Source organism: Leptosomus discolor, chromosome 19 (assembly GCF_034619465.1).
Source record: "Leptosomus discolor isolate bLepDis1 chromosome 19, bLepDis1.hap2, whole genome shotgun sequence".
Taxonomy (NCBI): domain Eukaryota; kingdom Metazoa; phylum Chordata; class Aves; order Leptosomiformes; family Leptosomidae; genus Leptosomus; species Leptosomus discolor.
Genome location: NC_141409.1, coordinates 12,170,825 through 12,236,048, shown reverse-complemented (window position 1 = coordinate 12,236,048; position 65,224 = coordinate 12,170,825). Strand labels below are relative to the sequence as shown.

The following is a 65,224-nucleotide window of genomic DNA, read 5'->3' as shown; positions in this document are numbered from 1 at the left end:
TTCAGTCAAATTCTTTTTGGTCTCATATTTTATTACGATAATGTAGGTCTACATCCAAGTTTGATTCTTTTTTTCCTCCTTTGTTCTATTCTTTAATGTTAATGAGTCTGCTTATGTTCTAGTGTTCGTCATGCTGTCAAACATGGCAAAGCTGTAAGCTGGCACAGCGGCTGGGCACTTAGCTTTGGATTGGAGAAAATTACCCGAGCTCAACGTCAAAATGTTCCACTGGCTGGTGAATCAGAAACGTGACCTTGGAAGCGCACTGTCAGTGCAGAGGGAGTCCGCCCATTTAATGTCATGGACTAAATGCAGGGAGCATTGAATGAGTTTTTACTTCAGGAAAAGTTTAGATTTTCTTTCCTGATGTCAGTTTTAAGCAGCATGCCTTTTTCCTAAGTGGCAACCAGCAGCATGGCAATACAACGCAGAAATCAAGCTGAGCCCACAGGAAACTGATACCCAGCATGTGTTAGTATCGGATGTGGGCTTCCCTTCTTCTCTTTGTCTTTTTCTGTAACAACAATAAGAGTAGTAGTAGATGATCTTTTTTAGTTCAACAGCTAGATTGTTTGGAATTTTATGTATTGTACATAAGAGGACAATTGTAGGCTAATGCCACTGCCCTCAGCCTTGTTTAAGTTTCATAAAGATTATTGCAGTATGAAGATAAAACGCCAGACTCCAAGGTCTGGCATCCATCAGGACAAATGAAGCTGAAAGGGTCGGTTTTTTTCACACTTTCATTGTAATATATTTGAAGACATTCACAGGTTGAAAAATGGTTACTTCTCACTTTGTGACATCTGACATTTGTCTTGCAATTGGCAGTGTGTTACTAGAAAATAGCTTACAGTTTCTCTCATCTTGTGATTGATGTCCTGTAAAGACAGAGTTATAGAAGAGTCAGATTTGAAATGCTACGACTGTGAATGCCTTTCCTTACAGCTTTCAAGTAGTACAATCTATGGCCTAAAATATCCAGGTTTTGCTATTGTATAAGTTACCCTGATATCAGTGGAAATAAATGAACTATTGTATATAATGAACACTGGTAAGATCTCTCTCTATTTTGGAGATCTTTATGTTCTCTGGATCTAATTCAGATTTTTATAGCCTGTGCATACACAGGCTGGTGCAGTACGCCCTGTTTATCTTGCACTTCAAATATGAAGGGTCCCTTGTAGAATAGTCAAAATATTCAATTATCTGTCTCTACTAATCCAGTGTTCAGGTATTTATATAATTGGAAAATGGAATGCCATATTATCCCTGGGGGGAGGCGGGGGCTAAACCAGGAGCATACTTTAGAGACTTAATGACAAAGTCACTTTTCTCTTCCCTGCCATCTAGTGCAATTTCCTCTGCGTATTATTTAGCACCCAAAGCAATTTCACATAGCCTTTAAGGTACCAGGCTGTGTGCATACAAAAAAACGACCAGAGAGACTTTATTCAGAGCGTGAATGCTAATGCACTGATAATCTGTTAATGCTGAGGAGCCTCTCTAGTGAAAGAAACAATACATGAAAGGTCGTAGGCATTGGGGGTTTTAATAGTACTTTTCTATATGTTCTTTACAGAGAATAACACAGCACTCGCTATTCCATTTATGACATACATGATATGAACACTGCACACCAGTGAAGTCTGTCTTGTTACCACACACAGTGGGTCTGGTATTCCTCGCTGGGTATAAATCAGAATAAAACACTTGAACATCTAAGGAATATTTGAGGCAAGTGAGTCCTGAATCTCAATCCAGACATCCCCCATCCCTGCAGGTTTGTGTCTAGCCGAAATGTGCCCAAACTCAGTCGGTGACTCCTTGTTTGCTTTTGAGTTCTTCCTCTGCATAAGGCTGTTGTAGGCCAAGTCACCTGAAATTCGTCTTCTGCCTAACTGCCTTGGGCTCTTGACACTTAATTGCCCTCTGCCCAAATGCCCGACTCACCCCGTTACAGCCATGGTTTTGGGGACATTTAACATACACCAAGCAGATCGCTTCACTTGCCACACGCTTCTAGATGCTTCCCTTTAAAACACAGCTGGAAAGGGAGGTGCTCAGCTAATGACACAATTAATGCTCTGGTGAGAGACCCAAGTCCACCTGCTTCAGTGTTAGTCGTCTCAGCTGGAGCTCCCACCCCCGTGCTGGGCAGGTGACTGCTGTTTACCCCTCTGGCTGCATTAGTCTGGTGTTCAGCCTCTCGTCAGGAGGTCAAAGCATCCTTCCCAGAGACTGGTGGTGGCAGTTTGGAAACCCATGTGATGAGGAAGGATCTCGTCCTCCTCCTGCCTGAGCCTCGCACAGTTCACTGGACAGGGTAGGTGCATCTCTTCGTGCTCTGGGTGCTCGAGTTGGCAGGGGCTGGTGCCTCTGTGGTGATTTTGGGGGTGTGAGGAGGACATTGCTGCGCTGCTGGGTTGGGAGGCCTTTGGGGCCGTGCTCGGGTTGTAAGAAGGGCTGCCGCAGGAGGGGCAGCTGCCGGCTGGGGCCTGCCTGGGTGGTGCTTACTATGGCACGAATGACTTTCCCCATCACTATAACAGCTCCTCGTTTCTAACCAGCACCGTGTCTGACCTGATTCTGATCTCTGATGGGCAATGACTATCTGCTTCTAAATATTACCCTGTTCCCTCTAATTTGCTTCTTTTCTATCATGTTTTGCTGTGTTTTCTCCTAATTCCGCGGTTTTGCTTCTCAGCTTGCCTAATAAACTGATATGGTCAATTTGGCTGAATCCATTAGTTCAGTTTCCTATGTGGCTGTACAACCATTTCTGGAAGATGTGTGTCTTCCGTTTGAATCTGCCCTGCCTCTCCTCTTTGAGGTGTTCCCATGCATCAGCCTTTGCTGAGTTGATGCATCAATTCCAGCTTTTCCCTGTGCCTTATTAGAGGATCTGTCTCCCTGGCTTTGTTGGGTGGGTGCTGACCCTCCAGCCTGCCCCTCTCCTCTCGGTCCCACTGCCGTGGACGCAGTGGTTTCCAGCGCGTGGGCTGCCTCTCGGTTTCACAGAGCAGAACCACACAATAAATTACTACTTCATCAGGCCCAGCCCTAGCAGATGGAGTCTCCACGGGCTTCCCGGAGCATCCCCACGCACGGGAAGCTCCATGGCCATCCCTGCCCAGCTCACGGGGGAAGCGGGGCCCAGCTCCCTGTGCCTGCCGGAGCCCCCTGAGCTGCCAGAACCTTCCCAGCGGTGGCCGCCATTTTGTGGAGCGGCCATTTCCTGCTGGTCAGTAATGGCGGTGAGGGAAGGGGTGGCCTGGTCGGAGGGGGGGGGACCATCCTTCAGAGGTACGTTCGTTATCGTAGAGTCCTGAGTGAAACGGGTCATTTTCATAACAACTGCCGTTGTTTATCGTTAATGAGAAGGAAGCAGGCTGCAGAGCCCGCCTGGGCTTCCCGCTGTTAGTGGCTCGGTGAGTGTGCCGAGGTGCTGCTGCACAGTTCGTTAGCTCGGAACGGGGAGACGAGGTTGAGGTAATTGGCACATCTGTTGTGGATTGTGCTTTTTTCCACCTCCGATCTCCATCATCCGCCGAGGTTGATCGGAGCCCCCTAAAGCGGGGAGGTGGGGACGGTGCGGTGCTGTGAGGCGGTGGATCCTCTCCCTCCTGAGTTCCTCACAGTTGAAGTCAGGGCTGTGCTTTGCTAGTATCGTTCAATCACTATTAAATGGACCCAAATTCAGTAGTGATTTATAAATATTCTCAGGAAGTACCTTGGTACCAAGTCCTGGAGAGATTATGCTGAGACTCGGTGTAGGTGAAGAACCTGGGTCTCATTGTTCCCCCCAGCAGCCGGGGGGAGTGCAGGCGGGAGGGCTGCGGAGGCCCTCGGGATCACAGCAAGCTGAAAGAGCCAGTGATTTTTAGTGGAACATAAACAGATCTTTAGAAAAGTGATTTTTTTTTTTTTTTTTTTTTCCTCCTCCCCTCTGCTCACCTGTTGCCCTCTGTGTTGTAATCAAAAAACTGAATTTATTTGCCTTGAAACACTTGTTCTTGCAGCTTGTAACTTCTGTGGTTTTCCCTCTGCTTTTCCCTTTTATCTTCGTACTTTCCCCTCCTTTATTGTCATGATGGAGGTGAGAACTGAACTCTCCCACCTTCCCTCTCCTGATCCTGGTTATTTGGTCTTACCAAGAATTTAGGTTATTGAACTCTATGGTTCTTGATGTTGCCAGTTTTGGGGAGCGTTGCTTTGCAGGGATGCTTCGCCAGAAGAACTGGGAGCTCCCCGCAGCAGCCCAGCTCCCCAGCCACGGAGTTTGGGAGTTCAGCTCATTCTGCACCCCTCTGCCAGTGCCTTGTTCCCCCTCCTCTGTGTGCCCAGGTATCTCGTGCTGCGTGTGGCTGCAGAGCAGGGGTGGAAGTCAGCACAGACTTTGCACTGCCTGATGCTGTTATCTGCAGCCTTTCGGTACGTGGGTGAATCTGCCAGCGCCTCCAAAGTGTTTGTGGCTGTTCTAATTTCTGTGGCAACAAAACAGGTCTGTGCATGGGTATCTTTGTATTATCTGTGCTTAGAAAATGACTATAAAATCTCTCAGTAGCGAAGTCACCAATTAAAGCAATGGCATTGAGTGCTGCCTTTTCAAAGCGATTAGGAATGGCTGCTTCATCCGCACTTGTGGCCATGCTTATTTGCAGCCTGACGCTGCCATCCCTGCAGCAGCTTCCTTGTCTTGCCAGCTCGCTGTCAGAACCAAGTCTTGTGCCCATCCCTCTGCCTTGCTCACCTGCAGCTCGTGCCAGCCTGTTCTCCCAACGCGTGTGCCAGTTTGCTGCCAGGAACAAGCTGCAGGTGAGTTGGCTGGGCCAGCAGACTCCAGAGGTGCTCTGTCCTGTGCCGCTCAGCTCATGGGCATCGGCCTTATCTTCCCTTTGTAGTAGTGTTTCTGGCTTGGGTCTGGTGGGACTGAGATGTTCTCATGAGGAGCAGCTGAGGGAACTGGGGTGGTTTAGCCTGGAGAAAAGGAGGCTGAGGGGAGACCTTGCTGCTCTCTACCTGAGAGGAGGCTGTAGTGAGGTGGGGGTCAGTGTCTTCTCCCAAACAAAAGCGATAGGACAAGAGGAAATGGCCTCAAGACACGCCAGGGGAGGTTTAGATTGGACATCAGGAAAAACCTCTTCACCGAAAAGGCTGTCAAGCACTGGAACAGGCTGCCCAGGGAAGTGGTGGAGTCACCGTCCCTGGGGTTATTTAAAAGACGTGTAGACATGGTGCTCAGGGACATGGTTGTGTGGTGGACTTGGCAGTGCTGGGTTAGCGGTTGGGCTCAATGATTTTAAGGGTCTTTTCCATCCTAAGTGAGTCTATGAGTCTATGATACGGACTGGGATTGTTAACTGTGCAGTGCTCCCGATGGGATCTCCCAGCTGCGTTGCAGGGCAAGGACTTGACTCCTCCCCATCCCCGATGAAAAGAAAGTGTACACCTACCCGTTGACTGGTGCTGGTCCCAGCTGCTTAGCCTGCTGCTCCATCGTGCTTTGCTGTCGTGCTGGTCACTTACTGATTTACCTGATGCAAAATCCTAGCTAGCTTTCTGCAGGGGCAACCTCATCCCTGCTTTGTGCAGGGCTAAGCTGTAGCAGAGGTGCTGTTCCTCCCGAAGATGCTGCAGTGTGCTCCTTGCTGCCCACTTGAGCAGGAACAAACTGCTCCAAGCACAACCTGAGCACTCGCATTTCCGAGGTAATGACTCTGTTTATATAGCTGTCACCTCCTTTCGGAGATGCTGACTGGCATGACTGCTAACGCGCCTCTGCCTGCGAGCGCACAGAGGTTCTGTAGCAAGCACTCAAGTGTGTTCAGTAATTAGAAACCTGTCCAAAAAAATGTGAGTGCTGTCACCACCTGTCTTTGTGTCTGTGTCTAGCAGTTCTGCTGCTCAATTACTGGTTTTGTTACCTGTCTCTGCTTTCGAACTTGCTTTTGTGTGGGAGAGATATTTATTCCCGTTTTCTTCTGGTGCATAGTTTTGGGAGGAGGAATGAGAGCGCTCGTCTTCGGAGTCAGTTGACTCACCAGCAGAGGCTTCCAGCAGCAGTGGACAGGAGCGTGCAGAGATGGAGGATACCCCAGCATTAGCCAGGTAGATAGAAGAGCACAGCCGAGACACTTAGCAACAGTTCGCTGTGGTTTTGGCTAGAGGTCTTTTCTGTACCCATCTTTTCTCCCTGAGGTGACTGTAGTAATCTACAAGCTCAGGTACCTCTACAGTGCTCGGAGAGGGACCTGTCAGTCTCGGAGGATTCGTTTGCTGATACCCTTTCCTGTCAGTGGGCTGTTCAGATCCATCTGGATGACAGTAAGAGTGGCCTGTAAGGAGATTATTAGAGCAAGAAAAGACATGATCTCCCGGTCTGGGCTGCACGCTCTGTCTGTGTCCTGCGCTGTGCTCTGGATAGTGCTGGTCAGATGCCAGAGGAGCCGCTTAACCATGTCTGGTGACAGCAAGGGCGGGGAACCGGAGCTCCCAGCTCCTCTTCTTGGGAGGGAGGCTGATTTCTGCTCAGTGGCGCAGGTTTGTTGGCCTTTGGTCGCAAGGCACGAACATGCTGGAGGCCAGACCAGGGGACAGAAGGAGCCGGCTCCTTCCCACCCCTGCTGTGCTACCTCATGAAGCGCGGCGCTGGGGAAATGGGAACGCCGCTGGCAGGGCTGAGAGCTGGTTGTGCACGCCTGGCACCGAGAGGGACGTGCCTGACGGGAGCAGCACGGTTTGGTCTTTGTGGATCATCAGCCTCTGCAGCTCGCTCTGTGCGTGCTCCCCGCGTGTGACACCTTGAAAGCGACGGCACGTGCCCGCAGGTGAGAGGCAAGGGGAATGGCATCGGCCCTCTTGCCACATCAGGATTCCTCAGGGAAAAAAACACCCTGAGGCCAGCGTGCATACGAGATGCTGTGAGTCCTGGCTGTTTGCGAAGGAGAAATGAGCTTGTTCAGAGCCTCAGACAGTTTCTGGCTTTCATGTTACTGGGGGATGCGTGTACTGATCCCGCTCCCAGAAACGTGCAGCGTTAGGTTTGCCCAGCTCTGAGAGGAGGTGAGAGAGATTGACTGTTCGCTTGTCTGACCTGGCTGTATCCTCATCTTCAGCCCACTGCTGAGATTTCTTTTGTTTTAAGTTTCCTTCCCATTGGGAGCCTCGTTTTTCTGTCAGTCCCAGCCAGAGCAGGGGTGTTAATGCTGGGGTAATCGTCCTCCCCTCTGCACGCCAGCAGCGGGCACCTCGCACTCCCCAGAATGCAGGTGCTGCACAGGAGCTATTAATGCCTCTCTGGCAGATGCAGCCCCATAAATCCTGTGCTGCTGTTTGCCCAGCACCAATACATTTCAAGGAGTTTAATTTAAACTTTATTTATTGCCATCTACTTTTTTCCCTAACAGCCCTTGTCCAATCTTGCATCTGCTCTTGAACTGTAAGGGAAGAAGAGCTGTGACCAGCTCTGACAATTAAAGTTCTTTGATGAACGTGCTGTCATTTGGTGATCTACAGTAACTCTCAGCCATGTGCCACCTCTCTCTTCACAGAGAGTTGCTTTTGTTTTCACGAATGAGCTCATTTACTTGAATGCTCAGCTGTGAATTGAAGAGACTTTTTTTCTGGCTTTGGAGGCCTGCAAGAGGAAATGCTGGAAAGCAGGTTTGCTGTGGGTGCCGGGATGGGGGAGGCTCCCGGCCCAGCGCTCATCTTCACACCGTCCTCTTTGCTCTGCTGGGGCCCTGCAGCCTCCCAGGGCCAGGGGATGTGCTGCCTGTTGGATGCGGTCAACTGTTTAACTTCTGCTGTCGTTTCCCCTTGTTTACAGCAATGTGACAATTGGCATCGGCGTGCCGTGTTAAAAGGGGCACCGCCGCTCTGCTTAGAAACAGCTCGCCCGCCTGCTCTCAGTTCAGCTGCTGTGTGATGGAGATAGTCGTGTTCTTCACTGCCGGAGCTGTGCGCTCTGCGGGGGACACAATTAATCCCCGGATCATAGCGGGTTACGACAAAATGACCTTGGTCGTAGTCCAAATAAATAACAGGGACTGCAATTGAAACCTTATGAAATAATCTTTAGAGCTGGTTCCATTTCTACACTGAGCCTCAGACTAATGTCTGAGAGATTTAAGACAAGCTTGGTGTTTGGTTTGAACAACAAAGAGCTGTGAATAGCTGCATTGTAAGGGAAAAAAACGCTGGGAAATTTCTGGTTTATGATGACAGTGTTTGGGGTTTTCAACCAATGACCCACAAATCTCAGCACTGATAATCTGTTTTTCAGCATCTCTAGGACAGAATTTCAGCTAATTGAGCAAAAAGCATGTTTTGACTCAATATTCACACGACCATCTGAAATGCTGAAATCTGGGGCGGGGGGAAGTAATTGGGATTTTGTTAGCTGTTCTAACCCCGCTTTTTTCCTGAAGACATTTTGTTTTAACCTCCTAACAGAGACCCTTTCAGAGAGCTCGAGGCAAGTGCTGCAGTCCGCGTGCAGCAGTGCCTGCATGGACAGGGCGCTCTGGGCAGGAAAGACTGTCAGAGGGCAGGGGCTGTCCAGGTGTGGTGGCTGTAGACCAGGCTCCCAGTCTCGCCAGTTGCTAGAGGACTGGTTCCTCGGTATGGGCTGTGCACTAGGATGCTTTTCCCCAGGCCGTGCGGCTTGCGTAGGTAGTGCTGCTCAGGGACCTACCCCACAGCTTCTGGAGGACCTGGCTGGAGGACACCCGGTTTCAGAGGGTCCCGTTTCGGCAGCACTTGTGCAATTCAGAAGGCAGTGGGAAAAACACCTCTGCCTTGGTGGGGCTTATGAAGCTTTCTCCATGGAGAGGGAGAGCGTCGCTGTGCCTGGACGCAGGATCGACTCAGTTCCTTCGTGCGCTGCAGAAGCCCTGGGTGGATGAGGGGTGGTGTCTGGGCTCCTAAATCCTCCTGAAATAAGTTAGGGGACTACATCTGCCCAGCTAGGCTTGACTTGTCTCGCTCTGCCCTCTGGTTCTTCCTCCGTAAGGTGCAATTGATAAACTATTTCTTTTTGTCTGACTCTTTCCGTCACTACTGCCTGTGAGCACCCTCCTACTCGTGTAGTTTCTTCCAGCAGGATGAGATCCCAAGCCTCCTGCCTAACCCTGCCCCAGCCACGTACAGCCGAGCTCGTGCTTTTCTCTCAGATTATTTCTGCCTGCCTTACCTTTGCTTCACCTTAAGCACACCAAAAAAAAAAAAAAAAATCAGCAGCACTACCCAGATAAATCCATCTGGTCTCTGTCTCAGCCTCATTTAACCTCCCATTGAAGAGATTGTATCACATGGTATTCAGCTGAAACCTATTACCTTGCATGCCCAAGCATATCATATTGAATTACCTTCACCCATAGGCCTGGAGTGTTTGCTAATAGCTAATGGCATCTTTTAAGTTTGAGGTGATTTATTTGAATGTGCTTCTACTCCGTAGTGCAGCAGGGGCTGCGCGTCGGTGTTGTAAGCAGAGCTCAGCGAGGGAACGCCGAGGGGCTCGGCAGGAAGGTCGCAGGAAGCCGAAGGCAGGCTGGCTTCGCTCCTCCACGCGAGGGAGTGCTGGGTGCTGCTGGCTTTTCCCAGTATTCCCATTCCTCACCGCTGGCCCAGACAAAGCAAGCGTTAGTAACTGGGAGAGGCTGTTTCTGGCTGCACGTAGCAAGAGATGCAGGAGGGCACAGTGCCCTGTGTGCCTGTTGTCGCCACCCTCCGGGTGCTGAGGAGGGTGCGGTGCACCTGTGCCTTCAGGAGTTTCCCGGGAAGGAGGCACTGTGCCATGGACTGACACCCCCCCCCGCCGTTCCCTGCCCTCTGCCTTAACTGGCTCTATGGGAGATGATTATTTTGTGCCGTTCTGATGGCAGCAGCAAGTTCACTTGTGTCATTGCTGGGTTTTGACAACTTACTGCAGGTGTAGGGTAGAACTGGTATGAAATTGCTGTGAAGGAAAAACCCAAAAGCCTATTATAGCCATTTGATGCAATTTTCCTTTCTCTTCCTATGCCTCATCAGTGGAAGTGTAAAAGCCCTTCTGCAGGCCAGGGTCAGATGTGGTAGCGAACAAGCAGCAAGCCAGGCCTGGATGCAATCAGGGTCTGGGGCGTAAGCAACCGTACTGAGGGCACCAGCCACAGGGATCTGAACTCCTGAGGAGCTACGGCAGCAGCTCAGGAGCGGTAGCTGGGGCTTTCGAGCACTGGCTGGTTTCCCCTGTGCCGCAGAAGTCCCCCACGGTGTGCCTGTGACACCCAGCCCGCCGCGTGCCCCCGGCTGCTGGGGGCCAGCGTGCAAACAGCCCGAGGACAAAGCGCAGGGTGTGTGAAGGGAAGAACAGGGGCTGTGGTCTGTAAACATCCAGGCTGATTTTTTTACCAGCTTGGAGAGATTTCTGTTGAAAATCAGCACATCATCCTCTTGTGGAGCAGTTTGGTCCTTGCGAGGCTGGGCTGGTAGCAGCTGAGCTGCCAGCAGCACTGCATATGTGTGCAATTACGCTGCCCATCACTTGCGGGGCGGTGGGATGGGGGAATATTCATCTTTGTGCCCTCCCAGCTCCCTGAAGCCAGCAGCAGCATGGCAGGGGGATGTGCTAGAGTTGGGTGCCGTCTGCCTGCCCACGGCACAGGGACCCCGGGAGAAAGCGGGAATGTTACGGACACAAACCCAGCTCCCTGATTTGTAGTTTGCAGACTGAGTTTTGAGCCTTGTGTTTGTCTTCTCATCAGCCCAGGTGCCCCCAGCACACCGCTGTCCTCGCTCAGGGGTGAGGGAGAACCATGGCATCCAGGCAGATAGTGACTGTAATAAATCAAAGTCGATCAGCTCAGGACCTCTGTTACTCAGGTTTCATTCCTGGCAGATGTGGCACAGAGATCAAACGGTCAAGGTTATTCAATTATCACTCATACCAGCAATGGAGAAACCTGATAATGTATTGGGGCTGCATCAGTGTTATTTACGTGAAGAGGAGCTGTGCTTGCTGTCAGGTGGGAAGCAGCAGAAATCATCTACAGGTGTCCCAGTCTTTCTCTCTCTTCCTCTCACCACCTCTTTTAATAACCGAATAACCTAATCTGATGTCTCTCTGAGATCAATAATAGTGCAGGGCACATAATGACAAACTGGAAAACATCTTCCCCTGGGTGAAGGGAGCGTGTCTCAAAACGGAGCTGTGAGCAGCATCGATACAGCCCGGCAGAGGTGGCACGGCGCGGTGAATGTAAGCAGAGTGCAGCCCCCTCCTGCTGCCCTCCCGCTGCACCCACCTCGCTAGCCCAGTAACTTCCGTCTGCTCTCTCTGTTAACGCTGTTCTTAATTGGTGTTTCGGGGTACTGTTTGGGAGCTGGGTCCTGCTCAGCAGCCTGTGTGCTCCTCCATGTGCTACACAGAGCTGGGGGCGCTGCCCTCTGCGCGGGGCGCAGGCATGCAGCGCTGGCGTGGAGCCTGCAGCTTTTGCCTCCCGGCCCTTGGGCAGAATTGTTAAGTTTGCAGATAAGTTGTTGTCTCCTCTGGTGCTCGGGGTGCTCTGACTCCTGAATGTGCAAGGAGAGGTGAACTGGGCTGCTCAAGAGCTGCTGACGTGACGGTGGGGAAGGAAGCGCTGCCCAGCATGGGGGCTCTGCTGCTGGCTGTCTCTTTGAGTCATGAGTTGTCAAGCACAGCCCCGACATCCAGCTGGGGATGGTCCCTGCAGCAGCATCGGGTGCTCAGTGCTAGTTATCCGTGTGTTATAGGCCAGGTCGGAGCCTCTCTACGTTTCATCCGTGCTGGGGGCAGCGCTCGTTAACATGAGTGGTCTTCAACAGCTCAGCACGCCGTGCCGTGCGGCACGTGCACGTGGTGCCTTGGCAGCGGCTGCACCTTCGTGCCGGTTGTAGCTGTTCCCCGGCATTCGGGTTGGCACATGTGGTTGGTCGCCGGTGGTGGGTTCCTCGGGTGAGAGCCGAGGGGGCACCGTGCGGCACGGTGGTGTGGAGGCAGCGCTTGAAGCAGCTGCGGGAGGCCGGCAGCGTCAAACACAGACTCTGCAATATTTACCTGCCCAGTGCCAGACTGCCAGTGTGTGGGAGAGGAGGAGGATTAGGAAAGGCCATGCATGACACTTCACACTTCTTTGCAGTCATGTTAACTACACCTACTACAAACTACTGTGCTGTCTGTCCTGTGCCCTCTCCCCTCCCTTCCCCAGGTACCCAAAGGGCCAGGGAAGTCGCCTCAAGCACCCCTTGCCCCAGCAGCACAGTGCAGCCACCTCTGGAAGGAGGAGAGCACCTGCTTTGCAGCAGGCAGCTGTGCTGGAGGAGCGTGCGGGACAAGGAGAGTCCTGCTTGGCGTGTCTGGGTTGAGCTGCTCGCACACACGGAGCCGAAGCGGAGAGATGGCCCCGTGCAGGAGCCTTGTGCCAGTCCTTAGACTGTGAGGGTGAGTGCTGGAAGGTGAAAACAAGGGGAGTTTGCTGCTGGGAAGGACTGCAGCCTTTGTCGCCTGAGCGCTGCAGTCGGCCTCCCCAGGGTGGCTCACTCATCGTCTTCCTCGCTGGCACGGGGGCGTTCGCCTCTTCTCGCCGCGGTGTCTGCACGGTGCTGGGCTGGTGCTTGCCGCAGCGGGCTCAGAGCATCTGACCGTCTCCATCCCGGCTCGGCTGCGGGCCAGCGCTGCCGGTCCTTTCTGCAGGACGTGGAAGAGCGTGGGCAGTCGATAGATGTGGAGAAAATAAAGTTGTGAACAGCAGCAGGAGCTGAAATAGCAACATCAATAGCAGTTTCCAGATAATGATCTAATTAGCACAAACAACAAGTTTCCACTAATGACTCTTGTTCTTCCAGCCCCTTCCTTTCTGCTTGCCTGTCGTTATTGACTTCGCTGGCAGGGAGCGGCTATGCTCCCCCTGTCTCTAGGGCCAAGGCTTTGGAGGCTTGTTTACTGGCTGGCTTTGAATTGCTTCTCCAGAGGATGTTTGCTCTGGAGCTTGGGCTGACGTGCGTGGGATGGCTGTGTGCAGAAGGGGGAGGGAGGAACATCGTCTCTTTGGCTTTTGTGGCTTGCTAGAGGCCTTGGGAAAGTTGTGCTCCTACAGCATGTCCCCAGTTGTAAAAATAAGGATGCTGACATTCACCCACTGCCGTGGAGGGTGGGAGCTGACTGCTTAGAAAACTGTGAGTGAAAGACGCTTGACAGGAGCCAAGATTAGAGATTACTATCAGAGGAGCAGAAACCAAGCTGTTTCTCTCCATGCCCTGCCAAGCTATAAGCCTTGTCCCTGCACCTCCCTGCCTCTCCCCCTCTGAAGCAGGAAGGCTCTTTGAGCCATTAAGGCCCCGGTTGGACAGGTATTGACTTCATGCCATCACTTCCCGAGCTGTCGGTGGCCACTGTGCTGCCTGTTGCTTTGTCCTCGGCCGCGTGGTGGGCAGGACCCTCACGTTTGCCTCTTTCAAAGGTGCTGGGAGCCTGTGGCTTCCCCGGGTTTGAGATGCTTGGCAGGTGGTGGCTGAGGGGATCTGATCCTGGGGTGCCCTGGGAGGCCGCTCATTCCCCGGGATGAGCAAGGTGCTGCCAGAGCTGCAGCCTGCATGGACGGGAGGGCGGGCGGAGCAGAGGGACAGCGGGAGAGTCGCTGGTGAATCAGTATTAGCCCAACTTGCTGAAGTAGAAAATGGAATTAGCTTTTTCCATGGCTGTTTGTGTTTCAGTAACTTCTCAGCAGGGGCTCTGAACCTGCACTGGTGAGGAGATCGGAGATCCAGTTAGGTTTTTTTTCTTTTGCCTTAGAACACGCTCTCCCCCAGGCCCAGCTGCGCATTCGTGTGCAGGGAGCGCCCATCCCTGCGGCAGCAATGACACGTCTGGGGCTGCAGCTCTGCTGGCCAGGACTGAGGGACCCTCATTTGTTTCTGCATTGAGTTTAAGCTTCTGGTGATGATGGTGGGAAGAGTAGGTCTCTGGAAGGCTGTGCTGTGACAGGGTAACACACATACGCACACAGAGAAAATCCTAAAGTATTTTTTTAACTTGTTTCTCTTCACTGAAGGTCTTTCAAACCAGCTTTAGCCTACGCACCAAATCACTTTGCAGTGATGCTCTGCTCTGTGTGATGCATCACTTTCACGTGCCCTGCAAATGAGAAAATTTGCATCCACTCTGGTCCATAAAATCACCCAGCCCCAAGTGTTTAATAACCAGGAATCTAGCTGTAAGGCTGGCTTAAAAATCATGAGACTTAAAAATTATTGTGGATGGTTGTGTTTAAGATTGCCCTCTGCTTGTTAAAGTTTCAGAGCGCCACTGCCAAACTCTGCCCTGCATCTGCAAGGGCTGGGAGTCCCAGCCCAGGATCGGGAGAGCTGCTGGATTCATCCCTTACTTCATGCACGTGTTTCATAGAGTTTTACTCTTTCTTTGGCCATTTTTTCCTAGGACAGCCTTGCTCGGGTGCCCCAGTGTTTGTGAAGGGTGGCCAGCCTGCGCGCTGGTGGGACGGGCTCAGCCTCATGTGCCCAGTTCTGACATCTCACAGCTGCCAGTTGCTGCTGTGGCAGTTGGCTTTGCCGAGGCGATGGAGTGGGATCGTGGCTGCACCACCTCAGCCTTGTCTGGGCAGAGGGTCTGCTGCTTACTGGGTTGTGATGGAGAAGGTGCTGGCTGGCACCACGAGCAGCCCACAGCCTAGTGACTCTCACTCACTAAACCTGATGCAAACCTTGTAAGGGTGCAGTTACTAGAACATCATTATTGCTGATGAATCTTGGGCTAAAATGACTCTCCAGATTAAAAAATCTCAAGCAAACACATCTGTGATCCCCAGCCTCCCAGCCCCGTGTTCTCGTTGTTCTGGCTGCTGATTTGCAGCCTTGCCCGTCTGCTGAGCAGCAGCTCTGCTTGAACCCGCTGGGAGCGGCTGCAGCCAGGCTCCGCAGTCTCAGGCACTGAAAGCTGTCAAGTGCACAGAGATGTTCTGGGTATTTTCAGCTGAGAATTTAGCTCTGCTCTAACGAAGCCATAACAGCCTGCTAAAGAGGTTTTATTCAAATCTTAGGTGTTCTTGACTAATCCCTCCTTGCAGCGGCTTCTGAGATGCTGTGGGTTTCCTGGGTTGTTTATTTCCTTCTTTCTCTCTCTCAGCCTTCAAAATCAACAAGGTTAAACTTGGAGGCGCAAGAGCTGCCCAGCCCGGTCTGGTGACCCCAAGGAGCAGAGACGTGGGTTGGTGGAGCAGGCAGGACCTTCCCAAGAGGGCTGTGCTGCAGGGCCCGGGCCATAAGCGCAGAGTGTGGTCCAGGTGATGGTTTCGCTGTGGTGTCCAGCAGCAGGCAGGTGGCCGAGGCTCCAGTGATCCGCAGTGAGGACCAAAGCTTCCAGCCTCCCCCAAAACACAGCTTCAGTGCCTGGGTGTGTCAGGAGGAAGGGCCAGGCATTAGTGTTCGGGTGTGTGGAGGATGTTTGGGGCTCTTGTAGCCGTGGTGGGAAGGGCAGCAGGAGCAGTTGCTGTTACCTGGACACTAGGGAGGTGCTGGAAGAGCTGCTGCCCTGGGACCTTCACCTTGAGGCAGCACCGGGCAGAGCAGGCCAGGCTGTGCTGCCCCCGTGTCATGGAAATGCCGCCTTTTGTGCAGCCCTGCGCAGGGCCACGGGGCTCCTGCCCTAAAGGACCGATGTGGTTAAACGCAGGTGGCCAGGAAGGGTCTGAGGGGGAAGGCAGGGCCCAGAGGGAGGACTTTAGCCTGGGTGCCTTTGGCCTTAACCTCTTGGGCAGCCGCTGGTTCTGGCAGAAGCAGCAGCAGAGGGTTCTCCTGGCTGGCCAGCAGACCCCAGTGACCAGCCTGGGTCCGGAGCCGCTGTCTGAGCCCAGAACAGCCACAGGCGCTCTCCACATCTGAGTCATTCAGATGCAACCAGCCTGTCTTCCCCCTCTCCCGGAGGAGCTAATTATGGCGATGCTAATGAGGCAGAGGTGCTGATGCTGCCCAGGGTTTCAATGACTCTCATCCAAGTTTTCTGCTACTTTTACTGGCAAGAGAGAAGGAGGGCGGTTTGGAAGGAGAGGTGGGCAGTGGGTGTGCGGGGGCAGGCGGTGGGCAGCACAAGGCCTGTCTGCCCGGGGTCAGCCAGGCAGCGACACGGCCTCCTGCAGCCCCAGCGCTGCTGCCCACGCAGCTTGGCAGGTCAGCGTGCCCAGGCACGGGCTGGAGAAGGGTTTTCCTGGGATGGCAGAGCCAGTCGGGTGCCAGAACTCAGTCTGTCTGCCCTCCCTGTCAGCAGCGGGACATAGGTGGTGTTCTGAGTGAGCCCAACCACGGTCCTCTGCTGCGTCTGCCCCCCCGCCGGAGCTGCCTCAGTCCACGGGAGCGGGTGTCCAGCCTGTTCCGCGTCTTTGGTCCCCGTCAAAGCCGGGCTCTGGCCCTCAGCACAGTGGCTGGTGTCAGGGATGGAGGAGCAGCTGCCAGCTTTGCTGTTTCCTCCCACAGCCTCATCATCTTCTTCTGCCCTCTAGTGCTGCTGCAAATGCCCGAATCGGGGCTGCGGCTCCTGGCCAAGCCTCGGGAGCTGCAGGTCCTTGGAGCTGCTCGTCCCCTAGTGCGCAGCCCTGCCCCGAAGCTGTGTGATGGACGGGAAGGTGGTGGCACTACTGCGAGCAGCGTTTCAGATGATCTGTCTGGGGAGACAGGTAAGACAAATGTTCGTGTGTGCATGCGGCCAGCGTGTGCCAGGGTGCTCTAAAAACTGGGAATGACTGAGTAGAGGTGCTGGAGCACTTATGTAAAATATCTAAATAAATCTTTAATATTTCTAATTGCAAATGTACATAAATTGCACAGCCACATCATTTCTTTGAACACCAACAACTTTCTCTGTACATTATTACATAGTTTAAAAGGAGCTGAAGGAGATTCAGCAAACACTTCCACTTTGCTGTTTTGTTTTTAAACATACTTACAAAAAAAGATTTGTTTTTTCTTTATAAGAGGATATAAAACATAGCGACTGCTTATCAGGAACAAGTATCAGCCTAAGCAGATATACAGAGAGAGGTATATCTTAAGACACAGTGATGTATGATAAAGGAATATGTGAACATGGAGACTGCACTCTGGGGTAGGGGTAGCTGATGCAGAACCACATGGCATTTACAGCAACGTCACAGCTCAGGTGATCTGTGAAAGTCAATGCTTGAACGTGACACCCTTTTTCCAAGCGTGGTTGATTCTGAATGTTGTGCAACGCCCTCAAGATTGGATTTGGTTTGTAAAGCCCATCAGCTGCATCTTGGCGGGCTGCTGCCGCCCTCCCTCTCCCCCCATGTGTAACGGCCCCCAAGGGAAAAGGCGGCAGCTCTGTCGGGGTTAGAGCAGGGCGGGTGCCCCACGTCCAAGCCTTGTGGCTGAGCAGTCTCCTCTGAAACTGCCCTGAAGAGTCAGAGACCTGGAGAGGGGCAGCGTCCCTTCCTGCAGCCGGTTAAGGGATCTCCTGGTGGCCATGAGGCCAGGCACTCTGACCCACCTCGGGTCCTAGTACTGGAGGCCTGGATTGCTTTGAAGGCAAAACCTCTGGGGAAGGGGCTGACCCCAAGGGTCACCGCGGGCGGGAAGGACGGAGGGCGCAGGGAGCCCTCCCGGCGACAGCATCGCGGTTGTTCCCTTTGGGCTTTCTGCTCTGCACGCTCCAGGCAAAGCCACGTGTGAGGGACAGGGCAGGGACCGGGGTGGAGCTGCTGGACGCCGCTGGCCGTGGGCGTTGCGTTCAGGAAGGCATCTCCCAGGGGCTGCTACCCCTGCCCTGGGTTCAGTGGGGAAACGGGCCCCTTGCAGATCCAATCTATGAGCCACTCCTTGTGTATTCTCCGTCTCCCATGACTAAAATCCCTCATTCACCCCAGAACAGACCTCAGCCTGTTTTCTATTGCATCTGGGTACGGACATTAGTAACAGGGAAAAGCCTATGAGCACTCTGAACTTTGGAAATGATCGATTACTTGCTGACTGCTTTCCTAGGAGAGCCTGTGGTGCCTCGCTCAGGCCCACCCAGTCCCTTCTCCCTTCAGGAATATTGGTAGGAGCAGAACCTGCGTCCCGCACCCTGCAGCAACCTACGGGGCTGGCTGCTGGGCCAGAGGATTCAGCGTGTTCTCACAGTGCAATCAGTGCTTTACGACTGCAAAAGCAGAAAACAAAACCAACCAGACTGAAATGACAATGCGGAGTGACGCAGGACTCTTTGGATGGCGGCAGGATTTGCTTAAACTGGTGCAAAAGGGGCTGGTGACTACACTGGTGGTGTTAGTGGGCATGGGGAAGGACTTGGGTCCCTCCAGTCTTTCGGCACTGAAGCCACAATCCCTGTCTAAAGCGGTACTTACAGTCTGCAGAGACCTTGGGATTCTGCTCAGTCCACTTCATCCCCCTTTCCACAAAACTTTGCTCATTTTTCAGAAGTGTTCACCACAGTTTAACAAAACCCCAAATCAAAACTCTTAAAACAGAATCTTTGAGGCGGACCAACCCCAAATCTGGATCCCTGGCTTCTCTCCCTTCCCCTTCCCTCAGGTCCCCAAAGGGAGGAGGCTGAAACCGTAACCTCTGCGTGGATCCAGATTTGTAGCTCGAGCCCACCTCTCCAAAACAGCAGTGAGATACAGCCAAATCCTGACCGAATAAGCAGCACCAGAAGTAAGTTACTATATACAACTGTTAGTGAGATAGATAGGTTACGGTAAACACTGAAAACATTTACAAAAAAATATTAAGACTTGTATTAAGATAGAAATCTGAGTGTGTTTCTGCTTTGTTTACACTTTGACGAGTTTGCACTAGAACAGCCTCTTACTGTAGAAAGCGCAAGAACGAAAAAGGAAATGGAGCCGATCACGAACCGTTACGGACAGTGGTTGCTTTGCTCCGGTGCCGCAAGCACCTCTTGGATTGCCTCTGGTATTGCTATGCCAGATACCAGGTCCGAGGCCACGCCGGGGAACCTGGCCACGCGGGGCTCGCACGCTCGCGCTCTCACGCACGTGTGCGCACACGCACTCACACACACACAAATGTACAGTTTATAAATAACAAAAACACAAACTGAAGCAACAGAACCGAACGGTGCCTGGACCTTACACCCTACCCCCAAACCTCTTTAGGGGAGGGTCGTGTTTAGGTCCAGTTGTTGGCAGATGCGGGGGGAAGGAGACGGGGGAAGGGGGGGGTGGCGGATCGCTACTGTAATGAGACTTTGTCCTGATTTGAATTGCTTTTCATACTGGCTCAGGAAACTAAGCAACAACTCCAGAAGGTGTTGGCACTGCAACTTTTAACATTTTAGTAACTCGCTGTGGAAGGATTTAAGCGTTCCTGCTATTTCAGCAGAACCACGTGTGTTCAGTAATTTCAAGTTTGAGGTTAACCAGGAGGTTCTGACAGATGGGGGCGGGGCGGGGGGGGAGCAGTGCCTTGGCGTGGGGTTGAGGAGAAGATTAAGATGTGCTGTGCTTAGCTTCAGGACTAAACCATTGTTTTGTGGGTGTTTCTTTTTTTTTTTTTTTTTTTCCCGGCTCTTACAGAGAGCACTGACTGCATCCCAAAATTACTTCCATGTAGGAATGGAAACATGTTGCTGGTGGGGCGCCCGCCCCCGTGCCCTGTTAGCGTTTCCATTCCGCTATGTTACTTCTCGCTTGAAAAACTTCCATCTCTCGCAACACAAGTATTTTGGAACTCAAAAACAATCAGCTCTAAACATACATCTCAGGGCAACAGCGGTTTAAAATAGTCTCTTTTTTTTTGCAGGGTTCTTAGAATGTATTTGACTCTGAGACAATGGCGGATGTAAGTGTACGTACCCAACGGTTCACAGTACCCTGTATATTCCTAACCTGTCTGGGTCTTTCTCCAGTTGTGACCTTGTCAGTTTTGTGAGGTTCTTCACAGCCATCTGTGCTAGTCTCCAAAATTCAAAGGTGACTGTACGTGTCATAAATGCTTATTACTTTTCTCTGAGGAGCTCCGTTTGGGGTCTGCTGTGCGACTGCACCACTCTGCAGGCGTTGGCGGGCTGTGGAGACCTCAGTGCAGCACGTTCGCTCCTCCAAGGACCAAGCTGCACCAGGCTTGGCCCAGGCCTTCCAGGGAACAGAAAAACGTTTAGGAAAAAAAAAAAAAAAAAAAAGCCTCTTTAATTTTGAAAGCAATTGCATGTGGCAGAGTGCTGTTAATGAGCCTTACGGCTGCGGGGCAGCATGGCAATGCGGAGCTTACTGGCAAACAGTGTCCTGCTCAGGCAGCCTGGGCAGTGTGAGGCTGGAGACGGTACCTAAGCTGTGCAGAGCTCAGTGAACATCCTAGCCCCTTTGACTGTACACTTACACGTGGCAGGAGGAGCTAGGACAGGCGTTGAGCAGTGTATTAAACTTTAGTGGGAGCAACAGGCAGATGTCCTGTACACTGTACACTGTCATCCGTATCTCAGAGAAATCTCTCTGGCTCTTGGTACGAGTGACCTGCTCTGAGAGTGGGAGTCATGAAGGACTAACTTTAAAAAAACAAAAAACCAAAACCACAAACCAACAAACACACCGTGGCGGCAGGTCAGCGGCACAATCCCCCGTTAAGGAGGTGACCCCTCCGCTGAGCACAACGTGTCTGAGTGTGCCGAATCTGCGTGTCTCAGCAGTTAGGAAAGTCTAATCCTGGCTTATGCCTGCACAGTGCTCCTGACAAGGGGGCTTTCGGTGGTGGCTGCTGTTCTTGTTGGTTACTCCCTTATGACCATGTTTTACATTCTTCGAGCCGGTTAATTTCCATGCAGTGCTCATTCCCAATTTAAAGAGGACAGTATTCCAGAAAATGGGATCTTTTTTTTTCTAATGCATACTGTGAAAGAAAAGAAATACAATTACCGATCTTCATGGTTCTTCAGGGCTTTTTCTTGTTTCTTTGTCTGTTTATCTCCCCAGAAATAGTAAAAACCTCTGCACAGAGCATTACATCCCCACAACGAACCCTTTGTCAAGCAAGAAGCTGGCCATTTCACGTAGCCCCTCACTCCCCCTCTACCACAACACACCAGGAAATCCAGCCCCTGGACCTCATTCACAGTTCAGGGACCAAGCTCAGGCAACATTTATTTTATTCTGTGGCTAGAAGTGGGTGGGTGGGTGGGGGGCACAGTGGCCTGGGGCTACTGCTTCCAAAACCTTTTCCCCGTTATTTGCGAGAGAGCAGAAGCTGTAGAGAGGAATCAAGTCGCCATTCACGCGGCGCCAGCTCCTCCCTCCACTTGTGCGCCGGAGCCTCGGCCTTGCTCTGCTCCCCTGGGCTGCCCAGGGACCCCCAGGAGCCCCAGCAGCACCAGTCATGCCCTTCTCCACCGCCCTGCCACCGTGGGTCCCCTTTGGCTACCACGTCACACAGAGTGGGCCCTGACCTTTCATCTGCCCTGTGCTCCCTACATGGGTGGAGTTAATTAACCACTAATTAGCTGTGTGAATGCCCTGTGGATAGTCACCTGCTGTAAAAGTCAAGTGGCCTCACAAAAGCCACGTAAGGGAAGACGGCTGGGCTCAGCTCGGGGTTTGCTTTGGGAGAGGGTGTGCTCCGGGGGTGGGGGGGTGACAGAGGAGCGGGCCAAGCTTTGCTGCCATCCCTCGTACGGCTACAGCCAGCAGCACGCTTTAACTGGAGTTACTGGGCCACCGCCTGCTGCAGGCTGTGCCCAGCTCCCTTTATTTCGCTTCCTGCACTGACACGGACGTTATTCCTTGCTGGGGGGGAGGGTGAGGCATTTCCTTTGGGCAGTTTAGAAGGAAAAGGTTACTTTTGTTTAAACATTAAACACTGATTTAAATCCAACAGTGACAGCGATTCTCAAATATGTGTTATTTCCTTATGCCACTCATCTCACACTCGCTCTTTCCGTCCCCTCAATGTGCTGGCATTAGCATCTCCCACAGAGGCTCAGTCAAGCGCGCCGTCCGCAGTAAGGAGCTGGTTTCTCTGGGGGGAGAGAGCAGCCGTTCTTTGAAGCCGCGGCTCACACCTGCTGCTGCACGGTCTCTCTGGCCAGGCCTCCTCTCCTGCGGCAGCACCCTCCACGGGTTAACAATTACTGCTGTTTCTGAATTCTCCATTCTCTGTAATCTGCAATTTAGTTGGGTTTGTGGGGGAGATCCCATTACGTGTCTGCATGCTGTACCTCTCTTTCAGCTGAGTAAGGGCACTCATTAACCGTGCGTTGGCAGCATCCAGGGAAGCAATGCGTTTCTCCTGCAAACAAAGGGGCAGAGGGGAGCGGTCAGTGGAAATGCACGGAGACCTGTCCCCCTGTGATGCCACGGCTTGTCCTGGGATGACGACCCACAGGCTTCTTGGACCAGGACCCTTCTCTTTGGCATTCTGAGGTGCAGGTTTTTTTAAGTGCTACACAGAGGTTTTTTTGAAATCCAACACTATTAGCAGGGCCACAGATGTACTTTGCCTGTGGAATGTGAGCTGAATTCACTTTAGCACCTCAAACAAAACGGAGATGATAACACAGTTTCTCTAATTCTTCAGCTATACAGAAATTCACTGTAGTGTTTGCTCTAACTGCAGCTGTTACAGAGACGATAAGATTCCTCTTCTAAAACCTAGCGCTTTCCCAAGATAGTAATTCCTGTCAGTGTTTAATTGATTTTGTTTGTGTAAATTAATAGTTTAAATGACTTGTGGCCTCCCAGGATGGCTTTGATGGCAACTCTCACTGATTACAGTATCATCGTAAGGGTGGGAGCAAGAGCTTCCATGTTGCAGCCCGATTCTGCCGCTCCTGTTCTCTGTGACACTGAACAAGCCACCATCCTTCTGCCTGCTGTTAGCGGAGGGAACAGACCAACTCAGAGGGGCACAGTGGGTCTCCTGCGTGTAACTTGGAAGGTCCGTGTATGAACATGTCTGATGCTACTGTACCGCCTGAGGTGACAAAAAGAGACCAGTGCAGACTGGCTCAGGGGAAGAGCCCCACTTGTAACCCCCAAGGTGGCAGGAGACAGGACGGCCTGCCGAGAGCTGCTGGCAGGCTGCAGCCCGCACCGCTCGCACCTCACGGACACCCCTGTACTTGCTGGGCTTTGCCGAGTGCAGAAGGGAACGTGATGATTTACTAGCTTTGAACAAAGGACTCTACAGAAAAACAGTGATTCTTTTTACAAAGTTACTACTGTCTCATCTCCTTTTTAATTAGCTATACAGTAAATTAGTCATGAGTAGTGACTCACAAAGTGATTAATAGGGCTGTTAAGAGTAAGCCTAGAATATATTGTCACCTAGCCACAACCTGTAGGAAGGCCTAGCTGCTGAGAAGATGCTGATCTCTGCCTAGACAGATTAAAACATTATGGACTGTATTTTCAGATTCTCATTTCCAAGCACAGTGTTTTACACCCATCAACTGATGCTCCTCTGCCACTGCGATCTGCAGCAAGAACTGAGCTTCCCAATCCTGCAAGCCACCAAAGGGTGAAAAGACACGATGGCTTTGCTCTGGCCAGGCTTTGTGGTCCTGGTGCCCAGGTCCCGCAAGCCTTGCTGGAACAAGAAGCACCAAGCAAAGCTCTGGGGACCTCAGACTGTGCGAACGAGGATATGATCCTCCCCCAAACTGACTGAATCGCGGGCATGAGCCTTCCACAAACTGCGATGCCCCCTCCCCACCCCACATCCTCTGTGTTGCTGACAAGCTCCGAGGCTGGAAACAGCTGTACAAACGTGAATGCCGTGGCAATAAATCACATCCCGCTGAAGGCTGGCCGGCTCTGTCCCTGCCTGCAGCTTGGTGCTGACTGACTTACCCACGGGCACGGTCTCGCCGTGCTTGAGCTGTCCCTGCTGCGTGGCAGGGAGGCTGCGTGTTGGCAGACTCACCCTGAAAAGTGCTGCAGCCCTTGGTATCGGGGACTCACCTGTGCATCAATAATCTTCTGCTTGGAATCCACGGCAGCCTGCATTTCTGCGTGGTCCTTCTTTAGCTCCTCCTCAACTGACATCAGCCTGGTAACCAAACAGACAGGAAAAAAAAAAAAAAAGACATTTGTTGGGCTCTGCTAAGCCCAGGTATTAGTCTCATACACATCTAAAATCAGCCACCCACAGTGAACGACATAGATCAGGTCCTCCTTTAGTCCTTGACTGCAAGGAAGCATAGGAGGAGATGCAAAATACCAGAGAAGCTGGTCTGCAGATGGAACTAGCATCCCTACCGGGTCAAACCACCTCATCTGAGACGGCAATGCTGAGGCACGCACCGAGATGCTCCCAGGACTGGCAGTTGTGCATTCAAGCACAAAGGAGGCACACACAGTCACTGGCCCTACCTCTTCTTCCACGCAAACCAACAGTTTAGAACCAGTCTTTTTTTCTGGCTCTTACTCTTCTCTAGAGATCTCTATAGCAGACTGTCCCAGAGCCTAAGTGATACAGAACAGTGAAGGCTGGCCCGTTGATGAAGGCTGATTAAAAGCACTAAGTTGGCTTGGCTCAGGTAAAGGTGAAGCTAGCTGGACTGGAACAGTCCACGTCCTGGACAAATGTAAACACCACATCCCACTGGGTGGGAGAAAAGGATTTATAGCTAGGAGTACTGGGACGGTGATGAGATCTTTAGCTAAACATCAGGAAGAGAACATTTTGATTGTTACATCTATTGCTCATATGAGCAGAGAAGCAAGCCTGCCAGATCCTCCGAGAACAGGGGCGAGCTGCCAGCTCTTCCCTCCTGAAGTTTTGCCTTGTGTATCAGGAAAACGACAGGGTAACACTGTCCAGGTAACACTGACAGGGGGGACCTAAAGAGTCACAGCCTGAAATCCCTCCTCCCCAGGGGCTGTAACCCAGAAGGGCAGAAAATGAATAAATGCTGTAAAACCCACCTAAGCTGCCTGCACCTCCAAAGAAACCTGATTCTCCCAAGCAGGGGTCAGCTCTAACACTGGCCAGGCTGCCTCCCTTCTTGTCACCTCCAGCACTCCCATCTCCCCTGTACCTGCTGATGATGCCCTTCATCTGGATCTCCTTATCCTCCTGCTGCCTCCGGAGCCGCTCCTCGCTCTCCTCCAGCCTGGCCTGGTACTCCAGCATCAGCTTCTGCGTCGTCTCCTCCTGGCATTTGAAGCGAGTCTCATATTCCTCCAGCTTCTTGTTGGAGATGCGAAGCTTGTCCTGCAGCACCACTAGGTCCTGCTGGTACTACAGCAGGCAAGGAGAGACACAGGAGGAGAAAACACACGTGGCACGTTACCGAGTTGGGCTTTGCCCTTGCCAGCATTTCCCCAGAACCCGGTGATGCCCCTCTCCTTGCATCAGACTAGCTGCAAACCCGTGTCAGACAACCCCGCTGGCCGACACCTCGTCTTCAGTCTTCTCCACACTGCGCTAGGAGCGATGCTGCGTTCCACGGGGCGGGCAGGTCACTGGCAGGTTCAGAGAAGGGGTTGTTAGCAGAGTCTGGCATTTCACACGGGGGATGCAGGTTAGAGCGAGGGAATGGCAAACGCATCTGGCACCTTCCTCACGCTAACAGCAGCGCAGGGCTAAACAGGCAGGAGAAGCTGCACTGGTGGGATTTTGGGTTTACACACAAGCTCTTCGGTCTACAACAAGAAATGCGGGTGCCGTGGACATGCTGGAAGCCAAGCACGAGCTGGTAGGGCTGCCTGCCTCCTGCCAGGCAGCAGGCTCTGCAGCAGTGACCACGGCCACCTCGATGCAAAGCGGTCACCCTCCGTCACAGCGACGGCAACTCGCTGGCGCGAGCGGGGGGCAGGGAGCACGACTGCCTTTTGGGGCCCCGCATTTTGAACAACGCAATCGGATGTCCGCCCAGGGTTCAAGCCAAGAAGAGCTGCTGCGTGAAGCCAAGACCCCACAGTTGTACTGTTCATTCAGACGAAGCTAAAAATCAGCAGCAGAGGAATCACATAACGCAATTAAAAAAATTAAGAGCTTTCTAACTCAGTCAAACTGGGTTCAGCTATTGCAGAAGCACAGCATTCAGTACAACTTGCTTTGCTAAAGGAAAATCCAGTGTGTATCTGTACAAAAAACCTGCACTTTAATTAAAAAAAAAAAAAAAAATCTTTGGAAACAGTCTTTAAAAAGAAAAAAATAATCTCAACTGGAATAATTTTAGAATAATTAACATGCAGCTGATAATTTGACAATTAAAAGAGTCAGATATGGGAAAAATACTTCCATCTGATTCATGAAGTCTGTTAGAAAGCTACAAGTGTTACTCATGAACTGACAGCAACGCGCTTAATTGTGTCTGGCCTTGGCTAGCCGAAAACACGGCCTTCCCCGCCGGCCATCGCCACCTGCGTAAGCACTCAAACCACGGCCTCGGCTGCGTCCCAGTTTTGAGAGTCCTGCTGGGGCGTCTCACCAGCCGGTCCGCTCTCGGCGAGAGGGGAAGGCAGCCAGGTGCTGCCCGCGTACCGGCCAGCTGGACCCCCAGCCCACGGAAATCCACGCTGCTTTCCTAGGATCATTCCGCTGACTGGCTGGCTGACAGCAAAAGTAACTGAAACTCCTGAGGACTGAAAAATTGTGATGCTGATGGTCTTTGTGAATTGTTGAAGTCCTCGAACCGTGGCTGGCAGATGGGCAGGACCTCTGAGCTCCTTCTGCCAGGGCAGGCACAGGCACAACAGATCACTGGGTTTTTTTTTCCTCTAGCAAAGCTTTTACTGCGGCACTGAAACGACACGGTTTGCACATGTAACCTGCAGCGATGAGGGAACACAAATGCCCACACAGTTGCACAGAAGCACTAAAGTCAGACAGAAGGGAGTTGCTTGAACACGAAAGATTAAATACCTACCCTAGCCTTAACATAGGAGCAGCGTAAGTGAGCTCAAGTGATAGCAGGAGAGGCCTCAGAGACCGAAGGAGTCGCTCCTGTCTCTAGAACACTTGTCTCATTCTCGGTTACCGTTCACGTCTTACAGTAATGGGGAGAGAGATTATGCTAATGGTGATCTTTAATGTCAGTGACTGATGTGACAGCAAAGTGACAAAAGATGCTGCATGGGAATGAGACAGCAGGCTCCTGGGGGGTGGGGGCTCCCTCTGAACTTGGGACAGGGACTGGTTTGCTGCAACACTGTCAGGGGTCGTCACCCCACTGTTGTCTCCCTTCAGCAGGCCCCGGGCTGGCAAGCCCCTCCTCGCACAGGACGGGGTGAGCCTGGCCCATGCCGGGGGGCTGGCACGGAGCAGCCCCTGTGATGCCCACCTGGTGAAAGCTGAGCTCGTGTCACAGCAGAGTGCCAGGAAAGGGATTAGTGACAGCGCCTGGCACGCGCCGCGTCCCCACCGCCGGGCCATCTGCCTGCCTGCGGGCGCTGGCAGGTGGGAGCTGGCGAAGGCCGGCACACGTTTCTTCGTGTGTGGGCCTCGGCATTTCACCTCGCTCCAGCTCCAGCAAAGCTGGCCACTGTCACCTCCGCTGCGGACTCAAATGAGCACTGAGCTCTTTTCCAAGCCCTTCCGTGGCTGAATGCAGCGGTAACCCAGTGCATGATGCACCAGCCTGACAGCGCCTTCGCTTTGGTTCGCTGCCTACTGGTGTCTTCGGTGGCAGCCAAGATTCCTATCGCTCTGCAAACAAACTCTGCTAAATGCGAACGGTTCTCTGTGTCAGCCCCTATCTGATCAGTACGTGTCTGGGTATTTACAGGAATGCCCAAAGAGCAGAAAGCCAGTAAGAAGTGGTCTGAACTCTCACAAAACTCTGCCATGCTCTTCCTGGGGCAGCTGGGAGCCATTGCCGTGTACCTCCTCATCCCTACGATACCTGCCTTTGGCATTTCACTTGAGTTTAACGGGTGACAGTCCCAAAATGATACAGCCCAGCAAAATGAGAACAGGAAGGCTATTGTAACAAAAATGAAATATGCCTGTGCTGGAAAAACAGGAAGGAGGTTCTTGGGACTGGGTGGTAACACACAGCTGGGTGACAGAAGAGCAGCACACTGAGGAAACGCCCCAAACGCTAACTGTGCCCAACTGCAGCGGCCCTGGCAGAGCCAGGCTGCTGAGACAGCACCCTGCAGAAGCAGCAATCAGCAAAGACGGGATCTGCTCAGCTCAGGACTGCTGCATCCTTATTTCTAACTCTACTTTGTCCCTCCTGGCCAGGCCGACTCTGTCTCTTCCCTGCTTCTCCCACCGCAGGCTCGCCCGGGAAGGAGGGGACATGAGCAGCACCCCTCTGCTTCGCCAGCAGCACAGGGCCTCTCCGGGATGGTGGGCTCAGACTGAACACTCGGGAACTGGCTCCTCACAAAGCCCCGGATTGCTCAGGACTGTGTGACACAGACATAAGCTCCGGGCAGTGTCACTGCACCAGCGAAGTCACCCCAGGCCCCAGTGCTGCCTCTGAGACCAGAATCTGGACTTGATTTTCAGGTCTGTTTCCAGCCTTTTGACATGGAAGCGGCTTCTCGCTCCATGTCCCTGTTGTGAGGCACAAGGCTGCCTGTACCTTACCCTCATCTCTTTTACACATGTGCTTAATTCACTTTTTAAGATTTTTTCCCCTGCAGCTGGGGGGGGGTAGGAATGGGGCAATTCACAGGCACTGGCTGGCTTCAGAGTTTGTGGCAGAGCAGCACCGGCACTTGATTCCTGGCTCCTGCTTTTCTTACTTGCCTCCATCAGAGGGTAATCCCAGTCACTGAGTGTGTGAAAACCTCCCAAACCTTCCCCAGAAGTGCCCTGTGTGGCTGAGCAGCCAGGCAGAGGGCAACCTGTCACCCCTCTCTCCTGGGCAGTGACGCCACACAGCCCACCTTGTCCCCAGGGTGCTCAGATGAACGACATTCAAGGAAATCCTCTCTCTATTTAGAAACTTGTTTCAATCCAATCAGGTTTTACCTTTTCTGCTTGGCTGAGCTCGTCCTTATTCCTGAGCTTATCCCTGTGCTTGGAATCTGGGTCAATGCTTTCATCTTCTAAAAACTGCATGTTCATATTCAAAAGCCAAGCAGCAGTGCGGTCCAGGGCATTGGGGTTCACAGGAGAAGGGGCCTACAATGAAACATACAACCATAACAAAAGAAAAACCTGTAACAGAAATGGTCATGAAGCTGGAGAGAGAGAATTTCCTTCCAAGCAAGCCCTCTCCCATGCTGCTCAAACAGCAATGAACAAGTCTGAGCTACCAGAGCAGTTGGGGCTGGGGTTAGGAACAGCTCCTGTTCTGCACCTGCACGTTATTTTAGGTCAAAGGGCCTTTCACAGGCCAAATTCTTCCCTGCGCCACCCCCGCAGAACAGACAAGGGCGCACTGCAGCGGGGTCCTGCTGAAAGTAACGGGCCCAGGTGTCTGAGCAGGTCCTGTCCCCTCGGAAGGACAGGACCGGAGAAGCGCAGAGCTGCAGGCAAACAGAGTGGCTTGATGTGGGACATTGACTCTGGAAGCAGAGATTTCATTCAGCTCTTCAGCCGTCTCTTTGCTTGCTGTTCATGCAGGTAAAACCAGATCTGCCAACTGGAACGCTGCTTTTGGTCACGCAGGTGCCTTCTGGGAAAATAAAGGTTTCTTTTTGGCCGAGACTACACTCAGGATGCTGGAGAGGATGCTTGACATCTTAGAAGTTCACCTCTAGGTTTGTTCACGCAGCTACGGTAGCTCACGGAGCAGTGCTGTTCTACCGTCAGTGAGCTAGAGCCACGGCTGCTGCTCTTCAGGCCTGGCCTGGGCAGGGACTACAAATGGCATCACCTAAATATTTTCCAACCACATTACAAGGCTAGGGAAGTGCAGCTCCAGCTCCTTCCCCTCCTTCCTGGCTCATTATAACCTGCAGTACACAGTTTCTTGGACGAACACAAGGGATCTGGATGACTTGGTCAAGGGAATTCAAGTTACCAAGTCAGAAATGTCGTGGACTTTCTCCATTTAAACCTCTGGACAGCAGAGAAACCCAGTCACCAGTAGGCAGCAGACTGGGAGGTCCTGTATCGGACGGAGTGGGGACTGGATAACCACCCACTGCAGCTGGGGTCTTTCCCATGCCATCTTCCAGTCTGGTCTTCTACTCCCGGAATTTTAAGTCAGAAGTTTCAAACTCGGCTCATGAACATCACTTGCTACAAAGCCTCACCCAGCTTGTGGCTTTCTGCTTTTTCCTGCGTCTCCAGCTCGGGCACTGCACCTGTGGTGGCTGCTCAGAATTTCTGGCTCCAAGCAGCAGTGGCCACCGAGGTTCCTTTCAGCAGCCACTGGTGAAGGACGTCAATGAACAGAGCTCAGCCCGCTGTGCACGGGTCCTTCTGCCTCCTCCTTCCTTTGCCGAAGAAGTAAAAAAGGACAACGGATCCGGCCTGGGACGGTTTGGATGCCAGTTCAGCAGACGAACTTACAGAAGTAGAGGAAGCGCTTTTGGCTGGCAGGAAGGAGGTTCATGGACTTGCACTAAAATGGCCACCAAATGGGATTTCTTTGTTCTCAAACAGCATTTAACACCACCGACTGTGAGCAAGCAGTTTCCTTACGGTTTGCAGATGCTGCTAACATACAAGTAAAATGCGCCGATTAAGGGTAGGAGAGGCATTCGGAGGACTTCGGGTCTCGAGAGAAACTTTGAGAGGACAACAGGGCCGGGTGCAGGAAAGACCTGCAAACACAACTTGGCCAGGGCTTTCCGAAGGTCACCCGGAGTTCACGGTTGCCTTTCTGGAAAAAACTCTGCTACCCCACAGGCTGCTGCTGCTGCTTGCAGAGCTCTGTGCCCTCTGTACCGAGTGAGTATTGATCCACCTCACACAAATGCTGCTACATGGCGTGCTTGCTAATGTCAGCGCTTACGAATCAATACCGTGTGCGCAGAACAGCTCCGGATGGGGCTGATACAACAGCCTCCAATGGGCAGCACCGACAAAGGCCTCCACGGCTGCCTCGTAAAGCAGAGGTGGTTACACCGACTCTGTTGTGCTTCCAACACCGTGCTGCTGAGAAGGTGCCTTAATACTGGGTCTGGGCTGAGGTGCAGCGAGCTCTTGCCAGTTGTCCACATTCTCTGGGTTTGCATTAGTTTTAAATCTCTTCCTTTAGGCACTGAGAGGCCCTACTGTGTTAATTTTCTATAGGGTTAGTTCTGAAATGCAGAATGAATAAATGAGCACCAGAAAAACAATTTATCCATGCCAGGAAAACCAGAAGGCCTTGGGTCTGCAACCTACTGCTTTCAATTTTAGCACCACGAATAGAAAAATTTATTTCTGTGCAGAAAATACAGTCGGGGACCCAAATCACTGCAGAGCTCTGCACAGCAGGAACTTCACTCTCGGCGGGGAGCACACGCCTTCCTCGCCCCTCGCACCTCCCCAGATGCACTTACAGGAGGGTCTCAGGGCAAACAGACAGGAGTGTCCAGCAGCGCCATGGCTGCGCTGGGAGCAGCAGCAGGGAGACGTGTCGTTACAAGAGAAGATGAGGGCCTGGTCCAAGTCTGGGAGATGGCGTGGGGTTGACTATGGTATGGGATGAGAGCCTGGGCATGGAGAGGCAAAGCAGTGACAAGATGGTAGCGCAGGACAGAGGCACGGCTGCCATCGCCCTCGTGTCTCTGCCACCTACCGCCCTGCGGCAGTCACACGCCAACGTGCCACGCGACGGAGGAACACAGAGGGCGAACACTGATCTGTGTCCCCACCCCTGGGGGGGCCTCCGCCTCGGGCCAAGCTGGGTGCAAGAGCCAAGGCACGTCCCCACATGCAATGCCACCACGGGGTTGGCACCGATGTGGTAACCCAGAGCCACGGTGACATCCCCTCCCACTGCAGCCATCCCCGCTGGCCAGTTTCTTCTCCAAGTCCACGGGCTGACCCCGCCTGGCCCCCTCAACGCCCAGTGCTGGGACAGCCCCCGAACTCACCTGTTTGTGCATCGTGCGCTGCTTCATCTCAGGGCTGTCGCCCTTGGAGGAGGAGGACTGCTGCCGGAGCCGGGCCCCGCTGCCGGGCCAGTCTGGCGAGGAGGACATCATGGTGCCGCTGGAGGGTCGCTGGTACTGAACTGTGTTCAGCAAGGAGGGCGGCGTCCGGCCCCGGGTGACCGGCGGGGGCGGCGGGGGCGGCTGGTCTATCCGCCTCTGCGGTCCCGCGCTGTTCTGCCGCGGCATGGTGGGCTGGCCGCCCTTCTCCGTCAGCGAGAGCTGCCGGCGGGCCAGCTCCCCTGTCCGGCGGGTGAAGTCCTCGCTGGCGGCGGGGGCGGCGAAGCCGTGCTTGGTGGCCGTCAGCTCCTCGCTGTTGCTGTGGGAGCTGAGCGAGCTGTGGCACTCGGAGCTGGAGTCGCCCAGGCCGCGCGGGGAGAGCGGCAGCCCGGCGGCCATCTGGTAGACGGGGTTCTGGAAGGAGAGGGGTGCCAGGAGCTGGGGCCGGCCGGGGGCGCTCTCGCCGCTCGGCGTGGTGGGGGTCTGGCCCACCCGGCGCACGGTGGCCATGCCTGTCACGCTGTTCTGCTGAGTCCGTGCGGTCCATACACCCTGCAACTGCCCGAGGGACGACTGACTGTCATTGAGGGAGTCAGCCGTGCCAGGCGCGTTGGCCCCACTGTCCAAGAGCCGATTGTCCTGCAAGTCCACCATGGACAAACTCTTGCTGCCATTAGACATCTGCACGTCGGGCTCATTGGCCTCTGAGTAACTGGAGCTTCGGGCAGGCGAGGGCTGGGCCCCAGCAGACCTTGTGACAAAAAACAAGTCCTTGTTTTCAGGGGTTGGAGATGGTAACCGTGTGAAATCTATCAGACTGCGGGGAATTCAGTGCGTAAGGAAGAGGAGAGGAAAACAAAACAAAAAAGAAGAGTTGTGAATGCTGCGCCGGAGCAGGAAAACGAAATCACTCAGAAGAAATCAGCGTGGGCGCAGCGGTGGGGGACGGGGACGTAACCCCCTGCGGGCGCAGAGGCAGGGCTGGCCCGGCCAGGTCTGCCTGCGGGGAGGGACAGCGCAAGGGGCGCGGGGAGGGCGGCGGGGTGCAGAGGAGCCCTGGGCCAGCGCTGCGGGAGCAGGCGGGTGTAGGCAGGCGAGCGAGGGGCGGGCGGACGCGCGGTGAGACACTGCGCTGTGCAGGAGGCACCGCAGACACGCTCTCGGGGGCTCGGCCTCCCCGGCCGGAGCTGCTCATCCCGCTGACAGCACGTGTCACCCTTTCTGCTTCCAACTGGCTGTCCCCCCTGCTCTGCACAGGGACAGTAAGCTCCCGAGGGCATGCTGGCCAATACTGGCACAGCATGGAGCACCACGGGGGCCTGATCCACCCTAGGCCTCCAAGGGTCAGACAGAGAGCTCTAACAGCAGAGCTAAAGCCCAGCAACTGAAGGTTAGCCACCCATTCCTCCTGCTGGAACATGCTTTCATGCAGTATTGATTTCTTGGGGATAGGAAGAAAGAGCTTTGCAGTAGCTTAATGTGAATATACCACTGATCAAAGACAGTGCATTCTAAGCAAGTATTTGGGTGAAAGCATGTTGTCAGAGATCCTCCACAGCATTAGATTCAAATAATTGTAGCTCACGCTGGGAAGCATTAGAGACGAAAGCTCAGATTAGAGCAAGTCCAGCACCATGGCTGCCTTTCAGTCCTAATTAAACTGTTAAATATTAGTAGTTTCCACTCACAAACTATTTTACTAGCACAGTCTTTCAATTTGTGTGGGCTCCATTTCATTTTCCACAAACAGAAACATTACAGGTCTGCAATAGAGTCATCTCTCCCATGAATGAAACTCCTCACAAAAAAGTATGTTGGGTGACTGTGTCTGTGAATCACTGCTCATCATTAAAAACACCCAGTATTATAAAAACTGGACAGAGTGGACTGGAACTCACTGTTAGGCCTCTACAGCTTGGCCACTGTTAGAGAAATGTCTGGATTTGGAGCTCAGTGAATTCAGCACATACCCCGCCTTACCAACTGGGTAAGGCCAATCCCATAAATCTTGCATACTCAGAGACCTAATGAACTCAATGGCGATACCATCACTTTGAGGTTGGCACAAACAAGCCCTCAAGTCCTCAGAGGATAAACATTTTGCTTCTGCAGCCGCATCTCAACAGCTGAGACCAGAACTGCCAAGTTCTTGATTTCCCAGACCACATCCCCAGTTTTGGCTCTCAAGGGACCCAGGATGGAGCCATGGGCTTGCACCACCGCCCACTGCTTTGTCTAGATTCAGAGCTGAACTACATCCAGTATCAGCTCTGCGATCGGAAAGCCTAGTCAGTGGATCAGGCAACACCACACTACACCCTGTCCCGCCTGGCCCTGCAGGTGCTCAGGTTTTGGCAGTAGATGAATATTCAGTATTTCCCTGGTCTGTGGCCAGGACACCTTTTATGCTCTTACCCAGATAAGTCATTCTCTATCACCATTTTCTGCAGCCCCGCAGAGATGCTGTTGCCAGCACTGGGCGTCGATGCGGTGTGATCGGCCGTGACCGAGACCTGCACGCAGGCCGGGTTACTGAGCGCCGAGTTGACGTCCCTCAGGATCCGAGGCAGAGGCCCAAGTTTTGTTGCAGTGCCCTGGTCAGGAAAGAGAGCAGAATTACTACCAACATCTTGTATTTTTGCTAGAGAACGGTGGGCTTTGCCAGTTGCTGGGCAGTCTGTTCAGTGAGTCACATGAACAACATTCCTTTTCTCCATCATTCACCCCCATTGCTGAGGCTATGGGATGTCCCAGAACACGTGGCTTTAGAAAACACTTGCTGCTGTGGGGGAGAGGAAGCAAGCGTGATTAAAAATGCTCAGATACAGAAGACGACAGCTACGGCCAAGCCTGGTCCAGGTCTCTTCACAAAAATCCATTTAATTAAGAAGAAACCTTTTGAATCTGCTGGGACAGACAAAATCGTGGTGTTCAGCAGCTCTGCCTTCTCATCCCGCCTGCCCCTGCATCCTCACCCTCCAACGACAAACAGCAGAGAAGGGAAGAGCTGTACTCACCCGCCTCAACGAAGGATGCAAAGAGAGAGCTGCTCCTGCAGCACGTGCAAAGGCTGGGGAAGTGCTAAGGGTCAGCAAAGCTGTGCTGTGCAGGGCTACAGCTAACGGGCTGGCAGTGCTGGGCACGGGGAGGTGTGGGGTGTGCTACATATGCCCCGCACCGGCCGACGGCGCTTCCCCCAGAGCCTGCCCCTGCGATCCCCCCCGGATACCTGCTCCAGTTGAGAAATGACTTCCCAGAGTAGCGAGTGCAAAGTGGACAGTTCCCGGCCCAGGTCAATGTAGCCTTCAAAGCCAGCGGTGTTTGAGATGGTTTCAGGATTGGAAATCTCCAGTAGAAATCTCTGCATGTTAGTCCATTCATGTTCCAGGAACTGATTCATAAAGGACATGTACTCCTCTTTGCTGCCAAACCTATCAAGACAGCAGTATGAATTTCAGCAAAATCCCGTGAACAGAAGTGCAGTCAACAGAACGGGCAGGTACATACACCGGTAAGAATGCCAGAGCCCTCCTCTGGCATCTGAACCCTTCCAAGCCTTTGGGATCCCCAGGTTGCTAGCAGACACCTGGTACACCTCACTGAGCATGGAAGCAGAATTAACTCCAGCCTAATCCAGCTAAGCCCTCGCCAGCCAGGGATCTCTGCAGTAGAAATGAAGGTGAAAGCTAGAGAAACAAAGCCGCTCTTGGTAATGGAGAGCATCTTACTGCTGGGTCAGTGCACAGCCTCCAGAAATAGGACCTGTCACTGGAAATAAAGAAATCATCGTACCAAGGACCATCAACTGACTGAAGCCCAGTGAATGATGGTGGCAGGAACCCTGCACTCGCCCCGCTCTTCCACAGGCACCGAGGCTAACCCCAGCCACGCCGGCTGCTGCTGCCCCGGCACAACCGCTCTGGGGTCATCCAGGAGAGCTACACCTGTGGCTGGGGCAGCCCCTTTGTCCCCTCGGGCTTCCTGCAACCTCCTTCTGCCCTCCAAGCACTCCACCCAGACTTTGCTCTCAGTTAGATGTCTTATTCAGAGCACAACAGGGAGGGCCTCGTGGTTCAACTGTACCAGCAGCGGTTGGTGCTGTACCAGTGCCAGCGATTCTGCGAGGAGAAGCTCAGCTGTGTGCCAGCGGCAGGACAGCTCAGCTTGATCACTTTGGCTTGACTAATGTCAGCTTAGTTAAAGAGTCTTTCCTGCAAAGTGCTGAAAATCTGAAAACCCTTTAGTTAGGGATTGGTCAGGAATACAGAGAATTTCTGTCATCTAGTGTAACACACTTGTACGTCTTCGGTCTGTGTCTGCGTGCACGTTCACTCATTCCTGACTGTGAGCGTGTGTACTAAGCTAGTTTCCAAATCTAAGAAGCTTTAGACAGAAACTGTCCATTCATGTTTTGGAAAGCTCATCATTTTGTTATCAGAGCTCAGGATAAGTAGCTCAGAGCTACAGCCAGTGGAAAGATTTTCAGAAATCTCTCGCTTTGTTTCCATCAAACCAATGGGCTTAGTTAGAAACTGATAGTGGCCCCGTTCTCTTTTCATACCTTCCCAGCTCAGAGAACTGCATTTTAATAGCAGGGAAGGTCCCAGAGCTCACAGGAGGGAAAGACCAGCTCCTGAGCTACACACACCATTGCTGCTCTGTGGGTTCTGGTCCTGCTGGTGCCTCGGACGGGAGGCGGACCGTGCACTGCCGCCACGGGACAAAGCACCTGGCTGTGCCGGGCCGTTCCTGCTGCCACCCGCCTGCTCGTCTGTGTGGTCAAAACAGCCTGTGTTCCTGCTCGTAAAACACGTCCTGTTTTGGAAACTTAAACGATCTCCCTGACCCGACAGTGAGGGAATGGGTCCCAGAGAGACATGGGGAAAAAAGCCAACAGGAAACAAACATTCCCATCGAGGCAGGGAGCAGCCAGAGTGGGAGTCCTGATGCCGGAGCCGTGGCTCTGCCTGCCTCCCTGGAGTCTCCTTCCCCCTCCCGCTCCTGCACCCCGGCTTACTTGGCAAAGTTGGCGAGGTTCTGGGTGACCTTGGCAATGAGGGTCAAAGTGCGTGCAGTGCGGTCATCCGGGTACTCCTGCAGGAGGCTGAAGAGGGACGGGGACATGATGGCCGGACAGAGGAACCGGAGGAATAGGGAGGCACTGATCAGTCGCTCACTGATGTCTGGGCGGCCTCGGTTGCTGCATTCTTGTCTCCATGAGGCAAAAACTTCTTTGAGCTCCCTTGGGAAGACACTGAAACGGCAGAAGGACACGCAGGGATGGCAAGCTCAAGGCCAGGGTGTTCAAACCGCCGCACAGCAGTAAGTAAACACGGTGCGTACCAGCGGCGGGGCACAACACCCAGACCTGCGCCACGGTAGAGCCCTCTCACCCTGCTGATCCACCGCAGCACCGCTATCTACGCCAGTCACAGGCTCTCGTCCTTTTTTTGTTTTGCTGAGTATCCGTTAGGAAACTCAAACCCCACAGAAAAAAGCAAAGCTGCTCCGTAAAGTTGTAAGAGAAGCAGCTTTCATCAGACGAACGTTCCTGGTTGTGCTGGGTGCCAAAACCCCAGACAACTGGGAAGACAGAGGTATGAAACAAACTGTGCAAAGCAGCTCATCACAGTTCACCTGGCGGTGTCACGGGGCACTTCGAACTGGGGAGAAGCTCAGCCACCAAGGTGGAGAGCGTCTCCTGAAGAAACCCAGCATCGTGGGACCCCCTTGGCAGAAACGCCAGCAGGACTGGGGTCACCGGCACAGCTGATGCTTGCAGGGAGGGCTGTACAAATTGTAGTACTCCTGTTAGAGCACCTGGATCAAATCCCACTGCGACTAGTACAAACGCAGAGCCCCACCGGAGTTACTCCAGCCTTGTAACTGTGCAGACCTCAGCCTGGCTTTCCTGGATACCAGAATTCCCCCGGGGCCAGCAGACGCTGGCTGCAGCAGCCCTTATCGCCGGAGAATTTGCTGCCTGTTTCTGCTCGGCCCTCCCCAGCGCCCTGCTCCCACCTTATCCTGTTCCCAGCATGTGTTATTTATTCAGCTGGACACTCCCATCCATGGGAGCAGGCTGGCAATGGCTCCCACCGCGCTGCCGTCGCTCCCCTGGGTCCCTGGTACACAGCTCCCCACCCGCCCCAGAAGCTGCCCTGGCCAGCAACCACCACCTTTTGTTTCCAAACCAGAGCTGTTTACTGACAAGAGCCGGATGGTACGAAAGCAGATTGAAGAGGGGTCAGACTCCATTTTAGGCCATGAATCTCCTTAACAAACAGCCATTTCAGAGGGCGGTTTCCCCGTTTTGCTATGTGGGAGAAGCAAAGCAATGTCAGCTGGCTTCTCGCTGGCCTGCCCCCCTCTCTGGGATTGCCTGCCCTGCGGTTGAGCCTCACACGAGTCGGGAAGAAGAGAAAACCACGGCAGCTGCATGGCCAGAGACACCATCCGCTGTCCAGCAGCAGCAAGAACCAGGTGGGAGCCTCTGAAACGCAGGAACACCCAGAGCGAAGAACCTGCCCGTGCACGCTGCCCCTGCCAGGCCTCCGGGCCAACACACGGCTGCTCCTCCTGCTGCCAGCACTCCCCGTCCTCCAGCCTCTCCTTCCCAGGGCCACGGACACTCACGCCATCAAGCCCAACCGACTGCTCCTCGCCACAGCTGCAGAGTCCAGGACCTGCGGGGTCCGTCAGAGCGGCACGTACCCTGCAGCCAAACGTGGCCCCCAGCTCCGCGGCCGTTCTCCGAGCCAGCAGGCAGAGCCCTCACCCCCCATTTCATTCATTTGCCAGCCACAGACCGCACGGCCCAAGTCTGGGGGTGCTGCTGTTAACCCCAGCCAGCGGGCACCCCTCTGCGCGCCTCCCCCGCGCTCAGCACAGCGCCGCTGCCCACGGAGGCGCACGTCACTGCGCTCCAGGTTTCCAGGAGGTTTCTCTCTGTCCTTCTGACACGGGCACTGACACTCCATGGAAGTGCTCGGCAAACGCTGCCACCATGATCAGCTTCTGCTCGGTGTTGGCTTCGTGCTTTCACACTCACGAGCTTTTACCCTGTGCTCTATAAATAACATGAGCCAATGCCTTTGGCGGGATAAATTCTCCTCTGTCTTTGGCTTGATCCACGCAATTGGACAAAGCCCTTTTACTTCATAGTATTTGCCCAGAAACAGGAGAATCCTTTAAGCAATTTAAGGCTTGAATGATCAGGACAGGTTGTACAGTTAGTGGAAAGTAAACCCTTGAAAATGCATGCACCGGCTGCACACAGCCCATGAGTGCTGTTCACTATCACAGCCTGGGAGACCATAAAAGTTTAATTGTGTAACAGCGGATGGAATTCAGTTAGCCGGCTTTATGTGACAAACGGGCCCGTAATTCATTACCCAACTTTCCAGTAACGAGCTTCCACATGCTGAATTTCTGCTTACACTGAAACTTTCCAGATGTCCAAATTATGTCATAATTATAACAATTTTCAGTTATTGTAAACCTCTTTCCTCTCTCTGACTCTCCCCGGCAGATGAGCAGGCACACTCCGTCACTCTATTTAAAGCAAGATCGCTAGCTGTCAGGATACCTTGGCCAATCCCGAACACTCATCAGCCCAATTAACCCCCAAGAACTGCTGAGCACAAAGCACGGAGGGGGAACCACTCGGATCAGCAGCTCAGCTGCTCCAGGCTTCCTTGGAAAGGCAGGATTGGAGGAACAAACTCCCCGTGCATTCCTGACTTTCCTCAGGTCACTTTTCAAGCCTATTTTTAGGGTGACCTTTTAGGGCTGCTTTGGGTATTTCTAGGAGGCAAAAATTCAAACAATTATAATCCACTGGTGACTAAAAGCAGTGAAGCCCTCCTGGGAGAGCAGGTAAACGCCGTTCTTGAGTCAGAGTTATTAATTGGCCGAGGATAAGGTAGAGCATACCTGTAAGGAAATCTGCCCTTTGCTTATTTGTGGTAGATAAAAGAAGCCTGACTGCACCTCTTGCTGCTTGTTGTCTCCCTGAGCAGTATCAGGAAAAGCAATTCCCTTCCCGGGCACACTCAGTATCCTGGGAGATTACATATAACGAGTTTTCAGACCTCAACACAACAGCTGGGATGGGAGAGAAAATGAGAAATCCTTATTATCAAAGACTTCCTTCCTCCAATATTATCCTTAGCTGATGTTTTGCCACAACAGTGTTGCTGCTAAATATCTTAGTGAAAACTAAGCCCAGACTTTTAAGCAGGAAGACTGCAAATCCAGCAGGAAGACAAAAAAGATCATTCTCTCATGTGATCAGGACAAGAGTCTCCAGGGTACATTAGCAAGAAACAGAAAGAAAATATTTTTATTTCTCCAGGTAACGAGAGTCACCAGCTCATTTTTTTTTCTCCTTTCAGGTCACCTTTGCAGGCAGCTTTGCAGCAGACCCACGGACTCCTGGCTCCCAGTCCCCAGGGCTGAGCAGCAGGTAACACCATGAGCACAGCCATGCCTGACAGCCACCTCCACAACGACTACCTTCCTTCAATCAATTTTGCATATTCGGGCCTGTCCCAACTAGTTGCAAAAACCTTTACCCTGAGAACAACCAACTGGGAAATGCCTCAAACTGCATACCAGGCTTTGGGCCAAGGAGGCAAAGGGCTCCCCCTCTCCACCGCAGCCAGCACCCCGGGGCTGGGAGAGAGAGGGGTTAACCCAGAGGAACGCAGGGAGCTGAGCCAAACAGCAACCCAGGAGGAACAGCAGCATCCTCCCGGGCTCCAGCACTCTGCAACAAGAGAACATCTGCCTAAACAAAAGCTCCTTGTGCTGGTGCAGCTTCCTTGCGGGCAGGAGGAGTGCCACAGACCCCGCCTGCTGCAGAGTGGATTTCAAACCCTCACCTGATGCCCCGGGGAGGCGGGCAGCGTCCGTCAGTCCGACCCAGACTGAACCGCTGCACGGGTAGGAGACCCAGGACACGCATTTCTGCCCTTTATTCCGGACTTTCATATACAGTTGGCATCCAGTCCCTCTGTGAGCTGGCCACACTGGCCAAAGGCATTTCGTGTTCCTTGACTCCGCTGCCCTGTCCCCGTGTCTGTGCACCAGCAGCCCTTCAGCACCCACTGGAAACAAGTGGGATGGAGAAGCAGTGAGGCTGCCGCACCCCCAGAGCAGACACTCCAAACTCCGGCTAAGCAGGAGCTGCTGTCTCACCCCCCGGCCATCCTCACCCTTGCTCCTGGACCACCAGGACTCCCCTATGCGCTGCAGGATGCAGGCAGGGCCCCGCAGCTCCCCCTGCAAAGCTCTCTGATCAGCTGCCTGTCAGCGCAGCTAAGGGACAGCCTGGAGACGGACAGCCTGGAGACGGACAGCCTGGAGACGGACAGCCTGGAGATGGGCTGCTGCCACCCTTGTCCCCTGCAGCTGTGCCGCCTCTGCGCTAGCTGAGGGCCTGCGGCAGGGAGCGACGCTCGCGGGATACCAACCAGTAGGAGTTGATGATTTTGCAGAAGGCCAGCTCGCAGCACATCTTCAGGTTGCTCTGATGTTCGGGGAGGTCTGAAGACGAACACTTACTGGGATCCACCTCGCAATTTTCATCGGATTCGTACAGTGCCTTGATAAACTCCCCTGTAAAACAGACAGTCGGTGATGGGTTTTGGAGACATGGGAGACGCAGCCTGCAAGCAATTCTGTTTGTAAGCCCCAGGGCTGAGCAGTTACCCTGCGCCCCGTCACACTGGCTGAACAGAAGCCGGGTACGAGGGCAGGCGACGGTGGCTCCTGGGGCAGGCTGCGCCCCAGCCAGCTCTCCAGATCTCCCAGCGGACCCCGGAGCAGCCGGCAGTGCCTGGGGCGCTCACGAAACAACACAGCACACCCGGCAGAAAGGCACCCGGACTCCCGACCAGCATGTTTCACCCCTCTTCCCCAGTCGGCAGCTCCGCCTCTGTGGCTATGGGCTATTGCATCAGACCTCCACTGCCAAAACACCCGCTTCCTCAGCCTGCCCTGACCCCCCATTACACCAGTTCCAGAGACGCTCCCTCGGGCTAATCCAGTAGGAAGTATGCTGGCAAGTTCTGTAATTATTTGTAGGATGGCCTGCTACTGCAGACTGTGCCCTGGCGCAGTGTGATTCACAAGAGAAATAGGTAATTAAAGGAAAGAAACAATTTACTTGGTTTATTTGGAGCTGAACATCACAGAAAATTCAATTAAAATATTTCTCTGCGTTTCCCTGCACTCCTGTTTGCTGCCTGGCTGCTCCTCACCCTTGCAGAGACTCACGCTGGGGGCCTGCTTTGCCAGCTCCTCGCTTTCGCACCACCTTTCGCCCCAGGGTACCCGGGCACAGACCCCTGCCACCGGGGCTGAGGGTGCTTCCCACCCACCGCTTCAACGCGTGTCCAGCTGGGGGGATGGCAGTCCTCCATCCCAGTTAGCACGCAGCACCGGTGGGGGAGACTGGGGGATAGGTTAACGGGGATTAAGAGGCAGTGTTTAGCTAGGGACCTGCAGGGCCAGGTGACATTCTGGGAGAAAAGTTTGCTTCGGTTTTCTCCTAATTCCAGTTGGTTTGCTCATCTCCTAATTCCTGACAGTCCTGGATTTTCCCATCCTCCTGTTTTTTGCCCGCTCTAGTCTGCATTCCTCCCCTATTGCCAAAACAGATTTTAATTACGTACTGGAGAGGCTCTTCGATGTATTTTCAGCTCTGCCAGGGAGCTCTGGAGCCTCTCTGCTCGCCTGCAGGTGATGGCTGCTGTTACTATCCGGCCCTATTACTTGCTTGTGCTTCACGCTTTAAAGGAAAGCGCTATGCTGTATTGTGTTCCTTGTGACACTCAGATGAATCATTGCCCTGATAAAAGGTCTACACAGAACCAGCGCCCCGAACAGCGAGCGAGAACCGCAGGCTCCTCCTGTACTAGATGGAGCTGGCTTGGCAGCATTTGCATTGAGCCCTGAAAGGGGAGTATTTCAAAATTCTCTGCCTTCATTAATCTCCTGGCTTTTTAGAAATTTTATGAGGTAATCTACTTACAGACTTGCCTTCAACCAGAAAGCATTACAAGGCAGAAATAAATAATATTCCTTTTCCTATTCTTGCGGGCTATCAGTTCGTTTGACTGAATTTGCTCAACGATCTCCCCTTCCTCAACGTTGTCATTATTATTAGTATTATCTTAATAAAGTATTTACGCTTCTTTGCTCCTTGCTAAAATTACACAAATCCACTAGTAGGAACCCAACCTACTGAAAAATTAACACCTCAATAGAAACTCTGCTCATGGTACTGCTAGGATGTGGCTCCAACCTCGCCGCCTTTGGCTGAGGTTCAGACTTAACACTTCAAAGGCAGCCTCTCCCCGTCCTCACGCTGCGCTGGCTGCACACAGCAACACAGCAATTCCTTCCTGACCTGCCCAGAAGCAGAAGCTCTAATTATTTGCATTTGCATCAAGAGAAATATTTTTGGAGCCATAAACATAGCCAGCACTTTAAAAAACCACCAGGAGGGTTCCCAGCGCGATCTGGGAGGCAACTTCCATCACTGTAACTTGGGAGATTTCATCTGACTCACTAGCGCTGCGAGGAACCGGGGGAGCGTCTCTGGCGGGGGCGTGCAATCAGGGGAAGGATTCAATCAGCCGCCGTGACACTGCCAGCACCGAGACTGAAGACTTGGCAGGCAGCATAATGCCTTCAAATACCAATTTGTCATCTCCTCTGAAAGCAGATGAAAGCGCTAACTCAGCGGTGACCTTCACCTGGAAGCAGGGAGCTGCCCACTGCGGCCATGGCTGTGCCCTGGGCTCGGACCCTGCCGCCAGAGAAACCCTCCGGCAGGTAAGCACTGGTGCCGCTGCAGCCATGAGGGCTCAGCTGATGGTCTCCACCACGCAGAGCACCCTGCGGCTTAGAGGAGGACCTCTCTGGGCGAGACTGGCCAACGCTCTGTACATACCTAAGGCATCTTGCAAGTATTTCTGCCCCACCAGCTTCAGGTATTCTTCGATTGCTTTGGTGGCCAGTGTGTTCTCCCTGAAAATGAGATGCTCATTCTCACCACAGCGATCAACTTCAGACATCATCAGGTCAGTCAAGAAATCCTGGAAAGCAAAGCCCATGGTGGGTCACCACGCACTGACACGCGCTTTGTTCAGCAGAGCAGGCAGCCTCCCCTTCTCCACAGAGGTCTCCCCTTCTCAAGACACAAGAGGAAGCGGAGGTGCTGCGGGTGATCCCGCGTGTGCACGCTGCGTTACTACCAGCCTGACTTCCCTCTTGTTTCTCCAACCTCACAGAGACAAGAGGAGAAATACACCTCTGGAGAGTCACAACTTTTGCACCGCCAAAAGCGATTCATTCCAGACCTGCACGACATCTGCCTCTCCAACAGTGCCGGTTTTCGGCTGGGTCTCGTATCAGCCTCACATTTTGTGGATGAAACATTTTCTTCTCTGTTAAATGTGGCTGCATTTGGTATCTAGCTGCATCGGTTGCAAAACGGGGGCATACTCAGATGTCACGAGCTGCGCCCCACAGTTAACGGCTGAGAATCAAGCCTGTAATATGCATCAAAATGCTCAAATGTCCTATTTCCTTAGTATTTATGGAAATAAACAGCACTGCTACAGCACACATTTTGGGCACATTTTTGGTCTGAAGTGCACACAACCAAATACCATGCAATGTTATAATCCCCTGCGCTGCAGAGCAATGGAAGGGGTGGGCAGGAGCAGACCGCGTGCCCCGTGCATCAGTCTGGGCTACTGAATTGCACATTCTAAGAGAACAACAGCACTTCAGACCGAGCTCCATGCCTGCTTCAGCAACAGCGTTAACTGATCAGAGAGGGTCACGTAGCTCCCCGTGCATTCTGCTGAAAATCCACTACGTGGTGTAATATTTAGTGTGCTGTAGCCAGCACGAATGCAGGAGAAATGCCATGCAGTTTTTAACGCTAATACATATTCAGCCTCTGTTCTCTGCACTGCTAATGGGAAAAGCTTCTCTGGGCCCCTGCCCAGCTCCTCGCTGCGCTGGGTGCTGAAAGGCTCGACCTCTTCCCACCCAGCACCACTCACCTGGAGGACCAAGGGGAACAGGCTGCTGGCACCCTGTAAATCACACGCATTAAACCTCTGACTGTTTCCCCACGCAGGAGACAGAGGAACGTCGACATACAAATTCACTGCCACAACCAAGGGCACCTTTTCTAAACTGCCTTCCTCTAAAACAAAATAATCTGCTCAGTAATAACCTTTCACTGAGAAATTCTCCTTCATTTGTCAGGACCGTACCAGACGCAACCCGTTCCTGGCAGGGGCAGCAGGAGCACCCCAGAGCTGCCGTGCAGAGACCCAGGTCCTGTCCTTGCCATCCCCAAGCAAAGCGCAGCTTGCAGAGCCCCCCCAAGCACTGTGGCCACGACCCAGCCTGCTCCCACCCACACTCGGGAGAGGGGACACTCCGGTCCCCTTCCCTGCCGGCGGCTGGCCGGGAGGTTGCAAGACGGGCACTTCGCTCCATTTCATTTCGCACACGGACGTCTCTGCGTTGCAAGTTTAACCAAGGCTCGACAAGCAGCTCCATCTGAGCCCCACGGACCCCAATCATTTAATCCACAGGCCCTTCACTACTGTCCTTCTGTCCCAAAGGAAAATCCAGGCGGCAGGCAGGTACGTCTCCCATCCGAGAACAAGGGAGGAGGGGAGGAAGGCTGGATTCTGCAGCACCCAACCGCCCGATCTCTCCCACTTTCCCACAAGACTGTGACTGGGTCCGACACACTGCTGTGACCTTCCCAGAAGATCCTCCAAAAAAGCCAGAGGAGAAGTTCTGGGGAAAAAAAAAGTCACTTCCACTACTTCTTTAGCCAGAAGATCCCCTTCCTCAGATCCTGCTACGCCTGCAACGCTCCGGCAGCTGCAGAGGCAAAAATCCCTCCTGGAAGCAAAGCACGTGCCTCCCCCCACTATTTTCTCTCATTTTGCCCCTTTTATCAGCCAAGCTGGAATGAAACTTTAAACCCCTGCTCAAATCCCGTTAGCTGCTATCTGGGTAACTCTATCACCTTTATCTTCCTGGGTCTCTCCCAGGGCACGTTTCAATTCCAAGCCACAGCTCAGGCTGACACAAGGTGCTGATTCTTAATTAGCAGCCGCTGACCTTGGCTTTGCTTGATTCTCTTTCCTGTCACTTTCCCAACATACTAATTATCTCAGGAACACTGAGTTTTACAGCTTCTCTTAGCCAAGTGTTTGCTTTTTCCCCCCTCTTGTCGGCCGAGGACTGGCTGCCGTGGGACGCGGGGCCAAGCTGCGATGCACAACCCAACTGCGAGCCAGGGCTGCCGAGCGGCGGAAACCCAGGGGCCAAGTTTGAGCCAGCGATAATGTGAATTTTGATGATTTTAGCTGATCTATGGAACTCACTAGAATTTAAAATGAGGCCAAGTTCCACTGTGGGACTCAACACAAAGCCAAGGAAGATCCCCCTGAAACCTCTGCTGCGGTCGTTATCCCCTACGGAGCACTTGCAGCTCGACAGCCGAGAAAACGACCCCTCGTTGCCGAAGTGGAAAGGAAAGCTGCTGAAATCCCAAAGAGCTCCACTACGGCGCAGCACCCAAAGCTGGGCTGTAACATGGCAGAGTCTGGCCTTGTAACTGACCACGGGCTGGAGGCGAGAGCCAGGATACCCAACAGCATTCCCCAGGCCAGGGCTCCTCACTGTCCCCAGCAGGTCCAGCCTCCCTAGGCTGCAGGAGGCATCTTGCCAGGCTGTATGAACCGGCCCCGAGATGCATCAGGGATCAAAATACCCCCAGCCAGCGTCCTCGAGCAAGTTCCTCTGACAGAGCGCTCTCGGCAGCCCGGCGGAGCTCTGCTAGCTGCGGGAAAGGAGCCTCGTCCGTGGGTCAGTTCCCATGACATCCTGCAGTTTCTGACCCAGGGCCATCTTCCAGTTCTTGCCTTCCCTCCCTACAAAAAAGCCACATCGGCTCTGGATCACACGTCTGGTATCTCTGCCTTAAGTACGCCAGCAGCCAGCACTTGGAAGACACAAATGGAATGCAAATACTCGTCGAATCCCTCCGGGGGCCTCACTCACCCACATACAAGGCTCTGAATAAAATGCAATAACTAAAGCCAATAAAACTCCCTGTTTCTGAGCAGCAGAGATCAGCAGGGGGTTGTTTTCAGTTAGGGCCCCTGGCAATGGAAGAAAATAAGATGCTTTATTTCATTACATCGGAGTTGAGAGGGGAAGGGAAAGGTCTACAGTAAAAATTAAGGGCTGTGGCAGCGTCCTTCAGGCTCACTCCCATGTTTATTTTAAGGATATTTACTTCAGACTGGCCACAGCTGAACCTGTGCAACTTTAGTCACTGCACATATGCTGATAAAGAAGAGCAATTCATAAATAAATAAATTCAGAGCGTGACAGCACAGGCTGCACTGGTTTCCAGCACTTTTCAAATAAACCAAGCATGAGCCCACAGCAGCATGTGCTATTCTAAGGCAGATCCTCCAGCCCTCTAGAAACGCACGCAGGAGTTTCGCTGCCGGAGTGGCAGCCGGGTGCCCGCAGCAGGCACAGTCCCCAGCGCCACCCCGGGCTCCCACACACCACCACAAAGTGCTCCCAGTGCTGCAGCTTCCCCTCTGCCTGGGATGCCGGCGCGGCTCTGCAGCTCAGCTCCTCACATCATCCCCAGCCACAGCACCCTCTGGATGGCCGTCCCAGGAGCTGTCCCGGGAGCCGTCCCCTGGGTCTTCACCCGCTGAGCTTCAGCTGCGGCTCCCCCTGCCCCACCTGGGTGAATTCATCCTCCTGTCTCAAACCACAACCAAACAGCATCTTCTCGTGGGTGAGGAAGTGTCTCCTAACCCCTGCCTCGCCCCTCGCACACGAGTCAGTCATCTCGCAGCAGGACCGCTTCACGCTGCCACGGAGGAGCCCCCAAAGCTCTGCCTGGGGAAGCTGGAAGGAGAATCTGGAAACAGGGGTGATGCCCTGGAAAGGAGCGTGCTGCAGCCCTGCGCCGCTCCGCCTGACGGCCCCGCAGGCGGCCTCTGAAGCTGCTGCCCCGGTGTCACCGGCAGCCACACCAGCGCCAGCCCAGAGCCCAGCTGCCCTGGGGGTGGCCCCAACTGGAAAAGGTTTACTGAAAAGTGAAGTGCATCAAGAGAAAACCCAACACCTGCTCAAGAAAACAATCCTGCACTGCCCACGTCGACAGGGAGTGGACTAATTGCATTGCTCAAACACAAAAAATGGGAAGAAAAAGCTTCTTCACAGGGGACAAAGCTGGAGCAGAGAAGACAGCTAATTCAGTCACAGATCCGATCAATAGCTGACAGCCCTGCCTGCCCAGAGCACCAGCACCCCTCAGCCCCGCACACCCCCCTGCGCTGGGGGCCCCGAGCACCCCACAGCGCTTCAAACTGGTGAGTGCCGAGAAAGGCCACCCTGCCCTGGCGAGGGGTCTGCCTCCATCAACTACCCCAGTCCCGAAGGGGTTCAAGGTGCCAGTCCCTGTGCCTGCGGGTGTCACTGGGCAACGCCTGCCCCGTCCAGCTCCAGGAGGCAGAAAGATGGAGCCAGCCGGGTGCCTGGCATGGCTGCGGTGGGAGCAGGAGGGTTTCCCAGGCAAAGGGAGCCAACGAGCCACACAAGTCTTGCAGGACGTACCCTGCCCACCCCCAGGAAGGATTTTGCACCTCGCCATCCTGGGGCAGGTCCTCCAGCCCCGGCCTCTCAGGGATGTGGCAGCAGCTGGAGCATGTGGGCTGTCACGGAGCTGATGAGACCCACAGCCCCACACATGCCGCTTGGGTCACGCACCCCTCTGGGCTGGAGCTGATTGCTCCCAATATCATAACTGACTGATGGGCAGATTGACTTTGAAATAATAAGGTTCTCCACATCACAAGCCTGATTAATAGGATTGACTTAACCTTAAGAGGATTGAATTGATAAAGGTAATAAGATTACTGCTTATTTCAAAGACTAGCCCAGAGTCCAGCTGGGCTTTTATGCAAAGGTGAAAAACATGAGGGGTTGGTAGGGCTGTAGGTTACAAGTGGGCGAGTGTCAGGACACACGTACTTGGCAGAGGAACACAGCACTCGACGGCGCTGAGCTGTCCAAGGAGAGCGGCGGAGGGGCAGTGACTGGATCCTGGGCAGACAGTGCGAAACCAAGGACCCCGACCGCCAGTCCTTGACCCTTCCCCACCACACAGCTCCTCTGAGGATCTGCTTTGGATGCTCCTCTGCCGGCGAATGCGGTGATGTTCCCTCCTTTGAGCACGGGAGCTCATCCTCGATGCTTCTGGCATTTTCTGATTCTCCTTGGGTCAAGGAGGTGAAGTGGCAATGCTCGGGTTAACGCACAGGAGTCTGTGTCCACGACCTTGCTCAGGGCAGTAAGCAAACCCGAGGGATATAGCACCAACACACTGAGCGACCACCATCTCCCCGTGAAGGCAGAGGGGCTGGAACCCACACAGGAGGCTGAGAAACTGCAGGACACCTTGCGAGCCACAACACGGGGCCCTGCAGCTGCCACTCGCCGGCTTTCTCCATCCTTCCAACCAGCCTGACTGTTGTGTTTAGGGAGAGGGGGAAAAAACAGTGGGAATGCTCATAAAACTGATTAAAAGCCTTATTAGCTCAACTATGGCTGTAATAAAATATTATCAGGGAGATAAACTCTTCGTGGGGGAAATGGCTGCTGCCGGTCTCGTCTACAGCTGAACGTGGGCAGCATCCTTGCTGCCCTGCGTCCCCGGCGCAGATAAGGGAGCAGCGCTCCCCGAAGGGACCAACCAAGCCCTGGTGCCACCGGCCTCCAAGCCCAGCACCTTCCTGGGCCACGCCACTCATTGCCAGGTCCCCTCCCTGAGCTGAGCAGCCGCTTTTAGGCAGCCCCGCACGATACGTGCAGGTCCTGCACTTAAACTGGCACTGCTGGGGGAAGCTCTGACCCAACACCCCGCACCGCCGAGGAGGGGAACGTGGGGGGTTTCCAGCAGGCTCGCGCAGGGGCACTAAATACATCTGCTTAGCTGAAGCAAATCCTTGCAGCATAAACAAACAGGGACACATGTTTATTCTTCACTCCATTCACAACATGATAAATATTTATTTCAAGTGAGCAGCTGGTTAGTTAGAACTTTGTCTAATGCTGGGTTTGATCTACCAACCCTTTGGACAAGGGAGGGGGGTTTTTTTATGTATTTATGGTCATGAACTGAGCTCCCAAAGCAGTAAGACAGCCCCCCAACAAATCTAAGCATGGGAAATATTCTGGAAGCATCAAAAGTCACAATTGGTCTCGCTTTGGGGGGGGATGCAGCCTGCCTACCCACAACCGCATCAAGTGATGCTCACGGCAGGGGTGAGCGCTCCCAGTAACACCAAGGATGGCAACAGAAATACTTTCAATTATGACTTTGTCTTTTGTCTATGGGCTGCAAAACACGTGAAAATAGTTAGGCATCTCTTCACACCCTTACAGGTAACATTTTTATGAGTGCTGTTACTGGGAAGAGGGAGCACATAACAAGGACAGATGCTGAGAGCTCTTGTCTCTGTTTAGCCACGAAACTGCGCCCCTCTTACAGCACAGCCATGCCTCTTCCAGCCCCTACTTGCCACGAAAAGAGACAGTGAACAACCACTTGCAGTGAGAGAGCTGATTTAGCGCCGGGTGTTTGTCAGACCTTCCAGTGGGCTGGGGCAGCTCCCTCAGCCAGACTGTCTGCACTCTTAGCTTTATCAAAATGCTTTTCCCCTCTCCTCTCCACCTGTTTGCCTTGGCGGCTGGTCTGGCGTTTCCAGGCGTGCCCTGATGCACACCAAACCCTTGTGCAGCACTGCAGGGACGAAGCTTTTCCCTTTCCTAAACAGAGATCAAAGGGAACACGGACTTTGACTCCAGAGAGGACTCTCTGCTTTCCTTCCCCACTTTTTAATTTATTGTGATACAGCTACGAAGCCCAGGAAGAAGCAGAAGATATTTAAGGAGAAAATTCAGCTCTAGTCCTTGCCCCCCTTCACCCTACAGCTTTACGTGCTCTGCCTCTCTGGCAGCACGGGCTCAGGCGGCGCCTCTGGGTTTCAGCACCTTCAGGTAACGACACCCGGCTGGTGGGGGGCAGCCCAACATTGCAAAGGAGCGGAGCGGGGTGTCTGTGGGTAAGAATCGCCCTGCTGCTGTCTGCGGGGCTGCACGGGGACGCCGGGGGCCTGGCTGCGGCTGGCACACGCAGCACCATCCGCGCAGCCCCGTGGGGCACCTCTCCTGCACGGGAACTCCTGCGGCGCGGCCCTGGGTGGACACATCGGTACCCAACCGGCCGTGCCTCATTAAGGTGTTTACACCATATTTACAGCAAATCGCTACAGGAACACAGGGCCTGGAACAGCGCAAGAGCAATTAGCTCTAACGAGTCTTCATAGATAATCTACCGGACACTTGTTTCTCAGTCCAACTGTAATTGCTGCTTTAGTGTCAGCTACAGCAGCCAACATCCACAAAAACCCCTTTATCAGCAAAATAAATTAGTGGTTGCTGATTGCCACGTCTGCACTCTTCAGGGCAGGGGAGAGCTCTGAAGAGGTCATTGGAAAGGCTCTCGGCAAGGCACAAGGACAGGGAAGCCACCTCCAGCCCTGGCAAGCTTCCGAGGGTCACGGGAGGACAGAGGCCCCGAGGAGGGGGGCGCTGCCCCCTATGCACCAGTGCCAGGGTGCTCACCACCGCCAGACTGGGCTGAGGTCCTCACCCACAGCTCACCCACCCCACTTTCTACAGCCTCAAGGCTCCCCCAGCAGCACGCCGGCTCCCCCAGCACCATCCCCACCCGCCGGGCTCCTGGCCCACGGAGAGCTGTTCTCCTCCTCCCGGGCTCTGAACCCCATTTCGGAACTCACTGTGCCCTATTTCGGGCCGTGGGTGTTTTACCTTCCTGCTCAGTGTGGCCTCGGAACGAGCAGGCGCTTGGTGCTGGGTGAGTCGGGGCTGGGGGAACTGGGTCCTCAGCATCAAAACCAGAGGCAGTTCAGAGCCAGACCTGCCTGCAGGCACATGCCTCCCCCCCCCCCAAACACACACAGAGCCGTGCTACCTACAGACAAAAGGAAAACAAAACAGTTTCTCCTGCAGACTAGCTGGGAAGGAAAAGCAGAAAGACTGTTGTTTCTGTGGAAACTCCAGGGGGGTGCTCAGAGCCCTGCCGAGGGGCCAGCCAGGCGATGGCCAGGGCGAGGGAGAGCAGGCAGCATGGCAATCAGGCTTCTTCAAGTGCTTGGACTCGTCCTGTCCAGTCCCTCTCCCTGGAGCGGGACGAGAGGGACTGCCCAGCGGAGGGCAGGGACCGCAGCACCAGCACAGCCTCCCCGTGCAGACCAGGCACCAGCCTGCTGGTCTCCTGTGGCCGTGTCCCCTCGCTGGGTCACGGTGCTTAGCCACAGGGGAGCTTCCCCGAGCAGTGCTGGGGTGCACCCATGGCACACAAGCAGGGCTGAGGGGGTGTTTTCCTCTCCCATTCATTGTTTTTTTATCCTACTGCTGCTTTTCCCATTCTCTGCTTCTCCTGCTCCTCTACAAAGGATGCACCACCCAGTTCCCATGCTCCAGTAACTCCTGTTGCTCTGACAGCTCCTGAAACCCTGTGTTAATGCTGATGGCAGATGACAGGCAGGGAAAGCAGAAGCTCCATTTTAGGGGCAAATTCATCAAGTCTGTTTACTGTTTGCTGTGTCCCCCGTGTAGAGCCTCTGGGATCTCGAGCACTGATGCACACACATGTCTAGAAACACACTTGCTCTCTCTGGAGCCTCTCCAGTACCGATGAGAAGAGGGAAAAGGCAGGAGCAGTGACAGTGGCTTTCAGCCACGCCTGCACATGATCCATGGCGACCGAGATCAGGGGGACACTTGAAGCCTTTTGCACCAGAACCGTGTAAGCCACGGACAGGGTCTTTCACGGCAGCGTCATTCCAACAAGACCCGGGCACTAGTGCCATCAGAGCCGCAGCACAGCCCCGTTGCGGGGAGGAGCGGTAGCAGCAGAAGGCAGGGCTGTGCCCAGAAACCACGTGCTGACGGTGCCGAAGCCCCCGCACAAGAAGCGAGGAGGAAGACACCTACGATGCCCTCCTTGTATAACCACCGTGCGTTATTTCACACGCCATGAATCACAAGCCACTTCTGTTGCCTCCGGGGGCAATGCAGCCAAGGGGACCGGGACTGTCATCCTCCCTGCGCTCCTGGGGTCTGACACTGCTGCCTGGGATCAGGGAAGCTTTACCTGAGCTATTTTCTCTGCCTCTGCAATAGCAGACCCACGGCCTCGCAATCCTCTCAGTGAGCTTTGCCTGCCTTGAATTAGATCAGGAGGCCAAGCCACTTCTCTGTCCAACAGATGGCAACTAAATCTAATCCAGAAGCCCTTCCCAGGCAGCAGTGGCAGCTGCAGAAGCAGCAGAGCCTCGTGATTCCCCCTAAGGTGAGGAGCTCACATCTCCTCAGCACCGCGAAAGCTTTGGAAATCTTGCTCTGCCCCAGCTCCCCCCTGCAGAGTTCAGGGAGATGTTAACAGAGAAAAACGCTGACGCTTTAACTCCTGCGGTCCTGACACTGGCACTGCCCACCACGGCTGTGCCCAGCCACCTGGGGACCAAGGATGCTCCGCAGCAGGCAGGTCACACAACTCCACATGCCACGGGCCAGGGACCTCAGCGCTTGCCTGTGCTCTCCAGTAAGGGGGTTTCCAGCTCTGCTCACCCTGCCTGTACCCTCACAGATCACAACCAGGAGTAAATCCCACTCTCTGCCTCCTCCTGGCCTGCTTCTTCGCAAGACCTGGCAGGGGATTCCTAAGCACGAAGGATGTTCACAGACAAACCGATCCACAAAACCTGAACTTCCACCACTTTCAAGCTGGTCGGCATCAACCCCGCAACAAGCACGGCCCTGGGAGCACCCCAGGACCCCTGGGCTTTCCCACACTGCTGCCCGCTCGACACCTCCCTTCCAAAAGCATCAGGACAGACCCTGAAGACGGAGAACCGATTCAGAAACCCACGTGCCCGCAGGCGGACCTTGCTCTGACAGTCTCCAGAGGCTGTTCCCTCCCGTTCGGCTCCCGCCGCGCTGGGTGCTCAGCACAGCGACAGGGAGGGAGCGCAGCAGGGAACCCGCTGCGTTCCCACCGGAGTACCCAGCCCACACAGGCTGCTTAGCTTAAGCCAGCATTGCTTACACTTCATCCCTGAAAACTGCCTTCGTGTTCACTTTCACATTTGTGCCCGTTTACAGAGGAAGAGCCTGGTCCCCGAGCCTCCAGAAGGAGAGAAAAATGACTCGGTTGGTACCTTGTGGTCCCACCAACCTCTGTGCTAATTAATCAATTTGCACTGCACAGGCTACCAACCTGTTTGTAATTAAAAGCGAAATTAGAGTGCACTAATGATGGCCAGGCCTCAAGCCCAACTGATGCGGTGATCCCAAAACACAACACAGGAGTGGCTGACGGTCTCTGGTGGGACGTTATGGATGACAAAGGGTCTTACCTTGGCCTTGCCCGTACTCTGCAGGATGTGAACCAGTGCAGACGCCATCTCCTCTTTGTTCTTCACGCTCAGCGAGGGCTCCAGCACCGAGCACAGCACCATGTAATTGTTAGTGATGTACTCGGCAAACTCTTTGTACATCTCCATGGGAAGAATGCTCATACTCTGGTAGCGCGACTTGATGCGGATCATGGGCCCCGGGGACTTGCCCTTCCCGGGGTTGGGGCTGACCACTGGGTACCATTTCTCTATAAACTGCCGTCCCGTGACAGAGCTGACAGGGATGTTCACTTGTCCAATGAAATTGGTCTTGTCCTTCTTTTTCTTCTTGTCAGTCTCTTTGTATAAGTGCACCGTAATGTTTTTGAGTGATGGGAGGTTATTAAATTCAAAGTGCTCCCCCCAAAATACATTATCAGTTTTCAATTTACAGGTAGTTCGTGCATAAAGAACGTCATCCAGGCATAATTCACACAAGTACTTTTTCTTAGCTGGCAGGTCCTTGGCTTCAATAATCCATAACTTCAACATATTCTCTACCCTTCTGCTGTTGTCCTGAAAAAAAGATGCAAAGAAAAAAAAGGTCAATAAAAAACCCACAAAGCCAAGCGCAACAAAACTGGAGATATGAGTTAATTATTTCGGATGCGCTAAATGAGCGGAGGCTTAATTACATTTTATTTTAAGGAAATACTGGCTCTCAGGAATTTGCATAATAACACCACTTATGTTAATTTTCCAAATATCACCGTGCTCTCCATGTCTGTTGGTGCCAATTAATAGAAGGAACAAGGAAGATAAATCCCCTCCAAATCATAAATGTACCATTTCCCACTCACTGCCAAGAGGGTCTCAGAAGAAACCAAAAGCACCTCACTGATCATTAACGGCTTCTGCAAAACAGAAGCTGTGTCTCAGGTATCTCACAGCCACCTCCTTTTTTTAGTACAGCTGCTTCACAGCAGCACTGGAGTTACGTTTTCTTTACTGTAACGGAGCAACAGTGAAGGGATCTGAACGCACACCCCGGGATCACCTCACCCATGGCTCCAACACAACCGCCTCTGGCAGGGAAAGAAGCATTTACAAAACCTCATGATATTTTAGGCAGAAGTCCAGAGCACCCAACTAAAACAATCGAGAGGAGTAACAGGAGACAGACTGAGTTCCACAGGAGAAACACTCCAATTTAGAAATAGAAATTTGGCTCGGATATCATCTTTTAAACAATAACGGAGCAAAGGACACTGTGGATCTTTAAGAGCTCCCCAGTGATGCTGACCTCATCCTGGAAGAACATCCAGGGGCATTTGTTGCAGGAGTGACTTGAACAATAAATCCCTTGCAGCTGAACCGCTGCTAGGGATTCTGCAGTAACCTGTTTTGTTTGGAAACCCCTCGCTGAAACAGCAACCACGGCTTACTCTGCTCAGCCTAGGAGTCTGGGCAGGAACATTTCTGCTGGAAGTCCACAATGGGGTACTGTAAGCTCAGCAGTACACACAGGAACTATACAACAACACCGAATTCCTGACAGAAGTATCCAGTCAGATACTGAGAGTTTATTGCCTAGGAACTCAAACAAAGCTGGAAAGTTAGCCATCAGTTAACGGCACGTTTTGAGATGAGGGCACAGCTCCAGATGTATTTCCACTGGACACTGCATCTCACAGCCATAGTGACGTGCCCAGCCCCAACTCACATTCCCGGGACTTTTCCCATGGTAAATGTGACCACGCAAACCTGACACAGCTCTTTCGGATACCACTACCAGGCTGCTGCACTCGGAAAGCACTGGAGTCACTCAACTCCACATGCAGGAACACGCTGCTAGAGGCAGAAGTCCACCTCTCCCCTCACTGCCTCCTGTTCTGATATCGAAGGAAATCTTTTCGACTGACATTTGGCACTGAGCTGGGAACAATAAACTCCAACACAGAGGGCTCCTTTAGCAACCCGCCAGGCCTCGACCCAACCTGGATGCAGAGTTACGTGGCTTTGATGGCAGGAATGAATTCACAGGATCTCATCATTTGTGTCTTCTCTGATCAGCAGAAAAAGACTTGTTGATTGAGCTCATCAGCTGTGAAATCCTGCAGCTGATTAGTCCTGATCAATCTTTGTTAGCTAACCCCAGTGCAGAGAGGGGGGGAGCAGCTGCAGGATTTATTTTAGGATGCACTTAGTCTTACTGAGCCACAAAACCACACGTTGGGTGTCCCTGTGTTCTAGTGAAGCGAAGGATTTGTTTCTGTAGATCCCAGAGGGGATGACTTTGCCGTCTCAACTGACTGCAGAAGGGAAAGCCACGTTCCACTGCCGCCCCAGAGAACTCACTGCGATGGGCAGCTGAGCTTCTCCATCACTGAAGCAGACACTGCGAGTACTACCAGAGCCGGGAAGTGTGATATGTGAACTCCTCAGACTACTCAGTCTTGTGACTGCGCTGGCAGCTACCTGACATCTGTGCCAGAGCTTTTGGGAGGTGGGAACTCCTACGTTAAGTGGCACATATCATCAGTAACAGACAAGACTAAAGATTCTTCAGCTCTGATCAATTCTTAGCAACAGCTGAAGCAGCATGTGCCGAGAAAAGAGGGGAAGAAATAATTGGCACTTGCCTGTAAATATAATTGTGGAAGAAAGCAATATGGAAAAAGACTGACCCATAGTTACACTTACTCACTAAAATGACAATACGTCCCCTGCTGCTACTATGCACTGGGCTATAAAATGTAATAACGAGGAACTGAGCTATAACAGAGGCAATTCCTCAAAGCTGCTACCTTATTTGGGTGCACGGCACGCCGCAGGTTTTCCATCCATTTATCTCGCTCTGCTGCAGAACGACACGAGAAGCACTTACTTCCTGATGAAGTCGTCACCTACAGGGAAAGGAACAGGATTATGTCTTGACCAGCACACTGCAGACTGTGATTTGGGGGGAGAGGGGGAGCTAGGAAACATGCTAGTGGATTACTTTTTTTTTTTTAAGTAAACAGCTTTACCCAAGCATGAAGCAACAGCCCCTAAGGCTGGCGGAAAAACAGGGCAACTCTGTATGTCACAGAAATAATCATGGAAGCAAATTCCAATTACTTCTCCTCTTCCACACCAGAAAACACTAGATAATGGGCCCCACGCATGCGACGCTTTAAACCACCAAGTTCCACAACTGAGAGACTGCAAATCCTTAGATGAACTGAAGATAAATCGCAACCGCTTGGCATTCCTCCAGATTCAGCCCAAAGCTTGTGATAGGAACAACCCATTCCTTGTCTTCAGCAGAATATCAGGCCTGGGAAGGCTGGTTTCCTACCTTCCCCCTTCGTGTCCTGTTGCTTCTGAAGACCATGCTGTGAAGAACACGGGGACAAGTATATACCCACCACTCCTGGCAGCTCACAGCCCGGCCAGAGGCGCCCCTGTGCTCACAGCACCTAGTCCCCAGCTGGGGAGAAGCAGACTGGTGCTCCAGGACCTGGAGACGGCCAGTGAAGTGCTGCTGAGCCCTCCTCTCACCTCTCACACTTCCAGTATCACTCCAAGGGATCTTTCTGCAGTATTTGTGTGACTTTCTCTGGCGACTGGGATTTCATAGCCAGGTTTTGAAGAAGAGCACTTGCAGCAGTGACATTCCCAGTGCTGCAAATGCCCCTCATTCCTCACCCCATCCCTGCTACCACGTGGAAACTCAACCCTGTTGAGCGCCCACTGAAGCAACCCCTGCCCAGCAGCCCCAGAATGACAGGCACCAAACCACCACGCCACGCTTCCTTGGCATCAATTATTGTCTAAAAGGCCAATAGGTCCCTCCTCCTTCTCACATACACGCATTCCTCGAGCTGCTCTCTCCTCCGGGCCCTGCTGGCAAGCTGACAGCCCGTGACCGTGGTACCACAGCTCCGCACTGCCCACGAAGCCCTCTGCCAGCCGCTCTGCCCTTCTTCGCATTTGCTGCTTTTGGTCACGTCCAGCAATATTCTTTACGCGCATCTCTGCTTGCAGGCCAAATGGACCTGGCTAGTCCTTTAAATAACTCCCCTCTGAGCTTCACGTCCACCAGTCTCAAGCTGCAGAACTACTTCTGAGTACTTTATCATCTCGCAGTGTTTGTTTACACGCTGCACACTGGGTTATCTGCTTCTGGGAGACACAATCTCCTTTAATTTCATGTATCTCCCAGAAGCCTAACCTGTTCTTACAGCAGAGCTGGCACTTGCTAAGATCTGTCATTAGCTAACCTCAATAACGAGTTGAACACATCCCTTCCTTTGAACACAGACATTTTCTAACCAGGACAAAATGAGGAGAGGCCTATCCTGTCTTTATACAGCAAATGCACGAAATCTTCCAACCCTTGATATCCCAGGAGCTCTCTCCTTCAGACAGACACTCTTCCCTGTCCTTACAAGCTTTTATCCTCTGTCCTGTAAAGCTATATATTCTTCTGAGCACAAGGTATCTTCTGTTTCCAAGAAGTCTCCATATCAGTAGGCACAGTAGTATGATCTTTCCAGATCCTTTCACACTTCAGTGTATTTCCAGATTCTTCAAAGTTTCTGGCCTGCTTCACCTCCCGCTCGCTGCTGCAGATGCTCATGTGAACCTCCGTCCCTGAACCTTCACAAACGGACTTCTGGTGGCACAAGAGATGTGTCACTTGCAAGACTGTGTCCACGGCATGTGATCCCTACGCCTTGCTCTGCCAGAGAGTACGGCAGTTTTGCATCTCCATCCTTTTCTCAGTAAGAGTTCCCGCAACAGCATTCAAGCCGAGCACAGCCATGCACCTGACGGTACCGACACCTACGAGAAGCAACGCACGGCTGTGTTACTGTCACCACGGTGCTGCACCATCTTAACAGGGAATTACAAGTACAAAGATCCCAGAAGTACCACCTAGAAACAATTTTTAAGACCAGAACTTAGTGACCTAACATGGAAGATGCACAGCAAACGAGCCCAGATAGCTCCCTGGTGGCTCGATCGATGCAAGTTTCTAAGGCTTCAAAACCATTCTTCAGACAAAAACCTAACAATCCAGCACCTGAGCCCTGTCTGATTTGGCCCATCCAATTCAGCTGCTGGAGACTAGAAATTATCCATGTTCAGGTGCAAAACATCAAAGTCCTGATGCTCCTGGTACGGCCACGCTGCCCTGCAAGGGTTTCTGCACGCTCCCAGTGACGTTCTGACTAAGGGCCACAAAATTCAGTCCTCACCAATTGCTTAGAAATCAGTTAATAAAGGCAGAATAGGTCAAACACACCTTTCAGTAAACTATACCATTAGTCCATTGCCTCAAAGGCCATTTCCCATCTAGCTTTCTGTTTAGCTCTTTTGTTTTGATGGGAGTTTGGTGTACAAATGCATTTGAAAACAATGTTCTTGTAGCTAGAGAATTTGGTAGGAAACTTGGAAGCTCTTCCACGAAAGAGAATTATGACTTATTTGATTGCTGTTGAAAAATGCTCTGTTAAAGACAAGTTCTCCTTGGTGACACACACGGATCCCAGAGCTGCCTAGAGGATTCATATCCAAATAAATAAGCATGCAATTTAGCTGTCCTTCTACTGACTCCTTTTATTAAATGTCAGTTTTTTACCAACTACCTGTTAGGTTTAACATTTAATATATTTTCTTGCCACACTTAAGTCAACATATTATCATCGAGTTATCATGGTAAAATTTATGATTCAATTCCAAAACAATTACTGATTAACTAATCACTCAAAACCTAAAAAACCCGTAACTGTCATACTTAGGTGAGAGACAAGGAAAATCCTCCCGTGTCAGATATGAAGCCCTCTTGAACTGATGGGAGTTGAATGTCGTATCTACCATGTGTGACCAAAACTGTAATTTTCCCCAGATCCTCAATAACACCCAGCTTTGAGCTCTGACCTAAACATCATATGGTTTTAATGATCTTCATGAGATATTAATTATCCTGATAAAGAGAGCATTCTGGTCTCATCAAGATTTTGGATATGCTAGAATACTATTAATGTACAGGATAAACTCAATTAATAAAACCCATTAATTTCTAAAATGTTACTTATTCACATTCATTATCCACAGTCCTCGGATGGGTGATCCCTTAAGTCAGAAAAAATCTTGTCATTTTAAGAATGTCTGAGGTGCAGCACGGGTTCCTCAAAGCACACTTGAAGGAATCTCCCTGGAGTAACAACAGAAGACGGTAATCGAGCTACTGAAGCTGCGGCACTCAGTGTTCAGAAGGTTTTACGAGGAAAAGTTAAGGCTCGAGCTGGTAAACACCCCCATCACCAAGGGCAGAAGGGCAAACCAGCGCTGCCTGGGCCAGCCCCGCAGACCCGTGACGGCTGCTCAGGGCATCTGAAGGGCCACGCGAGCACCGGCGAACATTTGCTCAGCTGGACTAAATTTAGTGAGGCTAAATTTAGCTCCGCTAAATTCTCCCTTGCTCAGGCAAGGCCAGGATGAGGCAACGCGGTTTCAGTTGGATTGGAGCAGGCACAGTTTCCCTTTCTCCCGCTCCGCGTCCCCCAGCGATGTCCTGCGACAGCCCGGACACGAGCTGCGCAACGGGGCACGACTCCGGGCTGCCGAGGCCGGAACGGAGCCCTTCAGCCTCACTCCCCTGCCCGGCCCAAGCCAGCAGGACCCACAAAGAGCAGAGCCAGGAACAGGCCCTGGGGGGCTGGACTCGAGTCTCCTTTACCGGACCGCGCTGCCCACTGTATATTTAGCACACGCAGCACATGCAGGGGCACTGGATGACAACGCTGACTGGGAAGTTTTATAAGGAGAAAGAAGACAACGTTGAGTAATTTTTTTCAAAAATCAATGGAGAAAACAAGTAACAACTGACTGCCAAGCACTCAGCGAGTCAAAAAAAAAAAAAAAAGCAAGTTTCGTAGAACTAAGCAAGCAGAAAAAGCCCAATGCAGCATTTGCAGAAGCACCGCATTACCGCCGAGTCTCCTCGCCCCCAGCAGAGCCCAGGTGAGGGGGGAGCGGCGCTGAGCAGCCACCTTCGGCACGTCTTAATGCAGGTCGGCCGAGCTAAAGGAGAGGAACAACGGCGCTGCACCTCCGTACGGCCAGCTGCCGCCGAGCGAGCCGCTTGGTTTTTTTCCACTGCAGATGGCTTTGGCACCTCTCGCTTTTGTCTCCGTTTGGGTGCGCTGCCAGCTCCCTCTCTGAACCTGCCCTCTTCAGCGCATCTCCATCTGCAGCCATGTCAAACCCTGCCATCTTCTTCTCCGGGCCATGAGGCTGCTGCTGCAGCTCGGCCGAGGAGGACCTGTGGCACACGCCACGTGCACGTCCACAGCCCCACCACCCCACCGCGAGGAGAAGGTAGTTTAGAGCCGCGTAAGGCCGGCGCTGCCCAACAACAGCAAGGCTTCGCTTCTCAATTTGAGACGCGAACTTGGCCGCTCCTGACAGATCTCCCTAGAGAACAGATCCACCACACCCTCAAAGCGCAGGGACAAGGCACGGTTACCACCCGGCAGCACCTTCCCAATCCACTGTGCACAGAATATCTTGGTTCCCTTCGTCTCCGCGATGCTGGCAGGCCCTTCTCACTTGACATTTCTTGGCCAGGGCTCCTTTTCCAGGACATCCGCCGAGCTTCTCACTCTTCCATGTGCCCACACACAGCAGTGCCACGGCTCTTGCCCATCAGCTTCAGTTTTGCTTTCAGCCTCGTGCAGACTTCAAGCAGAGCTCTTCCAGTTCCAGGCCACAGGAACCACCACAGGTTTTACTGCTCTTTGCTGAGCTCCCGCTAAAGGGTGGCAGCAGTCCTGGCCAAGCCTTGTCCGCACTTTCACATGAAGCAATGCTCAAGGACTCAGGATCACAGCCCACAGACGGGACCCTCAGGACATAACGATAACTGAAGGCGACTGAAGGCGACATTCAAGCACTGAGGAGGAGAAGACGCTTGTGGGGCTCTGTAGCTCGGCTTTCACTGTCGCCTGACATGCAGAACCACGTGATGAAGTTGTTTGTGCCAATGCAGGTGGGGGTCCGGGGGGGCCAGCAGCAGCCGTCCAGCCCGTCCCAGCACACGCTGCTCCTCTACCCAGGTGCGAGGGTTGCCCAAAGGCGACGCTACCCTTCGCTTCCCTGGGTGGTACCTCAGTGCGTGGTGGACTGCGGTCACTACCTGCTACCCACCAGGGGTCCTGGGAGACCTGCACACGCATTTCAGTGCTGAGCTCACTCCGAATTTGAAAGAGGGTCTCTGGAGATACAAGACCAACGCAACAATACGCCATTTAGGTCTCACCTCAGTCCTTCCCGCTGGAGCTCATAGATGAGTAACCATCAGTTACAAATCAATGTCCCTTTTGTTTTCTGGCATTCTTCCTTTCCTCTGCAGGATTTGCAGAGCAGCAATTAACATGTTCTTTTTTTTTCTGTATGAGTCTTCTTTATCCAACTCACTTAAAGACAAAATTTTCTTCCTCCTCAGAAGTGCATGACTTGTGTAATTTCCCTCTCAGACAACTTTCTACAAGTACTGTTCATATCCCTTCCTCTGCTCTTGTGCGCTGAACAGAATTGGTAAACAACTCTTATATTATGGATGTCACATCTATTTTCCATCTAGCTTCATTTTATCTTTCTTGAGTGGAATGTAATAGAGGCCATATAATTTACAAAACTATTCTCCTCCTGACCTGCTGCACTTGCTCAATTCTACAGAGAATGAACAGCACTGGAAAATTTATACCTCAGCCCCCTTCAGAGTTTATGTTTGGGGCTATTTTTTTGTCAGACCGTTTTGTGTTACCTGCTTATATTTTAAGAAATGGATCTTTTAACTCATTTCCTTCAAAGTGTGCTAATTTCAGTAAAGAAACACAATCTCCATCTCCCCTGTCTGACTCCTTTTGGACACTGACAAGGCCGTTTTCACCTAGCCCTGCCCAGACAAGGAAAGCCTGCAGTCCCACCACCCCCGACAGTACAATCCAAGCATGGATATACCGTTTATCTGCTCTTCTATGTCGAAGTACTAACAGGTTACCTTCTCTTCACAGAAACACAAGTATTGACCACCTTATTACTGTAAGAAAACCATTTCCCAGTTCTATATCCAGCCACTGCCACGAGCAATAATACTTTGCCATCCATGACGCGGGACAAATGATTCCCAAGAGACACTCCACTGAATTATCCAACTACAGACCGGTTTGTACGTGTCCTACTACCTCCCACTAGTACAGACCTAACCACATGTCATAACAGATGTCAAAAAAAAATTGAAATACTCACAGATTTTTCTATTTACCCAAACAAGCGAAGCTTCAGTTTTCTAGAGAAAGTCCTCAATACGCCCACTGACAACAGCAGGCTATCTTTGTGACCACGTACAAGGTCTTTCTGAACACTGAGGGGAGATTAGCACTTTCCAATACCTGTATAAGCTACAAATCTATGCTCTGCTAATACACAGCCTTAAGTAGTCCAGCACCTGTGCCGGCAGCAAGCTCTGCTGCGACAACGGTTACAAGGCAAACAGCTCATTGCTCTGATTTTGTGGTTATGATCCTCCTTGGAAAGATGGGAGTAATTTTCTGCCTATGAAATGGTCTCTGTGCAGCAATTTAGAGCAGAAACATTTTATAACAGCGAGAGCCCAAGATGCAAGCCCACACCTGGCTCCCCAGTCAGCCCCATCACACGGCAGGAACGGCCCCCAGGACGGACAGAAAGGCTCCTTACCTCAAAGCAATAGTCTTGTCCCAGGATGCTGCTGTGGACTGGCTTGATGACCACTTCTTCCTCCATACTGAGATCCAGAGCCTCAACAGCACTACTGGGACTGAGCAAAGACTCGTGGGAGCGCGATTCTTTCAGCCTCGGCATTAGATGGGATCTAGAGGAAAAATGGAATGGTATCAGTGGATGCTTTCCGTCCCAGAGAAATCATTTAGTCCATCTGTTAGCAACAACTGCAGAATATTCCTGGGAATTTTTCGCCACGAGTTAACCGAGGGCCCAGAATAGCAGGGACTGCTACACTGTCCCATTTATCATTCGGTGAGCAGGTTCTATTACAGGCTGTATGTTCCATAAAAATGGGTTTTCCACACTCGGACGCAGTCAGGACTGCATTAGTAGAGGTTTGCAGACTGCGGGTCCCTGCACAGCTGAGCGTGCCGTTCAACGGCCACCACACGCCGCGTGGGACCTTGCAGGTGCACAGCAGGGAGGCCGGCTGGCCCCAGCACCAGCCACTGGGCTCGTCAGTACCGCAGGCGGCTCCGCAGCCCCCGGTGCTGAGCTCCAGCGGCGCTGAGCACCGACTGCCAGCACAGGGCTGGGTTTGCAGGCGCGTGGGAGATCCCAGTAGCATCCTACTTCATTTCGTGCTGTTTTGCAGCACCCAGTCCCTACTGACAGAAGGAAGTTACCTGCAAACGGGGAGGAATTAATGACAGATCCTTCAGGAACCTCAGGCCTGTGTTTGCTCACGGCATGCAGAGCGTGCCCGGGGAGGGGCTGGCATCGCCAGGGCAGATGCCACCCCTGTGTGCAGGGACCCTCCTCCCCACCAAAATGCACACACCTGTACCACGGGGGCAGCCGGTGTCGGGATCCGCACTCTAACCGACAACCCGAGGGCTCGTGTGGTCTCTTCAATTG

General features: G+C 52.9%; 1 protein-coding gene across 2 annotated transcripts; it reads right to left on the bottom strand.

The window, feature by feature from the left end:
* Positions 1 to 22,104: 22,104 nt before the first annotated feature.
* DAB2IP (DAB2 interacting protein) lies at positions 22,105 to 64,454 on the bottom strand. 2 transcript variants are annotated; one of them, XM_086475527.1, is made up of 13 exons: positions 64,301 to 64,454; positions 57,355 to 57,453; positions 54,569 to 55,123; positions 43,942 to 44,086; positions 41,456 to 41,600; positions 36,997 to 37,233; positions 35,209 to 35,410; positions 34,395 to 34,573; positions 31,923 to 32,796; positions 28,918 to 29,070; positions 25,025 to 25,227; positions 23,946 to 24,033; positions 22,105 to 22,272 (listed from the first exon to the last, which is right to left on the bottom strand). In XM_086475527.1, exons 1-13 carry the CDS (start codon positions 64,442 to 64,444, stop codon positions 22,105 to 22,107), a joined length of 3,192 nt encoding a protein of 1,063 aa, XP_086331653.1. In that variant the 5' UTR covers positions 64,445 to 64,454. The 2 variants fall into 2 exon arrangements, with proteins under 2 accessions (XP_086331653.1, XP_086331652.1); XM_086475526.1 differs by having other exon boundaries at positions 25,025 to 25,218; positions 64,301 to 64,444.
* Between the last annotated feature and the right edge of the window lie 770 nt (positions 64,455 to 65,224).

What these genes read in the sequence shown, in the direction of transcription:
- DAB2IP (XM_086475527.1), bottom strand. Translation starts at nt 64,444, where the DNA reads ATGCCGAGGCTGAAAGAATCGCGCTCCCACGAGTCTTTGCTCAGTCCC. An exon ending in AGAGTACGGGCAAGGCCAAG is followed by an intron (nt 44,087 to 54,568) that starts GTAAGACCCTTT and finishes TTTGCTTTCCAG; the next exon opens with GATTTCTTGACTGACCTGAT. An exon ending in ATGAAGGGCATCATCAGCAG is followed by an intron (nt 24,034 to 25,024) that starts GTACAGGGGAGA and finishes TTTGGTTACCAG; the next exon opens with GCTGATGTCAGTTGAGGAGG.